Source organism: Leptinotarsa decemlineata, unplaced genomic scaffold (assembly GCF_025532065.1).
Source record: "Leptinotarsa decemlineata unplaced genomic scaffold, Ldec_3_MD MMD2_tig00026282_RagTag_RagTag, whole genome shotgun sequence".
NCBI lineage: Eukaryota > Metazoa > Arthropoda > Insecta > Coleoptera > Chrysomelidae > Leptinotarsa > Leptinotarsa decemlineata.
The window spans coordinates 9,368,411-9,440,499 of record NW_027412668.1 but is presented as its reverse complement, the minus strand read 5'-3'; the positions used below and the strand labels follow the sequence as shown (position 1 = coordinate 9,440,499).

The following is a 72,089-nucleotide window of genomic DNA, read 5'->3' as shown; positions in this document are numbered from 1 at the left end:
AACAAGAACAATTCACCAATTCCAAATGAATGTGAAAACTTAGAACAGTTGAGTTAGGTCAGGTTAGGTCCAAAGTGGGTCTATTCGACCCTTTACTGCAACCCGTAAGGGTTTATTGTGGCTCACACTTATTCACACTCGAGACAATAGACCCAGTTTTTCAACGAAGTTTATAAGGTGGACAGGCACACAGTATGTGCACTGCTGTTCATTATTTTCCAAACAGACGCAACACACACTGTCTTCCGACAGTCCAAGTCTCTGCATATGATGATTCAAATGACAGTGACCTGTAAGAAGGCCTGTTAGACATCGTAGTTCATCCCTACTGTAGTACAACAACTGTATGGTATCAAGCTTCGAAGGGGGAATAAACGCCTTGAAGTGAGCCAATCCTGGAAGATTCTGTCAGAGGTCCATAAATCTACTTGCCATCCAGGTGTTCAGTCTTTGTTTGGCAAAGCCTGAAGCGATGATAATGACAGGTTGTGGTCCGATGAAGCTGTTTGCAGCACCCTCCTTTGGCAAGGGAGTCAGCAGCCTCTTTTATTTATTGTTTATTATCAAATATTTTACTTGTTGGAAGGTATAATGGAGAAAAATAAGGAAAAACATATCTTCCAATATACAATAACAAGGAAAACGTCAGCTTGAAAAAAGAAAAAACTATAGGTATTTACAAATGATTTGCCAAATTAACAAGAAACACAAATAACATGGAGAGGGACAAAATCATCGATAAATTTCCTCCAAGGAGTGGCAATTTTTTTCTATTAAAAAAGTTTTCAATCTTGATTTAAAAATATTTATATTAGAGGCTGCCTTCATATTTACGTCTGAATTGTTGAAAATTTTCGGTCCAAGATAAATATGGCTTTTCTGGTAGAGGGCTGTTCGATGTGATCAAAGTACTAGCAAATTTCCAGAGCGAGTTGGATAATCATAAGTTTGCTTGTTCGATAAAAAACTCGATTTGTTATTATAAACAAAAATACATAATTCATAAACATATATCCCAACAACCGTAAGAAGTTTCAGGTTTTCGAAAGAGCTCCTGCTTGACTCTCTCCATCTAAGTTTAGCTATTATTCGAAATGTCGACTTTTGTAATGTGAAAATCCTTTCCACGGACGATCCCGTACCTCAATTCAAAATCCCTTATCGCAAATGACAATGAATAGTGGCATAGTACAGACTCAACAAGATTTCAACATTACATCATAACGCATAACAATTTTTACGTAGTTTTTCACAAAGTGAGTCGATATGTAGTATCCAGGAGAGTCTGTAATCAACTGTGATGCCTAATAATTTAGTTTCTTTAGAGGATGGTACATGAAAATCATCATCCTCATATATACTGAAAATCTCGGACTCATTTGTAACCATAGTAAATTTCATCAGCACAGTTTCAGTTATATTGAGTTTCAGGTGATTTTCACTTGCCCTTGTTATGATTTGTTGGTATACCTTTCCAGTAAGAACTGATAGAGTATTTCTCTGTTAAAAGGAAATTTGTATCATCCGCATATGTTACCACGTATACTGATGAAAGTTGTTGAAAATAGTCAATTCGCAAAAATGATGAAGAAAAGTGGTCCTAGTATAGATCCTTGAGGGACACCTCGCTCTATTTCCCGTGGTTCACTCACAGTGACGTCAACAATAACTCGTTGAATTCTGCCTTGCAGATATGATTTAATTAACTTGTGAGCAGTCCCTCTCACGCCATATCGTTCCAATTTCTGTAGCAGTAGTTGCCTTCCAGGCCAGTATGGCCAGGAATCTGAACCAGACACAATCTTTTGAGTCTTCCTATCGAGGAGAGTATCTTTATTGACTTGTGTATGAATTAGGATTCTCCCAATCTCTCCGCACACAATTAAATTGCATACATTCGCATAGGTTTCTGGGCAGGTTGATATCTTTGTCCTGGGTCTGCAACTGAAAGCACCTGCACCGGGACCGGAAGGTGTTTTTGATCCATCTGTGAAACAACAAGTATTTGCTCTTAATATTTCCTGACAACTCCACTTCAACAGACTATCCAGAGGATTCAAATATTGCAATGCTAATACAAAAAATCTACTTCTTCATAAGAGTTGATTTATGAGAGGGTCAAAAGTTATTCCTCGAAATATTTCTTCTGTGAATCAAAAATGCTTGATATAAGAGATGCATATTTTAACAAAATTTTTATATATCAGAATGAGAAAAAAAAATTTCTCCAACCTCTGAGAACACTATTGAAAGAAGACATATCGCGTTTTTGGCACCCAGGTTTTACAATTATACCCCTACTATTCTTTAAGAAACAAAAAGTATTATTCAAGGAGTAAACAAATCATTCCAATTTCATTTCTTGTAGTTGCATTTCATATATATTTTCTCTATTTGAAATTGAATTTTTCATTGAATATGAGTATATATTTCCTCAACTGTTCACCTAACGAATACAAAGGAGCATTCAAGTACACCACAAGGATTCCTTTCGTATCCTCGATCAGTTTTGCAGTGTTTTCAGATTGCTCCGAAGGACTCGCTTCTGTGAATAGTGAATGTGTTCATTCGAATCTAAAGGAGTTTTGGATTTCTATCTTCCAATGAAAAAAAGGAGTCAATTCCAAAATATCGATTCATTATACAGATGTCTAAATGATGCAAAAAAAGTCACTTTTTTGCATGATCTACACATCTTTTCGTACCCATAGTTTCCAACTCCTACATCGCAGACGACAGAAAATAAAGCAGTAAAAACTAACTTCATTTTTGTTGTTTTTCTTGTTTATCGTTGCGCAAATCTAATTAACGAGAATAGAAAATTTGCTGTATTGAATTTCCGAAGAGAAAAAAGTTCAAAGCGAATGTGCCATTGGAGCGGAATATTTTTGGTCGGTCTGAAATATCAATTATTCAAATTACTTTATCTGCGGTCTCTATCCCGAATGAGGCCACTCAACCAGTTCGGGACCATATGTTTCAGAATAAAAACCATAATACCCGTGAATTCGAATCAAAGAAGGACAAGACACTGAAGGGATTTGGAATGTATTTGTAGAGGATTTGGTCAATGCTGATTCCGAGTTGATAGCAGGAAATATTCACACAGGTCTTGGCTGAAAAGTAGATGATTCTATTTTCATTAATTTTCAACCATGATTATGGACGAAACTTATGCATTTCATTCCTCTTCTTGAAAAATTCATGGGTGCTGTTCGGGATGCTGAATCTGAAGAATTTCAACGAAATATTAGGTTGAAGTAGCAAAATTCCGATACTTTTTTCAATTTTTGACAATAATTATGTATTTTTACTTCATGATGAATATGTTGAGATTTGATACTTGAACAGGAGTTTCATGACTATCAGTTTCTTGAATATAGCCATACAAAAATTTACCATATTTCACAATAAAACAAAGAATTCCCTACACTCCAATTTTTGATCTGAATAAACAAACTGGTGCCGATAGAAATGAGAGGTGACACGATATTACTTTCTTTGACATTTGTTTGACTTATATAAATCGCCAGTCCTGTAGATGTAGTCGACATCTACCTGATAACGCAGCAGAGCACAAAACGTGTAGAACAGAAAAAGTGCAATCGGTATGGTGAGTGCCAAGTTATGAGTAGTTAGATATGCCACATGTCACACAAGCTGCGAAGGATGCTAAAAAAGTCTTCATCATCAGCCCTAATGCACTGTCTGCGGAACGCTGTTCAGTTATATTTGTTGATTAAGAGATATACCTCTTGAAGCTTTTGATCGGACTACCAACATCTCCATTCTGAAATCTGGACGGAAGAAAACTCAAGCATAATCCTTCAACCTGAGATAACTTTGACGAGAGTCTGGATGATTCGAAAAATGTTATGTTTTTGATATCTCTCCGGCTAAGAAGGCAAATATGTAGACAAAATGGGAACTTGCCCCTACAGGAGTTGCGCCACAAACTACGAACATACAAGAGGTCTCCAACCCTCTACTCATGCTCTAACACTTACTACATGTGTAACGGAAGGTACGATTTTGGTTCGGTTGGAGAAAGAATCCTGATAAATCTTTCATCATCTTTATGACCTGCAGCAGTAGAAAAGGCTTCAGCACTGGTCAATAAATTCCTAATCTGTTCGAAATGTGATCTGATTGTGGATCATCTTGACCAGGATAGATACAACCCACGAGGGGATGAATGGAGGGATGATCTATTTTGAAACTGAAAATACTTTTTTTTATTGATTGAACTGCCGTTCAATCAAAATAACAGGAAAAGTGATGATAGCAACTGCCCAAACTCTCAGGTGAATAACTTTTCAGTTACTGGAGCTGGGGAAAAATGAAAATACGGTGATTTTCACTTAGAATACTCATTTTGAGGTTTTCATCAGATTCAGTATGTGTCTCATTAGCTCACACTTATGAATTGTTCGTATGAGTCGTCGTCAGTATGCAGCTCAAAAAAATGACGTGAATAACCAATAATTTTTTTTTTGAAAATAGTGAATTTTCGAATGACTGTATTTTCACGAACAGATGGTGGAAACTTTCATTTGTTACATATCATTTTTGTGAGATGTAAAATTCTTGATCCATATTCAACACGCCAGAAACATAAGATTTGAACATGAACCCGAATTTTCAACTATTTTCACGTCAAAATAACATTTTTGGTCGTATGATTATCCAGTTGTTTCGTTCTACCCATTTGATTATTCGCTATATGAAGGTCGGCTCGATTCCACCTAGGCTTGGGATTATTACCTGACCTATGCTCAGGAATTTTTGTTTTTTTTTATCTGAATCATATAAGTATAGCCCATTTACCAAATTACAGTAGTTGGAGTCTATTCAGTTCCAGTCTATTCAGGTTCGTCCTATCCTTTACTTCAAAATTCACCCTATATTCAGGGGTTACATTTACCCTGAGGTTCAATGCTACCTCTTTTCGGGGATGATATTTCGTCAGATATTACCGCGAGTGAGTTTTGTTCTTATGGAATTTTTACTGAAATTCAATAAATTTACATTTATTTGCTAAAGAAAGCTTTATTATTTCAGTTATTCAATAAATCTACATTTGAAGAAGATTTTCTGCAAATAACTCACAAAGTAGGTACTCTATCGAAAAAATTATAACCAGTGAAGATGTAGCTAATAAAACATAAACCGTTCATAGTGTCTATAGCCGTTAAAATCAACAATGAACAATGGATTCATTTATCTGGATATCAAATTGAACTTGTTATTTCCATCCAATATCATATAGCTTTCAACCATTGCTGTATTATAGATCAGTACCCATAGATATCTGAATTTTATTGAGAATGCTTTTGTACTATAGTATTATTACCCTAGTGATTACTGTGAGCTGATCCCTACTTCAATGTCCCCTCCACCTTTCATTTTTTCAATGGGTCAACTCAAAAAATTTAAAATACTTTTGAAGTGAAATTGACAGATTAAACTTTCAAGATAGCGACTGGGCGCCATCTGGGAAAATTGTTAAATGGAAAGGGGGGTCTTGTGACACATCATTTTGAAGCTCCTGACCAATACTTCACAACCCTTTAATAGTTGTCTGAATACAATGACATTCAACTATATAATAGGAGGTAATAAGCTGGAGGACAGTTCAAAAAATGCTCGAAATGGTTGCCTTGAACTTCTCGACATATGAACAGCCTATCCTATATTTCACGTCGAACATTTTTGAACAAAGGAAGGTCAATATCTCTACAAATATTCATTATTCTCTGCAGTATATCCAATATTGAAGCAGGTTCAGTTTCGTACACCTTAGGCTTCGAATAGCCCCATAAAAAAAGTCCAAAGGTGTCAAATCTGGCGAGCGGTCTGGATATTCTGTAGAACGTCGGCCAATCCAACGACCAAGAAAAGTAGTATACAAATAGTATCTTACCTGTCTGGAGTGATGTAGTGGTGCTCCATCTTGTTGGAATACAATATCCATATCGAATTCATTAGGATACGCTTCGACGATTTCAGTGATGAGAGGGTTAACAGTAGTTTCCCACATATTCAAATACAGTTCTCCTGTTGGATTTTGATCAATAAATAGAGGTCATATAATATGGTTTCTCAATATTCCTGCCCAAACGTTGATTTTTTTCTGGATATTAGGAAAACCGAAAACTAAATGAGAATATTCTAACTGAACAATGATGTTCATCATCGTACTGACATTGTTTGTCATCTTAATAAAGAAAAAATGACTTAGCAAACCTTCGCGACTCGTTGGAATTGCCATATGGCAGATGAAAAGAAATATTTATAGAAATATCAATAGTAATGTGTTTGTCTTTAGGAAATCATTAAATGTACCGTCATTTGTAGTAGGTGAAGATATTAACTTCATATTCTATGGTTGAGAAGTTTTCGTCAGAAGCTTCAAAATGATGTGTCACAAGACCCCCTTTCTATTAGATTTTTTCCCAGATGGCGCCCAGTCGCCATCTTGAAAGTTTTGTCTGTCAATTTCACTTCAAAATAAAGTATTCATGCATTGATTTCATTACCCCAAATTTCAATTTTTTGACTTATTCAAGTGCTGTTACAAAAAATATCTCATCGCTGGTCAATCAGAAAGTCATTGATTTCGTAGATTTTATACTTCTGAAAAATTTCCAGTTATAACATTCAACATGTTTTCGCTCCGTCTTTCCTCTATCTCCTTCTTTTTTTTTCTCTTCTTTTTTCTTAGTTTTTTTTCTCTAATTTAGTTTTCTTTTCTTCAAGGCTAGAACTGAGATCAACAGTACCCTTCCGGTCCATGTTTTTTTTCTCATTTGTGGATTTTTTATTATTTTTATAGATTGAATAATCATTATTTTTTTGGAAAAGAAAGTTTTTGGCTTTTTACTCCTAAAAATATAACCCTTCAATTTGAATTATTATTGTATTTATATTTAATAAAGAACTTCAAATAAATATGATTATTATTATTATTCGAAAAATACACTTTATATTCCGTCAGTACAAGCTACATACTATCCAATAGTATGTAGCTTCCAACCATTGCTGTATCATAGATCACCACGCCATATGAATATTTGAATTTTATTGAGAATGCTTTTGTACTACAGTATTATCAGCCTCGTGATTATTCTGAGCTGATCCCTACTTTGTTGAATAAGTCCTTTAATAAAATTTTCTCTATATGTGTTTCCATGTTTATATCTTATTAGTACTATTTTCATTGATCCAATCTAGTATGCCTGTTGATCCCAATAATTATTTTTCTCAATGAAGAAAACAGAAACGAAACTTTCTATGTTTTTTACCACTTTCATTTGCATAACTAACGTTACTGCAGTTTCGTCCTATACGAATATTTTCAAACTTATTCAAACTTGTATTGAGACTGTCTAAACACAACACAGTCTAAATACAATACTCAAACAAAATTATTTAGAATCTGAAGGAAATATTTATAAACAAACAGATGGACTAGCGATGGGATCCCCACTATCTAGCATTATATCCGAAATATACCTGCAAAACATAGATGAGAAAATTTTACCAATGATAAAAACACATGATAAAAAAGGATAATGGTACAGATACGTTGACGATGGACTGAACATTCAACAAAACAATGGAATAAGAATAGATCAAATAACAAAAGAAATTAACGAAATAAATCAAAAACTATTTTTCAGCATTGAGGAAGAACACAACTCAAAACTTAACTACATATATACCATACATATATACCACCAAATTGGGTTGCGACTCAAACTCTCACCACGTGAGCTAGGGCAGCAAGGATATCAACGCCCGAGGTAAGTCACTATATGAATATATAATACAGAAAAATCTAACAATTTTGAACAGAGGCACGGAGCCAACATTTATTAATGCCCGTAGCCAAACATTAATAGATATCACGCTCACGACAGCCGAAATATCAAACAAAATCCAAGACTGGCAAGTCTCGGACCATATCTCTATGTCAGACCACCGCTGGCTGACCTATATGGTAAGCCAGGATCTCAGGACTACTGTAAAATCCCGTGACCCGAAGAGGACGGTTGTAGCTCTCTACAATCGACTCATAAGAAGAGCTCTGCGGGAAACAGAGGTCCTGACTCCTGGCAACAATGAAGAACTGGAAAGGTACACAGTATCTATCCACAACAAAATAGACATTGCCTATAAGGAATCTTGTCCGATGAGGATGGTTCAAACGCATGGCACAACCAACACATGGTGGTGCCCTGAATTGGAACACCTCAGGAAGACAGCGACAACGACCTTCAATAAGGCAAAACGTACAAGACTCGAAGAGGACTGGGTTATATATCAAGCCAACCTCAGAGAGTTCACAAAAGTCTGCAGACGAAAGCAAAGAGAAGCCTGGAGAGCCTATTGTGAGGCAGTCGAAGACTTTCCACTAGCTTCTAGGCTACAGAAGGCACTCTCAAATGACCACCATAAGACTATCGGCATCCTGACGAGGGAAAATGGCGACAAGCCACCAACCTCCAGGAGAGTGCTGAGATTTTTATGGAAACTCACTTCCCAGGTTCTGTCTTTCCTTGAACGGCAAACTGGACGGATGTACCAATAACACCCTCACAATATAACTGGCAATATGCTAGTACAGTAATTGATGAGGATAAAATAAGATGGGCTATATCGGGCTTCTTCCCCTTCAAGTCACCAGGGCCTGACGGTACAAGTCAGCCCTACTTCAGTGGGGACTGGACACTCTTATGCCACACCTGGTTGGAATATTAAGAGCCTTTCTAGCTCTGAATAGGTGTAAGGTGTAAGGAACACTCACTGTCGATCAATCCCAAGAAGACTGAGATGGTCCTTTTCACCAGGAAAAGAAGTTCAACGGGCTTAAAACCTCCCGAAATCTTCAAAAGCAACCTAAACTTCTCTGAAGAGAAGAGGTACTATCCTCGACAAGAAGCTAACATGGAACTCTCATCTACAGAGTAGAGCAAAAAGAGCATACGTGGCTTATTAGCAATGTCGGAGGACAGTGGGACGCGCATGGGGTCTTTCACCCCGTGTAGTCGCCTGGATCTACACTGCAATAATAAGACCTATGTTAACGTATGGAGCCATTGCATGGGGACCGAAGATTCTACAAGCAACGGCCATCCAAAAATTATATCAAGTACAGCGACTGGCTTGTTTAAACATGAGAACAACACCAACCGCGGCAATGGAATTAATCACGGGTCTGACCCCTCTGGATCTGTACGTTGAGGAGGTTGCGTTAATGGCCATGGTACGATTGTGCACGGCTGGTGTGAACCTCGAAGTAGGAATGGGTCAATTGAGGCTGGGCCTATGGCGGGAAGCGCTTACTGCGCAACCTCTGCTGCAGGCAACAAGTGATGCAATTGAACCCAGGTTTGTGTTTAATAAACCCTACAAAATACAAATTAAGCAGAACACAGAGTCAGATGCTACAAATGCAATACGGATTTATACAGATGGCTCAAAAACCAAAGAAGACTCAGGATGTGGAGTGTACTCCAGATCACTAAGCCTAAGGATTAAGTCAATTATTATATATAATATATATTATGATTTCCTACCACGTAGTAATGGCTACATCCATCAATTTATTTTTCTCAATATTCAATATAGAGTAATTTATTTGCCTTTGAATAAATGAACGTTTGATTCATTATCCATATCTTTTTGGAGAATAGTGAATTTGTTGAAAAAACATCAATATCAACCGTAGGATATACTCCAGCCGAATATTTATCTTCTACCTCATGAAAGATAATTCCACCGTAATTTCCAGCCGGCTCGATTTCCATTGTTACAAAACCCGCCAAGTCAAAAATAAAGAATCAGAATTTACATGATAAATTAGAATCAGATAGAGACGAACAGAATTATTCAAGTAATTAAGAAGAATTAATGTCGTACAATAAATCAGAGTTGTCAGTGTGGGTAAGGCAATATTACATCTGCCGGCTGAACCTTTTCTTTTCCCGAATCTTCAGCAAATTCTCGTAATTAATGCGATATTAAAGCTTCTGCTCCTGGCAAACTGCAACATATTTCAATCGATTCTAGAATTACTTTCTTTCAGTCCGGCAGTTTGTCTCAATTTTCAATGTAACAATGGCTCGAAGAAGAATGAAGTGTGGAAGGTTTTGTCTTTAGCGGAAAAAATGGGTTTTTAACTTCCTATGCAAATCACGACCTCAAATTGTTCAATCGTAAAATGAGACCGCGATATTTTGCGGGAGACTCATTGATTTATTTCAGACGGCTCCGGTGAATTTTTCGGAGGATAATTTTTTAAAGATTCGAGCAAATGATGAAATCTACTGATCAGAGTGATTTACGAGTTTGTCTGGAAGAGGTGGATTGAATATGCGGAGTCAGTGAAAATCGTTAATTACGTTTCGAGGGATGAATTGCAATTGATTACGCACTGGAATCAAGTCATGGAGTATTCGAAAATGGCTAGTCCAGCCACAATCAGAAGTTAGTTAGAAAATCTAGACAACCCTGCTAGTAACCAGTGCCGTAATCGATTTAGCCCGCCGGTGCTCTAATCTCCAGACTTCTAACCACGTTAATATTCGATTGGTTCCAGACAAAATGAAATTTTATATCACAGGAATGTGGTAATAGATTTTCCGATACACTTCAGAACTCATAACATATTCAAAAAACACATTTTGACGTGATATTTACACTTGAAAGTTCACAAAACCGCGACACGTGATTGCTATACGATACATATACTATAGCAAAGCGTCACAATATGCCTTCATTTACTGATACTTGTCATTCAAGGATAGTTGAGTCAAGCCATGCGTTTCTGTTTTAGCCTAGCACCACTGATGATACTTATGGTGTGTCGAAACAGTGATGTCAGGTGTTGAGTTGTTAATGCATTGTGTTTGGGTTCCAGTTTACTACTTCATAGTAATGGGAAAGAAATGTTTTAACTTTCTTCTCCCCTATCTTCATACAAAAAAATGGGATCCGATCAAATGAGCGAATGAATGTCATTGTGTACTATCATCGACGACATGAGTAGATTTTAATAATTCCGTCGTAATTTTATGAATGTATTCATCTTCATCTCATGATATTATCCAGATTGGTGCTGAAGAGGTAATTGGGCAAGTGTATTATTTCGAAACACCAGATGTCCAGCATTGAGGATGACAGTGTTCCATGTAAGTGAAATTTTACCTCTTTCATCTACTATATTGTGTAGCAATGTTACGAGTGATATGTAGCTCTATTCCATAATGCATGTTTGGAATACAAACTCAATAAAAATAGTGTGTTTGTATGATTTAGTATTCATTTGAAAGAAAAGTTTCGGAAGTTTTTTTTTCGTTCAATTCAATATTTACATGAAGTTATCTGTTTCGAGAGAGGTTTCTATTTCAGTGGAGTGGTCATTGGTTGATAATGATGACGCACCCTCTCGAATGCATCGGGGCTTCGAGGGATAGGGCCTGACCAGCGCACACTACGGTGAAGAAAAAAATAATGATAATAATAACTGTAGAGAAGAATCTCCATCAGTCCTTGAGGGTGGTGGAAGATCGGGATAGACAAATGTGCAATGGTCCATCTCAAAAGAGGACGATGCGGGGACTACGGAGAGGATGTACTGCTCGTAGATGAAAGCATATCACACCATCCGGAGAGACGTATACTCACCTCGGGGTGGAACAACGCCACTCACAAGAGGTAAAAGCAGTAAAAAAATCTCTCCGCGGCAAGTATCAGCACAAACTTCGACAGATCTGGTCATCTGAACTGTTGGGGAAGAACAAAGTTGCTGCAACAAATATGCTTGCCGTTCCAATCTCTACTCTACTCGTTTGGAGTAGTGAAGTGGACTCGGGAAGAGCTGTATCAAGTCGACGTAAAGACCCGAAAACTGATGCATCTCTATAGAAGTTTGCATCCCAAATCGTCCGTTTCACGGTTTTACTTCCCCCGACAACAGGTAGGCCGTGAACTTTCGAGTTTGGAGTGTCTATATGACAGATTGGTGCTGGATACAGCCTGTAAAGTCGTCAGGAGTTTGGATCCCCTTCTCTGCATGGCCCCTGACCATGAGAGAGCAGAAATTGAATCATTTTTATGTAGGGCAGCTACCCGAGCAGCTGATGAACTCGGTATAGTTTTCTACACTGAACGAGGTGACCACAACTCTGTCACCGAGTTGGAACCTGAAAAGCGAAAAGCTCAGATAAAAGCCGCAGAGATCACCTTACTTCTGCGAAAACACAAGGATGAGCCAATGCATTGGGTCTTCTTCAATAACATTGGAGACCTTGGCTTATCAAAGCGCCTGACCTTCGCTTTTCTCAGGTCGAGTGGGCTGAAGTCGGAAACTGAGGGGTTCATCATGGCTTGCCAGGATGGTGTCTCCAACACCTTAGTCTACCGCAGTCGCGTGATGGGTATAGAGGTTCCTGACACAAGGTGCAGGCCCGAGACCCTAATGCACTTGCTACCAGCATGTCCAGCATATGCGGTCTCGTCCTGTATCCATCGACATAACGCGGCCCTAAGAGTGTTATATCACTATCTACGGCACTCTTATGGTATTGACGAGACACCGGTGTTTCCCTACGCTCCGTGGGATATTGAATCCGTTGTGAGGAACGAGAAGTGCCGAATTTATTGGAACTATTCGTTCCCCACCATCAGGCTCATACAGGCTAATAAGCCTGATGTGGTCCTTCTCGACCACCAGAGCAAAACGATATTTATCGTGGAGTTTTCAGCTCCTAGCGAGACGAATATCGTCAGAAAAGAGGAGGAAAAACGGATAAAATATCGAGATTTTCTCTTCGAACTCCGCAGACTCCATCCAGATCACTCTGTCAAGATGGTTGTTCTGATTATTGGAGTCCTTGGTGGAATGATGTCTTCTCTACTCTCGAATCTCAAAATCATACCGGCTTGCCGCACTAAGGCAGAAATCTTAGCCGCACAGATGCAGAAGGCTGTCATTCTTGGCTCACTGCGCTTGCTCAGGGCACATGATTCTCGGACCCAATGATCACTTACCCCACGGTGTGGGGAGTGGTCATTGGTTGATTATGCTGGCGCGCCCTCCCGAATGTATCGGGGCTTCGGGGGATAGGGCCTGACCAGCGCACACTACGATGATAATAATAATGATAATATTTATTCATCCATGTTGCATACAAAATAGAATTAACATCTTGAAGGTAATGATGAATAAATTGCAAATCCACCGAGGGTTTAACCCTGTGTGTGTTTAAATTAACAAATACAAAAAATAAAATAATGTTACAAATAACACAATCACAATTAGTCACGTAAAACAATTTGTTGTAATAGCTAAAAAAAATAAAATATCAATGTCATACATTCCCGCATTGATAGACAAATAAATTAAGAAACAAACAACCGCATTCAGACAGACCATGGAAGTTCATACTTGTTTGTGAGGATAACAAATATTCAAGTTTTACACATCATACTATGGTATAGATACATTGCTATTTCATGGCGTAACTACGAGTAACAAGTGTATAGTCTCTAATTGATTGATTAGATGAACTTCTTTCTCTCCCTTCGTCCATAATGGAATCCAAAATAACTACCGGGTCATCTTTGAATCACAAATGCATCCAAAGAGGTTTCACTTCTTCATTAATGCAAGATATATATTTTAATCCTACAGTTGTCCTTCACTCCGATAACATCTCACCAAGAAAATATATTTTCTAGTTGATATTATCATTTCATTCTTTCTCAAAATGACAAAATGAAATTTCTGTTATTTCATCTTGTCAAACAGAAAATTGTATTTCACCACGAAAGATGACCGATGAACCTGATAGTTCCCTTGAGACGATATTGTGTTTTGCCCGAATTCACTAACTGTATCATTTGTTGTTGTTGCGTAAAAAGTAAAAAATTACGTTTTCGGAATACTGGAGGAATTGTTGAAGTTTATTTTTTACTGATAATAGTTCAGTGAAGAGTGGAACTCTAGATCAGAGGTTCCCAAACGTTTTTTTTGTCACATACCACTTTCAGAAGTTTGCTAGTTCCCCCTGAAGCAACATTTCTGCAATAATCCAACAAAAAAGTGGAGATTCAGATCTGAATATATGAATTTGCATTGCAGCTGCGTTCCAACCAAGAAATAGCAGTTTTCGAATAAAAAATTGATTGAATAATTATTCATTTGATTGTGCCGTGATTGGATGTCAAAAAAATGAAGTTGGACAATCAAAAAAGTGATTCCATCCAACTTCACTTCTTTGATATCTACTCACAGCACAAAAAATCAATCAACTCTCACTTACTTCATTTAAAAAACTCCCCATTCGTTGTGATAAAAATGAAAATAGTATATTTCCTTGTTTTATCCATCCAAGTATGTAATCATTATGGAATTGGCCGCGGTGGTAGTGCGCCCGACTCACAATCGGAAGGCCGTGGGTTCGATTCTCGCCTCGACCAGATATTTTTCCCGTGAGAATTGGAATTGAAGCTGGAATGATTCTGCAACCGTGTTAGGAATCACACGTTGAAAGGCAAGACCTCATTAGTCCTTAGATCGCACAAGTTTCTTAACTTCTGAGAGATGTTGTTCGTATGGGGGCGACAGCTGATTAACGGTAAAACAGATTTTAAACAGATTACACTATTATTCAATTGTAATGTAGTTAAAATTGAACATTTATAAAGTAACTGGCAAACAGTAACAGAAAGTTACTTTACTTCACTATTATTCTCGGAATTCCAGAAACAAATGAGTAACGGTTATCCTTGGGGTGGGCTACCTATCGGGTGCGTCGCCAGGTGACGGATAGGGAAACGGCCATAGGACTGGAGGCTCTGTCCGGGAAGCCAATGTGGTCTTACGGATGGAGTCGCTGGACTTTTGGTCAATGGCAGAAATAAATAGGGTGAGGGGAACTAAAACCCCTCAAAAGCCTTTGATAAACATGCCACCGTGGACCAGCCTACCCGAGCTGAGGTGTAAAGAATCGTGCCGACAGCTGAATGGCCGCATGTGATATGCGGTCACGAACAATCCCCTTGTAATCAGCCCACCTCTGGTAATGCGAGACTCTGCCAGAGGTGACCACCTCTTCCCTTGCTACTCTGAGAACACACATGAATGAAACAACACAAAAACAGAACAACAAAAACCAATCCCGAGGCTGGACAGAAATGTTCACCTCAATCTAAGGCAGTGGCTGGGAATGAACATAAATGTCCACCCCAATCTACCGCTTGCAATGAGGCTGGACATGGCAGAGCACCTCCTACAGCAAAGACACTTTCTGCAGCGGGAGTCAAGAGCCCTACCTTGAATAAAGGCAAGGAACCGGCTGCCCCTGCAAGAAAGCTTCTTCACTTTTGCACCTCCACGAAGAGAACCCCAGGAGGTTGAAGAAGCTGCGCAACGATAGTAATATCGCTGCACCTTCCAAAACATTACCGGAGGCCACCTCAAGGTCTCCAAAGAAAGTGTGTGTTTGGCGAGTCTTGACGTACACCTGCCAATATGGAGGAGATGTCTCCTAGTGACCTGTTCACCTTCCTGGAAAGGACAGGATGAACGATGACCTAGAAGGACGACTCCTCGGGAGGATGTACAATGGGTCACATGTGGCCAAAGTGTTGTGTGTCTACACTCACCCTCCCTACTCTACAGATACCAGATCCTTGGCATCCGTATTTAATATTTGTATTGGTGATCAATCAAACAAGTTCATACAAGTTTGTTTGCATACACACACGTTGTAATTCGATCGCTTTGCACGTCTGAACAAGCTTGCGGACAGCGGCGATGCTTTGCAAGTCTCGACACGTTATTCTCAAGATGGAATTTTCAAGTTTCCGTATGTAACAGTCGCTGAGCTTCTCAAAATATCATCTGGGCCCTCACTTTCGAATTGCGAACCATCATTTTTTGGTCACGCCAGTGTATACCCTCGTCGAGTATTACGTTGGCCTCTGGGAGTCCACCTGGACAATTTTGGGAATCAATGCTCCAGTTGTATTTATGTATCATCGCACATAATTGGAATTTTCTCTATTTGGAATCGCACGTTGAAAGGTACGACCTTGTTAGCCCTTAGCTCGCACAGGTTTCGACTTCTGATAATTGTCGGTTATAGGGGGACGACAACTGGTTAACGGAACAACAGATTCAAACAGATTTCATATCAATTGAAAAATGTTCTTGTACCTGAATATGATTGATTACTATTTGAAAAATGTTCTGCTGTCAGGATCTGACAAGAAGTGAAGATGATTCATATACAACGAAGAAACGTAGAATCAGTGAATACAATTGATACCAAACCATCCGTCTCTTTGATGCTTTGGTGGAATGAGAAAATCAAAGAACCGCGATTGGATCCTTTCCCTTCAGAACAATACCAGGAGTTGCGTTTCTCATTTAATGAACGGTAAAAAAAGGCAATTAATAGATTATGTACTGTTATTTCATAATTCGGCATCAAATGAATGTTTTGTGTTTTCAAACGATGAGAATAAGATTTGTAACTAGCCACTTTCGGTGGCTGAAAAAGTAATTAATCATTCTAAAACCATGTTTTGGAGGAGTATCAGGAGGAATAGAAAAAATTAATGTATTTTTCACTTTAGTCCCCCAAGAAAATATTTCACTCTTCTGGTTCTTTTTGCTTATTATTTCTCCAGCTATTGTTATTTCAATCATTTCAAGTTTGCATTCAACTCGCTTGGTATGAATGACAGTTCAGTTTTGCGACCGAATTTTAAAGCAGTTGTCCTCAAATGATAGAACTGAAATTTTGCATACACGTTTAGTTTTGATGACAATGCTATTTTTTATTCATACATTCCCATGCATTAATATTATAGTGTATCCAATAATATATTGTCATGAAATGAATTTTTCTGAACCTCGGTCTATTATTCACGGAGCCTAATGTCACATTATCAGCCTAATGTCACAATGCTGAAAATTACTTTTCGACAACGTCTAGTCAGGCGAATTTTGACAGCTCAATATCAACAAGTCGTCTGGTCCTGATGAAGTGCCCGTCACCGTATTTGAAAAGTGCGCAAATGAACTCGGACCAGTTTTTTTTCAAACATTTCAACTTGTCGTTCCGCACAGGCACCGCTCTTAGAGCGCTTTATGGATTATAAACTACTACAATACTTTCGCCCATGCACAAGGGAAATCTTCTTTTGGGCGCTCAGTATAAATATGCCACCTCTTACTGTGAGCAATAGTTATATTCACTCTAATTAAATACAGGGTGTAACTAAATAAGTGTAAAACATTCAAGGAGCTGATTCCTTATCGGAAAAATAAGAAGAATTCATATGAAGAAATTTCATTGGAGCATCTCTTGTTAAGGTAACAGCCCCTTAAAGGGAGTACATAAAATTTTTATAACAATTTTTTTCACAAGCACTAAAAAAGTTACAATATTGAAATCAACCTGACGTTTTGTACTACCAAAAAGACACTTAGCCAGACATTTATTTGGTTTACTCCATGGTTGTGAAGGGTGGAAAACGCAATCTTATGTACCACCCCCTTTAAGGGGCTGTATCTTAACAAGGGATGCTCCAATTAAGTTTCTTCATATGAAAGATCCTATCTTTTTTTCGATGAGGAATCACCTTAAATGTTTAACACTTATACAGTTACACCCTGTATTTGGTGAATAAATTGTATTGCATTGTATATTATTATTTCAGTATTCACAATAAATAATTCGTATGATATTGAAGCTTGTCGCCAAAATTTCGTATGCTAATAAATCAAAGTAAAATATGTGACTTGATTCTAACATAAGTAGATATTTTAAAAAAAAGTACCGTAGAACGGGGTCAAAATATGCCTGCATAGGTGAAAATATGCCATTGTGTCTTACTACAGAAATTTGAAATTCATGCGCTCGTTATGCTTTGGTTATGTAAACCATCCTTTATATGATGACTATACAAGTTTTGCAACCTTGTGGCGCAATTCCGACCTGCGTGGTTCCCGCTATTTATTGAAGTTTGGCGTTGATAAATGCCGCGTATTTTCTACTAGTCCCAAAAGTCTGTATACTCATTGGTGATGAGAAGTTTGTGGAACAAATTGAGACATCCAGGTAAATAATTTTGATAATCCATTCATTTATCATGATAAACCTCAATAACTATTGCATACTAATTTATTTTTGTGAATTATAACAATTTGGAGATGAGAGCACAAATTTGTGGGGTGGGATTGTACCATTCAGTGGCACAACTTAAGTTCTTATATAAATGCAAAAGTTATAGATCTCTGCCATGAAAATGGCATATCCTTTATTGCTCTGACCCCAAACGCTACCCACCTGCTACAACCTCTAGATTTAGCATTTTTAGACCTGTTAAAATTGACTGGAGAAAGATTTTAAATGAATGGAAAAAAAATTCGCAATAGTCGCTGCATAACAGTTCCCAAAGATGGATTTCCAGGACTGTTGATAAAACTCTTGGATATTTTACAGGAAAATTGTTCCCAAAATCTTATAGCTGGCTTCCGTATACTGTTGAAGCCTTACCTGCAGTAAAAGCATTGATTGGTGGAATATTTATTGAACACTTCAATTCGATGAGACAGACCATCACGTCTACAAGGACCGAAAAGAAGAAGAGTTGACGTTCCTCCAGGGAAAAGTATCACAGCTTCCGACATCAACCCGCTAGATATTCATAATTTACCAGTGAGCTTGAATCAACCTTCAACTTCATCATGAATAACCTAATTTTCCTCAAAGGGTTACAAGACTTGATGACGAAACTGATAGCGAAAATGACAGTACAGGTCATGTTTCTTATGCAGAAAGCGATCAAAGTCCCTATTCACCTCAACTGAGCAAGCGATCTGATACAGACACTGAAATTCCTGACACAAATGTGTAGAAAGTTAGTAATGTGTACTCGTTATGTACGAAAATCATCTGTATTCAGGACAAGTAAAAGAAGTGGCTGAGCACACACTTGTGATTTCAGCAATGGAAAAGTGTGGGGGAAACTGAAAGTGGCCCAGAAAACCAAATGCGGTTTGGTATTTCTATGATGACATTTAAGGAAAAGTTGAAAATCCATGTCAAATATCTAAGAAAGAAATCTTCAAAGTTCCTGAATTACCGCAACTTGAATATTTTGTTCATTAAAATTTCATTTATTTCGTGTTTGATGCTATTAGTTTGGTTTTTATTTGTGTCACCCTTGAGCGATACATTTCTCTTGTATACAAATTCTACATAGAATATTCGTTTTTTGTAGACAACTGTGTAAATTTATCCAGCCCTATATTAATTGAGTGAAAAGATAAAGGTGACAACATGCCAGTTGTGCTTCTCTATTGTATATGTATTGAAAACCGATATGGCACATTGTCACCCAAATAGCTGGATTGAAAATGTGCCAAAAATATATCAGGTTTCGGACATAACTAAAAGTATTTTTATACTTCCTTATGGAACGCCGTCTTACTTTTTATTGTCACAAATATTCACTTCTCAATTTTTTCAACTAACAATTTATTTGTTTGAATTTAATTGATTCATGCATTTGTTCGACACATTAAAAACGATTGTTCGCAAAATTTGTTCTATTTTAAATGACACTTGATATAAAATGTTACATGAATTGATTTGTTTGATAAAAAATTGCGAACAGTTATAATATAGATTCATTGTTTGAAATTTTTGGAAGTGAATGTTTGTCATAAATACTTTTTTTGTAACTATCGAATAATTTACTGCAATTTCTGTTAAACATGAATAAAATTGTTTGTTGATAATGGAAGTTACTCGAATTAAAACGATTGTTGATAATTTTAATTCGGCGCTAGCGTCGAGCGGATTCTCACAGAAGCTGAATTTTTAAATCTGGCAATATGATAGTCTAGTGATAGTAACACAATATTCCGTCCGCCCGCAGCGCCGAATAAAAATTATCAACAATCAATTTAATTCATACCATACCAATAGAAAGTAAAACGGCGTGCCACGCCGTTTTACTTTTTATTAATATTCCTTTGAAATGAGCTGGATAATTCTTTTTCAATTTCAGTGATGAATGAATTAAAATGATTGTTGATAATTTTTATTCGGCGCTGACGTCGGGCGTATTTTTGTAAAACTACATAACTGCATATATGTATGGCGTTGGTCATAGTACGGTAATAATCCGTTCGACCGCAGCGACGAGTAAAAATTATCAACAAACAATTTAATTCATGTATCACTGAAATGCAACGAACAAATTGATTCAATTCTTTCAAAAGGGATAATAATAAAAAGTAAAACGGCGTGACACGTCGTTTTGCTTTTTATTAATATTCATTTGAAATGAGCTGAATTATTTTGTTTGTTGAATTTCAGTGATACATGAATAAAATTAATTGTTGATAATTTTTATTGGGCGCTGACGTCGGGCGTATTTTTTGTGGAACTACTCAACTGCACATATGTATGGTGTTGGTCATAGGACGGTAATAATCCGTTCGACCGCAGCAACGAATAAAAATCATCAACAATCAATTTAATTCATGTATCACCTAAAAGCAACAATCAAAACAATTCATTTTTACAAAATACCAACAGAAAGTAAAAGGCATGCCATTCCTTTGAAATGAGCTGAATCATTTCGTTTGTTGAATTTCAGTGATAGGTAGGTACATGAATTAAATTGATTGTTGATAATTTTTATTCGGCGCCACGGTTGAACGGCGTTTTGTCGTACTATAAATGAACTAGCATGTTGCCATATGTAACACTTGAAATTCTTGATAAATCCTCTCGATACCAGCGCTGAAATAAAATTATCAACAATCGTTTTAAATGTATCTTTCAAATCTAACAAACTTTTTAAATCATCAAAAAATTTAATTATTTGTCAGAAATTAGATTTTTAAAAAGATTGATGAAATAAAATAATACTTGCTTGAGAATGTTTTGCACAAAAGTTGTAACGAAATTTCAAATTGAATGCATTAAAGTGAATGTTGGAAATATTCAACACTTCAATAAAATTGAAATATAACGATCTTATTATTCATAGAAAAATATTTATTATGGAAAGTTAATTTGCTATATTTTTAAACAAACTAAAGTCTATTTTCATTATCAACAATGTTTCATGGGAAAACTTTGACAGTTATTCAAATTCATTCATTGAAATTTTATTCCCAAACTTGCTTTTAGAAAGTGAATTTAAAGTTTCATTATAATTCAAAAGTCATATAAATTACTATCATTTCATTCAAAGATCAAAATTATATGCGAAATTGAAACGTTTGTTGAATTTACTCTAATAATACTTAACTCTAATTCCATTGACTGTTAAATAAAAATGTTTGTTCATTGCCGAGTAGAACTATAACTATATAGATTATTTTTCACCATAATATATAGTAAATTGGCGTTCCATTTTCCAATACTCTGAAACAATATTTTTCTTCGAAATCAATGAAAGCTTCAAGTTATTTCATTAGTGTTTTTTATTCAAATAACAATTTTATTCATGTAAGATTTTAAATCAAGTGCCATCTGAAATAGAACAAATTTTGCGAACAATCGTTTTTAATGTATCCAACAAATGCATAATTCAAACAAATGAATTGTTAGCTGGATGCATTGAAGAATGAATATTTGTGACAATAAAAAGTGAAACGACGTTTCTTACTTCCTTGCACTGTAATGCATTTGCAAACGATGCGGCATTTGATTATGAGTCATATATTTAATTTTTTCTAACATTATTTTCGCAACAACATGAAAACATGAAAAAGTGGCACATATTGAACCCATTTTACGGTATGTTTTTTTATAAATGTTGGAACAAACTTTCTCATAATGAATATTGTGTGAAGTAGTAAATTGATGGCTTTGAAATGATTTATAAATTATTTCGAGCATGTTAATGAAAGCTTGATTCAATAAAATTTTTTCACTATTGATTCATCAAAGTATGTACACAAACTGTTATATTTTTGTAGCAATGAATATTGAATATTGATTATTATAGTTACTATGGATTTTTTTATGTGAAGGCCAATGAAATAATCATTTTCTTGATGGTATACTGTAATATAGGATTCAGGGGGTATTTATCTGATGACAACATATTATCGAATCAACTATAATTTGAAGCCAATCTGAAAATCGAACTACCGTTGTAATTGGAAACGAATATAATATGGACTCATAGGTACTCCAGTTCATTGTTATTAGCCTTTTGGTAACAACAATCATTATTTCATTCCGAAGCGTAGATAGCCATCCAATATTTTTGTTTGATCAAAGTTTGCATTTCCAATCATTCATTTGTTTTGGGATCCAATGAATTTCATTTCGACGCTATTGTTTGATTATTTGGAAAATTGTTTTTCCACGTGTGTCTTTTTGTTGTAGGACCAACATCAAATCGAAAATTTATTTTTGTTCGTATCACAGCACTGATCAGAATTTGTTGATTCGAACGGAGAAAGAACACATTTGTTGAGAGCCATTTCGTGTTCAATTTCAAAAATGGGTTGCGAATAGACAATGATAACATTATGACAATAACTTTTGTAAAAATGTTCATCTAATGTGACAGTTTCACATGTGTCTTTATGCAATTGTACGTATTATGCAATTGTACGAATATAAAAATATTCTGTTGTTTCAGTTGACACGTCACGAGTACTTCGACCGCGTCACTGAAGAGGACTGCCGTAGTTGCAGTCGAAAAGTTTGGCGATTATGACCGAAAAAAACCACCGCGAAACCCGAAAATCTCCCAAAACAATGACGCCAGCCGTGAAAGCCTACATTTCTATATTCTGTTAAAAGTATATGTTTTTCAATAGTTTTATCAAAATATCTCATTTGGCCGTCATTTAGCTGACATCATCATTTTCTGTTACAGAAAAGATGTGATTGTTAACCCGAATTGACCAGTTTTTTTGAAATTCTGAAGTATTTAAGTTTACTTATGCATCAATATTCAGAATAATAAATTTATCGTCGTATTGTAAGAAACCTAACTATTATCATTTTTATTTTTCATTAATCTCTTGCCGGTAATACACTCTCACTAGTTCTAAATAATTTGATGAAAACTGGTTTTCATTAGACTCAATTTATAGGTAAACAGGTAGAATCGAAGTGAGTGGGTCTACTCAAATCTCCACTTCAATCTACGACAGTTCATTTTGGTTCGAACCCAACCAAATATATCAAACTTTGGTAGATTTGATTCAATTCAGTGAAAATCAGATCGATGTTCGGTCAACACAAATGTGTTGTGTTGTTTGGCAAGTTGGTTTTCCTGTGATGATTCGCTGCAGAGTACTATCTGCATCCAACAACCTGATCCCCTCCAGGCCAGAATGTGCAGCTCTGGATCTCCTTCTAAATTCTCTTCTATGGTAACCATAATGGCAAACTTGAGATATTCCATTTGAAAGGCAATATTGAGATTGTTGAATGTTCAAGATACGTGATTCCTCACCTCAGCAACCTTTCCAAATGAGGGTTCAAAAGCTTCACGATTCGGTGAATCATCGTTCGAGCTCATGCATTTGCTGTTCTTCGTAGGAGGTATTTGTTTTCTGTACTGATGCAGATTCTGCTTCTGCTATCTAAACATTTGGTGAAAGGTAAGTTTCTAAGATGACCTAGGTTGATTAACAGAATTAAGAATGGTTGAAACTGTGCTCTTGATTGGAGGAAAGTTGGATTTGTTTATCACAAGTATATTTTCACTAAGGACACGGTTCTTCAGTTACTCAATGGTTTATGAAGAGTTCCACGAGTAACTAGGGAGGAAAGGTTCAGCAAAATTCAGGAGGACTATCACCTCCATGTGACACCTACTCGATGGTACATATGTTCTTTGCTTCAGAAAGTCAGACCATATGATAACCATTATCAGGTCTTCCATCACAAAAATTGACATAATATATTTTGAATCACCCTAATTTTTTCGTACTACTTCAATGTGATGAAATTAAAAATTTTGTCAAATCAACAAGTTCATTCATCTTTAATTTTGTGAATTCTTTCGGAAAACTTCATTGAACTCTCCTCAATTGAGTCCTCTTCAGATTCACTAACTTTAAAAAACGGAAAGGTTTGTCAACTTGTTTGGAATTTTCACGGTTCTTCAATAATTGGGGTACAATACAATAAAGCTCGAAGCTTAAAACACAACTTTATGCACTGACCCAGCCACTTTTTCGAAACAAGTTATCCACTAAGTACCCATCAATGACACTCTATGTTTCGAACTGATTTTCTTGACCACTCAATTTACTACTTGTCACAGCTTTGATTTTTTTTTTAGTAAGACAGGGTTAACACTTTTTAAATTGTGATAAAAGTAACCAAATAATAAATCATAAATTTTTTGTAGTAAGTGATGAAATCTCGAATCGATGACGAACAATGAGAACATTTCAATTTTCTACAGAACATCACCGAACGGATTGAAAAGATCAGTAGATATACTACTGTGTTCTGTTTTTCTGTTTAACAGTTGTCGCCCCCCTACAAACGAGAACTCTCAAAAGTCGAAACTTGTGCAAGCTTGAGACTATTGAGGTCTTACCTTTCACCGTGTGATTCCTAACACGGATTGGACGGTAGGTTTGTGAAGCAAGCCACCCAAGTCAACCCAACAGGCTACCGTCCACTGAAAAGGAACATGATCTATCTTTGATAGGATCAACGAGAAATGCTCCAGAGTATATTCAACAAATTAGAATAGGGAATTGCTGAAGAAATATTAATAGCTTGAGAATCATAAAAAAAGCAACTAGCAGCAGCTGAGCATAAGTTGTAACTCAATTATAATAAGTGCCATCTGATGCTATTTGGCAATGAACATATCAGAAGGAATCTGTCAAAAAAACATCAATATTAAAATAGGTAATACAAATTTAGGTATGATTTTTTATTCTGATTTGAAATTCATTCCCCATGTTAGGAATTTACTCAAAAAAATCTTTCAATAGTTTAAGGTTGACTTATTCCCACAAGCAATACGTAAACTGCTGACTGACACTTTGGTTCTTTGACTCAGTTATGGAGATGTTTTCTATGGAAATCTATCTACAAATTTTAAGCAAAATCGCATTCAGAAAGTCCAAAGTTTCTGTTCAATTTATATTTTCACTTAGAAAATTCAACCATGTCTCCAATAAGAACACTGAATTGAAATGGTTGGTGGCCAATGTCTGACCGCGGAGAGTATAATTTTTGTTTATTACTATATAAAATAATGACACGACTCTATACTGAAAACTGATACCTAGGTCGATTCTTCATTCAATAAATGTATGAAACAAATATCATTTTCATGTTGTCTCACAACATTCTTCATTCTTGTTTCAGAAATCTTTCTCCTATTTCGGTCGGTCGGTAGCCAAGCGGTTCGGCGTGGTGCTTTGTTCACTCACTCGAATTGACTGCTGTGTCGGTCGGTGGTTCAAGCCCTAGTCTGAACGATCGATCTTCACTTACTATCGTCCAACCCGTGTTAGGAATCACACGTTAAACGGTAAGACCTCGTTAATCCTTAGGTCGCACAAGTTTCGACTTCTGAGGGTTGTCGTTCGCAGGGGTGCGACAGCTGGTTAACGGAAAAACAGATTTTGAACAGAACAGATTAGCCGTCAAAATGCACAATTCATTTCTCATCAATTGGCTTCATCTATCTGAATATCAGTTTGAACGCCATTTGAAAATCAATTTTCTTCAACAGCCAGGTAAAATTATAAAATGAATCCGTTACTTATGAATTATTTACTATTTGATAGATTCTGATATGTAATAGCTGTATTATAGATCACTACTTCCTGTACATATTTTGAATGTTAACAAGAATGCTTTTGTGATATATTGCTATTCAATTGTACATCTTAGGTTGAGTGTAAGAATAGCCTCATGCTAAACTTCACCCATTTTATATACAGAAAGGAAATAAAGACGGATTATTATTATTATAATGTTTTTAACCGTAGTATATGCTGGTACGGCCCTATCCCCTGAAGCCCCAATACATTAGGGAGGGCGCGCCAGCATTATCAACCAACGACCATTCCCCACACCATGGGGTGAGTGATCATTGGGTCCGAGAAGCATGTGCCCTGAGCAAGCGAAGTGAGCCATGAATGACAGCCTTCTGCATCTGTCCAGCAGTAGGCCGGTATGATTTTTCAAGATTCGACAGTAGAGAGAGCATCATTCCACCAAGGACTCCAATAATCAGAACAACCATCTTGACAGAGTGAAGTTCGAAGAGAAAATCTCGATATTTTATCCGTTTTTCACCCTCTTTTTGGACGATATTCGTCTCGCCAGGAGCTGAATAGTTCCAATGAATTTGGCACTTCTCGTACTCCACAACGGATTCAATATCCCCGGAGCGTAGAGAAACAACGGTGTCTCGTCAATACCGTAAGAGTGCCGTAGCTGGTAATATAGCACTCTACGGGCCGCGTTGTGTCGATGAATATAGGCCGGGACTGCATATGCTAGACATGCTGATAGCAAGAGCATTAGGGTCTCGGGCGTCTCGCAGCAGGCCCTGCACCTTGTGTCAAGAACCTATTTACCCATAATGCGACTGCGGTAGACTAAGGTGTTGAAGACATCATCCTGGCAAGCCATGATGAACACCTCAGTTTTCGACTTCAGCCCACTCGACCTGAGGAAAGCGAAAGTCAGGCGCTTTGATAAGCCAAGGTCTTCAATGTTATTGAAGAAAACCACATGCACTGGCTTATCTGCTGCCCTAAAGAGAACTGCTCCAATTCCTGATCTATCATGTCACGGACCATGCAGATAAGGGGATCCGAACTCCTGATGACTTTACAGGCTGTATCCAGCACCATTCTGACATGTAGACACTCCAAACTCAAAAGCCCACGGCCTCCCTGTTGTCGGGGGGAGTACAACCGTGAAACGGACAATTTGAGATACAAATTCCTATAGAGATGCATCATTTTTCGGGTCTTTACGTCGAGTTGATACAGCTCCTCCTGAATCCACTTCACTTCTCTAAACGAGAAGAGTAAGATTGGAATGGCAAGCATATTTGTTCTTCCCTTTTATATTTTTTTAACGTAGCCCGAAAATTCAACGACTATGGTGTTAGAATACAAAGTAGGTGAAATACCTGAACTTGGAACTAGTTAGTTACCTCGACTGTTGGATAACTTCTTCCAATTTTAATTTACTACTGTAGTGATGAAGAGAGATTGTTGTACCTGTAGCATCTGGTCTATACGTTACATAGGTTAAAGTGAATCTCAGAAAATATATCCGTATTGAAAAGTACTATTACAGCCATGATATCTGATTATTCGAAAGCCTCCGAGAAAACTGTGTGAAATTTCGGGAATAGTAAATCGACATTGTTTCCCCTGGACTGATGATAGTTCATGCATCACTGAAAGTTTATCTGAGCAACGTCAAGAGGAACAATGGACAACAATGCTGTTTTCTCCATAATAACCTGAACAATTGATGTTTTCATGCGACCGACGGTTGTTCAGTAAGAGCAATAATGAACATCTGAACATCTGCTATACTTCCTGAAATGCTTCAGGCATAGCAATTATTCTTATTTCTGCATTCAACCGCTTGCGTTACCTACCTCAGTGGATCATCATTCATAATATTCATCCAATTTCATCATGGAGAAAATTAATATAGAAGTTATTGATTTGGAGTGGCTGTTATTTTACGAATCCCTCAGATGGCACCAAAAATATGGTGGCAACTTTGAATATACATAGATTCTTTCATGAAGCGGTTCCTACATTTAAATTTGGATCGAACAAAGTGTGTGTGAGAGAACATCAAACATTTTTATTTCTTTGAGAGGCCGTTGTGTATGGAATATAACACTGTACAAATTTTCGCCACGGCTTTTCTGTATAAAACGTCCAATTTTCCATGACTCCGGCGCATAAATCAGGCTGAATTTGACTGATTCATATGGCTAGTGTTGAAAAACATAAGCGAATGAATGTCACTACGTACTCTCATTGATGACATGATTAGAGTCAATTCATTCATGACATAGGTAACGTCGTATCATATTGAATGAATTGAGTTAAGTTAGGTTAGGTTATGTTAGGTTAGGTTAGGTTAGGTTAGGTTAGGTTAGGTTAGGTTAGGTTAGGGAGTGGAAGATCGGTAAAGCCATCCTTATACCCAAGGGAGGCCAAGGGGGTGAAAAGAAATACAGGCCGATATGCTTGCTGGACTGTTTTGGTAAATTATATGAATACTTGTTGAGAGCCAGGTTAAATGAGGAAGTTGAACAGAGGGCAGGAATTTCAAACAGGCAATTTGGATTTAGAGTTGGCAAATCTACTGTTGGGGCTGTGAGACTGGTCATGGAAAAAGCAACTACAGGGGGAAAGACATGGGGAGCTACAATCCTCATTGATATCAAAAACGCGTTTAACACCGCAAAATGGCATCTGATTGTTCAGGAACTGAGAAGACTACAGATTAGTGACCATCTACAAAGGGTCATAGAAAGCTATCTGAAGGATCGAGTGCTAAAATCTGAAAACTTCCTTATTGACCTCACCCAAGGGGTGCCGCAGGGATCGGTGCTGGGCCCAGTGCTGTGGAACTTACTCTATGATGGCATATTGAGGTTGGAGAGAATGGAGAACTGTCTGACAGTGGCTTACGCAGATGACCTGGCTCTAGTGGTCACCGCCAACAGTAGAGAGGAAATGATGACCTCGGCCAACCGTAGTTTGAGTAGGATAGAAGCATGGACCGCGGAACGTGGACTCGAATTAACCCCGGAGAAAACAAAGGCTATCATTGTAAAAGGCCCCAGAAAGAGAAAAGGTATCCACTTCGTAGTCGGAAATGTGGATATTCGACCAAAAAAATATGTCAAGAAAATCTGCGAGAAGGCCGACAGGCAAGTAGCAGCCCTTACCAAGATCCTGCCAAATACAAAAGGGCCGGGAGCACAAAAGAGAAAAATATTATACGGCGTAGTTCAATCTGTGCTGCTGTACGCGGCACCAGTATGGGGACAGGTGATTCGAGTCGATAGATACAGAGACATGCTGATATCCATGCAGAGGAAAATGCTGCTACGAGGCGTGATGGCGTATAGGACTGCTTCTGCCGAGGCGCTATGGATCCTTCAAGTCATACACGCTAAAAATCGGAAAGACGACAAATAGCGAATGCCAACACTGCCCGGCTACCGTTGATGCCCCGGAACATACCGTCTTCCGATGCCCTGGAACACCGAACGAGTGGACCTAGAATTATTGCTCGGAGAAGTCACCCCGGAAAACCTCATACGTTTAATGACAAGAGACGAAAACACTTGGAAGAGGGTCTCACGCAGACTTGGGAACATTATTATTATGTCCTTTCAAGACGATCCCAGGTCAACCATACGTGGCGAAGAGGGGGGAGTTTTACTGGCTAACGATGCACCAGTTGACCGTAGGAGGCGGTCCTCGGTCATTTGAAGGTCTTTCTCCCACCACCAAAAAAATAGTAAGGTTAGGTTAGGTTAGGTCAGGTAAGGTTAAGTTAGGTTGTTCGTATCCAGATTATCCAACTCAGGCCAAAAAAAGTTGGTGATCATTGACATATAGTGCTCGCCGTTAACAGTGATTGCCCAAAATCCACACCGAACAGTGACTTTTTCATATGTTTTCATATGTTTCACTAACTCTTCTGAGGGTTTGACAATTTAACGATTTTGTTGAATAATTTGAATAACGTATATGCTACTTAGAGAAAATTGAAACATATAGCTGAATTCAACAAGTCATCTCATCGAAAATATGACTTTGAATCAATCAATAATATTTGAAAAAATTGAATTCATACATAAATAAACAAGAATTGATTTCATCCGAAAAGAATATTCTATTGAAATGAAAATCGATCGTAATAAAATAGTTCCCAATAATTTCAGTCAGTGAACAAATTTTCAATTATTTTTATTGTTATATTTGAGTATTTCAAGGATTCCAGCATATCCACTACAAGCTTCTAGGCCGGAGGTTCTCAAAATAATTTCATCTACCGCCCACATCGAGAATTAATTATTTTCTAGCGCCCCCAACATCTTACGAATCACAATCGCAGTCATTATTTCAATAATTGAATTATGTGAAAATGTGACTTTCTGATGAAGGTAATGTAAAACACCATTTTGTAATATTAGGAAAACTTTTATTGACGTTATTGAAACAAACATTTCAATTTGAATTTCAAAACTATTCCAATGTGAAAGATGAATTTGATGATTTTTAACTAGTTTGTTAATATTAGGCTCGAATTTACTCAAAATCAGCCGTAAGTCACCGCGTTCGGTAATCTGCAACCGATTTCTCTTTTTAGTTAGCAACGTTGCCACAGTACTAAATCCACGTTCACACAAATACGATGATGGGAATGATATCAAAAATCGTTGAACGAAAGACCACAATCCAGGGTACAATTGCGGGATTGGCTTTTGTAGCTAAAATTCTTGGTATCAATTTTTTAATTTTATTTTTATTTCCTCGTTCGTTATCAGTTCTATGAGTTCTTCTTCCAGCTGGGGTGAACCTGCTGTGTTGACATTTGAAAAAGGATCCAACACCCAGTCTGGTATTTCCAATTTTAAAATGTCCTGGAATCGTTCTGCGAAATCACTGTGGAGGTTCTCCAAATGTTGGCAGTAAACAAGCAAGTCGTCGTTGTTCAAGCATACTGCAGACAAATTAGGGAAATTGCGATACTCACGTCTGCCGATTTTATTCTTGTATGAGACCAATTTGGCTACAAAATCAGCAATGACATTTTTTGTTTTAATCAAATTCAAATCGTCACCTGGAAGTTGGAGATTGACATCATCAAATAAATTATACAGGTCTGTCAAGTACGCAATATCGTTCTTTGAAGTGATGAGTTTGTCGTGCAATTCTTTGTCTTCCTTTCCCAAGAACTCCATTACAGAGTCAAATAGATTGTAAAATCGAGTCAGACAGATACTTCTTGATAACCAACGCACTTCTGTGTGATATAGCAATCGGTTGAAATCTTCATCATTAGCAACACAGAGCTGATTGAATAATCTGTCATTTAAAGAGCTGTTTCGGATTTTATTGACTGCTTTGATGATATATTGCAGTGATTGAGAGAGGCGCTTACTCAAATTTTTCGCAACCATATATTGCCTATGAATGACGCAATGTACAGCGAGCACATCTGCAATTTTATTTTTTAAGTTCGCTATGAACCCATTTTGACGTTCTGTACCTAATAGCCGGAGCGCCATCCGTAGCAGCTGATATAATATTCTTCACTGGAGTTTCTGTCTCATCACAAAATTTTTCCACTATATTATATATGGCTTTTCCTTTTGTATCCGTCTCTTAATTGCTGACAAATAATAGTTCTTAATATATTTTCTCATTTTTAATAAATCTCACTTATGACAACAACAATGTGTCATTGGTTGGTAAAGTGGACTAATCTAACTGAATTGAGAATTAAGAAGTCTTCAGATGATTGCACAATGATTCTTCAATGTTTTCAGCCATCTCATCAATTCGTTTCCGCACGAATTGATGGAAGCACAGTTGTTATTACTTCTTTTATTGCCGGTAAAATTAAATCCTCTCCAACAGTGTGAAGTTTACCTGTTTGAGCAATTAGCAAAGATATATTGTAGGAAGCTCGTCGTCTTGCTTAGAAGCCGCTGAAAAAAGTTTTCACACAGTTGGCTGAGCTGAGTGTTTCTTTTCCATTTTTATCTTTTTTATCTGAATGCATTTTATTCAAATGTTCTGTAGCCTTGAGGATTTCATCGCTTCATTCGGAAATGTTTTTTGACAAAGAAGGCACATATTTAATATATTCCGCGCTATACTGCCGTTTCACCTTTTTCGCTTCCGACATAATTTTGTCTTCAAAAATGCCAAAGCGAATAATCAAGTATTGAAAACTTGCTAATGACACCACTCACAGTATTCACCACCGCACGTACAGCAATTTACCAAGCTAGTCACTAACTAAATTGACTTTTTTTCGTAATATCGTCGAATAACATTATTGGCTGGATGGCGCGCGCGCTTTAATATGAGGCAGCGGACGGGCCTAGTACTTTCGAGAATGGAGACAGTTTTACAACTATCGGATAGGAAATAGTTACTGTCTAGTCCCCTAAATGGCGTTACACGAGAAAACGCGTGTTAAGCGTGAAGGAGCGGTAGAGCGAAAAAAACAATTTTAAGTTATCCATCGCCTCCCTAAACCGCTTCAATGCCCCCCAATCTTCTGTGTGTCCTTTACTGACCCCCTATAGGCCTCCAGCGCCCACAAGAGGGCGTTATCGCCCACTTTGAGAAAGACTATTCTAGGCGGTCATATAATCATCAACATATTAATTGAAGGGCTAAAAGCCACATCAGTTACCTTTTCTGAGAAAATTTTGGTATTTAAAAGGAAAATAATGTCCAATAAAAATGATAATCGGTTCTTTCTTCTTTGCTCATAGCAAATATTCCATCCTCAATTCCAGAAACTCATCATATCCATTCTACTTCGTCTTCCCCTACTGCAATATGACACAATATTTCCGAGAAAAATATCCACCAAGTAGAGTCACCAATAAGAGTTGACAACTTCCCTTCTCATTCAGTATTTTCGTGTAGTTCGATATAGGGCAAGCAATATGTGCCAATTTCCATTTAGATGGAATTCACAGACAGTGGATATTCTCCCGTTCCAGTTTTCGAAATAGCATCTGTAAACTTTTTGAAACTGTTTCACTTTTCTCCACTTATTCGACTTCTTTCGATTTGCTTTCTATACACCAACAAGGAGTCGACTTGTCAAACCACTTAATTTATTCGGTGATTCAGTTGAGCAAGTTGAGGTTTTTTAAAGGGTGTGGAAAATGTTTGTAGGAGTTTCTGCATGAATTATTTTATTCCAATGAAGTTTGGCGCGAAAAAGAACTTTTTCCAATTATCGAATTAGTTTTTCAGTCCATAACCAATACTACATTTCACTTTCTCTGTCATGATATCATGCAGGGTAGTCTATCGTGAAAAACCTTTGCAATAGGCTACTCACATGAATTGAGATTGAGAGGAGATGATGTGTACAACATGCGAAGAAAACAGAAAACACTTTCTTTCTTGTTACGTAATAAATGTATCAGCTTTGAAATATACAAAAAAACAACTACACCAAATGGTAACGTGAACAAGGTGGAGTAATAGGTTATGCTCACAACTAGCCTGAACACGAAAAGAGGGGTGAGTTTCTCGAATACTGGGTGTTACTTTAACGGGTGCCAATTGATTCAAATCTCAAAAATTCGAGATATTGAACTATAGTATCTACTCTAAAAAAGGTAACCAATTGATAATGAACTTTCGCAGAAATATATGTAATGGTTGGGGGATTCGAGCACTTCGAAAACTCTCATGAGAGGGAAGAAAAGAAGTGGGTAGGATCTTTATTGTAGGTCTTCCAGTCCCCTAAAGACGTATTACGCAAAACTAACATAACTAATACTAACGACAGAAAACATTAGATCAATGCAGAAAAACAATCAAAACTGTGAGGGTAGCTCACAGTTCTAATTACTAAATATAAATATTGGCCCGTGGAAGTTACGGAAAGCAAAATGATTGACCAAAAACAATTTCGCTATGCGGTACTTAGCCCGATAAGTGGATTGTAAGGAGTACTGCACTTCCTGGACCAAGTCTTCACTTTCTCAATTATATCTTCTGGAGGCGACCATGAATATTGAAATATTGCGACCAGCGAATGATATACAGGGTGGCCCACCACATTCGCTTCGGTATTTCTGCGAGAAATGAAGAATGTTAGAGATACTTTTGGCACAGTTATATGTGGGTCCATGAGGAGCATATTCCAAAATTATTTTGAAATATACAGGGTGACTCCCAAAAAAGTTACATACCAAAGTCATATTTTTTCTTATGGAAAACCTATTTTTTATATTTTTAGATACTACAGACAAAATAAAGGTGGGTTACTATCATATTTCCCATATTTAAAATTGACCGTTTCTGAGAAATTTCGAGAAATTTTAAAATACAGACCGTTATTTAAAAATTGTATTCACCCTGTAACGTGTAACGAGCTGCACGTGATTAAATGTACTGCTTAGCTCAGAAGTAGATTTCATTCAGAACTATAGTAGGGTTCTCTATACCTATCTTTTCTGGTTTTTACATAAAAGGCTTTTTTATATTTCACTCATAAGTAATTTTTCCATCTTGAAAATGGAACACCCTGTATTGTTATGAGAAGCATAAAAGCATTCTTGAAGTCATTTTATCGAAAAATTAAGAATCTTAAATAGTTTATTATTTCAATAAATGCTCAAAATGTTGTTCATTATTCTCGATGCATAGGCGAACTTTTTCTTGAAATGAGTGCTGAACTCTGAATGACATATTATGCGATATGGAACGAAATGCTGTTCTTATTCGTACTTTCATATCCTGAGGTGTCGTTGGCGGTGTATCCCCATAAAACATAGTCGGGACTTGTAAGGTCCGGGAACCTGGCTGACCAGTTCTGTGGACCTCCACGTCCTATCCATCTATTTGGATATTGTCGATCTAACTAGTTCTTTTGTTTGAAGGTGATTGACAATGTTTCATAATGAATTTCACTAGTTCAGACTTCCATTGTCTACTATAAAAAATGATTTGAAATCCCTGAAACAACTATAAAAGAAGAATCAAAAATGAATAGCTGAAAATAAAAATTATATTAACATAAATAAACCTGAAATGAAATAATAGTGAAATAAAATACAAGTAAAAATAGAACAATTGAATAAATAAAAATAAAGAAAAGAAAAAAAAAATTAAAAATAAAAAGTGGAGAGATTCCAAGTCACGTTAGTTCACGACGTTTCGATTGTTAGTATCCACAATCGTCTTCATGTGATGACTGGAGTGATTCCTCCGAGTGATGACTATTTATAGGTCGTTCGAGTACTTTCACTTATCCCCGCTTTCCATTTTCCGCTTCACTGGTTCCGTGGGAGATGACCGTTTTGGCGGAAGTTGGCTATTTTTCGCTTGATCATGGGTTTCCATATGTTGCGTATTTCTACGCTGACTTGGCTGAACACGTATGCGGCTTCCTTGAATTCTCTCCTGAACCAATGTTTCTCTCTGTGCAAGATCTCAGTTTGGGACCACTCGATGTTGTGTTGATGGGTCCAAACATGGTCTGCTATTCCTGATTTGCTGGTTTCCCCTCGCTGTGTGTGTTTCTTGTGCTCGGCAATGCGAACATTCAATGGCCTCTTAGTTTCACCAATATAGGATTTTCCGCACTCACAGGGTATCCGGTAAATGGAATCGCAGTCCGCGTTTGGTGGCCTGGTTTTTGTGAGGCTCCTACGGATAGTGTTACCGAATCTGAAGCAGGTTCTGATGTTGTACTTGGAACCAATTCTTCTTATCCTCTCCGATAATCCTCTGATGTAGGGAAGTGCAAGCACTGGTTGTGACGGCTTCTCTTCCTTGCGAGGCCCCCGCTGTCTTCTAGCCAAAGCCTTCTCTACCATCGCTTTGGAGTAGCCATTCCGTTGAAGGTGAGATCTTGCACAGGCGATAGACGCTTTTGAATTAGCGCCGACCTTGTGGCTACGTTACGTGGATGACACCATCGTTATCTGAAAACATGGAAGAGACGCCCTGAACCGTTTCCTAAATCACCCGAGCATAGAATTCACCATGGAGATTGAGCAAGACCAACGGATAGCTTTCCTAGATGTACTAGTAGAATGATGTGGAACCATACTAACCCACAAAGTGTATCGAAAACCCACACACACAAATAGATTCTTGCACGCACTATCGAACCACCATCCTAGCCAAAAGAGAGGAGTCATCTCAACTCTAATGGAACGGGCTCGGAGAATATGTGAACCAGAACATCTGGAGAGGAAACTGAAATACTTCGAAGTGACCTTGATATCGAATGGATACAGTGCCTCCGAAACCAGAAAAGCCATGAAACCGAAGGGCACCATGGTTCTGAAAGCGAAAAAGGATCGGATGGTTGCACGCGTATATCTACCGTTTATCCTTAGGGTCACGGGCAGAATTGGAAAACTATTGAGCAAACACGACATCGAAACAGTCTTCAAACCCACGAGGAAGATACAACTAAGCCTCAGGTCGGCTAAAGACAAAAGAGACCCATTATCAGCAGCAGGGGTCTATCGCATACCGTGCACTTGTGGAAAGGTACATATCGGAAACACCAAACGATCCATGGGAACAAGACTGAAAGAGCATAAAAGGAACTGCAGACTAGGCCAAACGGACAATTCAGCTGTAGCAGAACACGCACTTATTGGAGAAGACCACATAATTTTGTTTGAAAACACAGAAATAATTACCCCCAACCAGGAATACCATAGCCGACTGGTACGGGAGGCAATAGAGATCCAAAAACACACGGAGAATTTCAACAGAAAATAAAAAGCGGTGAACCTCAATCGAATATGGAACCCCATTTCGATGAATTCTAGAATAAAGAACATGACAACAGGTAGCAAGATTGTTAATGTTCCAGGTTCAAGTGTAAGTACGAGTGGTACAAGTGCAGGTACAAATACAAGTACAAATACAAGTACCTGACAAGGCATAAATACCCTTTACGAAGCCTAAAAGGTAGTCATCGGACAGCAAGCCATGATGGTTGAACCTCTGAAGAAGCTAACCACTCGAGCCAGCGAAACGTCAGGAAACAAATCCAAAAATCCACGGCTTTCAAATTCGAAAAGCAATGACACTGAAAACCTCAGCCGTGAAAGTCTAAACCATTTTGTCAATCATAATCATAATTACTACATAATTTGAAATCCTTTTTTGACAGAACAGTATTTTTATAAACCAGATGGATATTCGTTATGGCTATTTGCGGTGAAATCAATTTTTAAGTATTATTGTATTTCGAATGTAAGCAACTGACTTTTTCCATATGGTTTGTAACCGTAAACAAATGACTTTCATCATTATTTTTATTGTTTTTATTACTGTTTACTCAGTTCTTCAAACGAAAATTTATATACTGATGAATTTCTTACTGGAAGTTGTGGGATTTTTTGAGACATTGGAATCTTTTCTCAAAAGTTGTTGACGTTTCAAATCGGCTGCCACGTTATCCGTCATGAATAGTCTCTATGTTCCTCGATTGCGTTATTCCAAATATGGATGACATACAATAGATGGTCGCCTATTGATCTTTGTTTCCGAAAGCTATACTGATGATCGCTCAAGATATGGAAGACTTCCAAATATACAAGACTTTCTTCATGATTTTGGATATCACTGACAACAATGCGACTGGTTTATAGTTATTTGGAAGTTTTTTCTTCAATCCTCAGAAATTACAAAACTTTCCTTCCAGAATTAAAATTTGTCATGTTATTGAAACAGTTTCACATGGGCATTTGAATGATATTGAATAGGGATTTCAGTTGGAGACTGACATGAAATAATACGACAGATTGAGGGAAAGCTTCAAACAAAGTCATTTTTTTCGTAACGCAATCAGCATATATGCATTTCAAGCTGTTCCTAAAATCATCACAAACAGGCTGGAACTCCAAAAATATGTATATTTGCCTGTATGTTTGCCGTACTATGATGATTTTCTTCCAGCGATGAAAAGCCGTTTGGAATATTCAACAAGCGAATATCATGAATATTCATACAATTAAGTGAAGGCAGAGGGTGGAACGGAAATGGGACTGGCCGGAGTGGCTTCGGCTTTCTCAGATTACGTCAATAAGTGTGAAAGTTTAACAGTTCCCAACAGAAATAAAAGGTTTTGGTGAAAACTGAATCTTCATTTCATTTCAGTGAACAAGGTGTCAGTGATAAAAAGTTTCATTCAATGAGGAGCCTTTTAAATTATTTCCAGTGAAAGTCAGTTAATGGTTTTGATATTCCAGACATTTTCAAATATTTTTTGATTTCACTAGCGCATCTACGAACTAGGAAACTCTATATTATAGAAGTTTCACCCAAAAATTCAACAGAGTGAAAAAAACAGTCATCTTATACTTTTTTCAATAGGAATGACGGTCGAGTTGAACCCATCTCGAATAAACTTTTGAAAACCATAGTGAAAAAAAAATTCATTCAATGCGGAGCATTAAAAAATATTTACAATCGAAGTTAGGTATTGGTTTCAATATTTTAGACATTTTCAAATATTTTTTTTATTTTTCTAGCGTATCTATAAACTAGGAAAGTCCACACAAAAAGCTATGTCTCACAGAAATCTAAATACAATGAGTTGTTTCGTAAGAAAATCAAAAAAAGCCAACCCACATTTTTTCTGTAGGAATAACGGTCGAGTTGAAGCCCATTCAGATATACTTACGTGTTTCTTGAATATGAGATCTGTTTTTTCGTTAACCAGCTGTCGCACTCCTACGAACCACAACCCTCAGAAGTCGAAGCTTGTGCGAACCAAGCTCGCCAAGGTCTTACCTTTCAACTTGTGATTTCCAACATGGATTAGACGATAGCAAGTGAAAATCGATCGTTCCGCCTGGGGCTTGAACCAGCGACCAAAACGGCGGTGTTGGAGTGAGAGAACAAAATACCCACGTCAAACCGCCGGCTACCAGCTACGTTGAAACTATTTCAATAAACGAATTCATTTCGTGTGTTGTATCAGTGAACACTTTTACTTTGATGTATTGTCTTCATAAACAAGAAAGTATAATTGTGAAAGTAGTCGAACAGTTATTGGGATTTGAAGAAGTAGTGTTTGTCCAACAATAATTGCAACTTTCCGTCATTACGAGTGCCGCAGCGGTTTGTGAGAACACTTGAACTTATTTCCTTGAGCTCTAGATATTGATCTGTTTTGTATCAGCACTGGTTATCTTATGGCACTGGTTTCACCCTTTTTCGCTGTTTCTATGGATTGTTGAATACTTCACCTCTATTAGATTTAGTCGCATTCGGCTTACTTAACTTCGAGGCATCTGCAACTCCCTGAAATCAACAATTGGCAAATATTTAATCTAACCCAACATTTATATATTTCCTGTATACCTTTGGTTTAGTTCTTATAGGTGTAGGAGGTGTAATTAATACAAATCATATAACTCACGTCTCTAACAGCAGTTAGTAGAAATAAAGGACCTCCATTCTCACGTTCTCTTTCAAAGTAGTCTATTAAACACGCTACTATTTGTTGGGAGTGTTTTAGGCATATTGAATATACGCAGGTCTTATCGAAAGAAATGATAATTTCTGAAGAGAAAAGAAAGACTGACAGTTTTCGGGTTTTGTTCGATTCGGCAGAATCTGAAATTTTACTATTAGTTGAGCAACTCAAAAAAGAAATTTTATTAGTTTCATGTCTATTGAACGCATTTCATTGGTTATTTTAACGTTGTTGTGTCGGATATAATTACCAAAACTGACGTCATTCTCTTCTCAACGTGAATATCCTATAACAGCGTCATGTTTCAACCAAAATAATGAATTATACACATAAACCTTATTCTTGAATAACTCCGCTCATTGATGAAAAGCGTATGAGTATCCATTTAATAGTTTTTGACTTGCTCGCTTTCAGACTGACATACCCATAATACGCAATGATCAATTAACGAATGAGTTGAAAGACAAATAATCATTCCATGTCACATTCCTCTATCGAAGATCCTTGTACGATTAAATTCCTATCGGTATTCAACATTTGTAAATGAACTTTGAATTCCTCTCCAACAATAGTTTTCATCGTCTGCTTGAATGACGGATTGAAGTTCGTTTACGGAGCTAATTGATGTTTGAATCCCACCCATGTATGAGTAATGAATATCCTGAGTGGTCTGCAGAGCAGGCGTATACAAAATGACCATTCGCAATTAATAATCCCGCGCATCGGTGGTTTCCAGTACGAATTCATATACGTCCGCACATCGAGACGAAAATCACGCATGCATGCGATTCAAGGGATCAATCGTGAATTGAAAAATATGTGTATCAAATCTGGTACTTATCGTAAATGGGAAATAGTTTTATTCGATTTCATAGGGGGGTGAGGTCTAGGAGAAAATTTTGTAGTGTGCCATCAATCTATTTCTCTGAATGATAACAAACTCTATTCGCCGAAAAATTGGCAATCTTGTGAAGTCCTTCGAAGAAACTGCGGATTTGCTAAAGTTATCCAACACTCACTTTAACATAACTATCTACGAACAGAGCACATTATTATCAACATGAACATGAATGTACTCATCAGATAATATATATGGGTGACGTAACTTGGTTTGGAATCTTTTAATTTTTATTTTTATTTTCCATTTTTGTCAATAATATTTTTTAAATTTCACTAGTTCGGACTTCCATTGTCTACTATATGAAATGATTTGAAATCCCTGAAACAACTGAAATAGAAGAATTGAAAATGAATAGCTGAAAATAACAATTATATTAACCAAAATAAACCTGAAATAAAACAATAGTGAAATAAAATACAAGTAAAAATAGAACAATTGAATAAATAAAAATGAAGAAATGGAAAAAGAAAATAAAATTAAAAAGTGGAGAGATTCCAAGTCACGTTAGTTCACGACCTTTCGATTGTTAGTATCTATAATCATCTTCGGGTGATGACTGAACTGATTCCTCCGAGAGATGACTATTTATAGGTCGTTCTAGTACTTTCACTTATCCCCGCTTTCCATTTTCCGCTTCACTGGTTCCGTGGGAGATGACCGTTTTGGCGGGAGTTGGCCATTTTTCGCTTGAGTATGGGTTTCCAAATGTTGCGTATTTCTACGCTGGCTTGGCTGAATACGTTGTTGGACAACATGTATACGGCTTCCTTGAATTTTCTCCTAAACCAATGTTCCTCTCTGTGCAAGATCTCAGCTTGGGACCACTCGATGTTGTGTTGATGGGTTCAAACATGGTCTGCTATTCCTGATTTTGCTGGTTTCCCCTCGCTGTGTGTGTTTCTTGTGCTCGGCAATGCGAACATTCAATGGCCTCTTAGTTTCACCAATATAGGATTTTCCGCACTCACAGGGTATCCGGTAAATGCAATTCTTGGAATCACAGTCCGCGTTTGGTGGCCTGGAAACGCGGACTGTCAGTTTTATTCTGTCATTTTATAATGAATAATGAATAAAATGATTGGGATTTCATATAGACTACAACCTCGGATTTCTTCATCAAGTCAATACTCTCATTCAAAGATCGTGAGGTACTCTGAAACATCTGTATTCAAACAGACACTATCTCAGAAGGTCTCTCAAAATTACCTTTTTAGACGTACTGATTCTATCTATGTTTAATTATTGCGATGTGGTTGCAAGAATTCAGAAAGTATAGAACGCCTGCATTAGACTAATATTCAGCACTATCCATTAACGATGCTTCACGTATCATGCTGTAACAATGTATAATTCAATCGGTGAGTCTTTGAGAAATTGATCACTACCGCTATTAAAACTGAATTGCTCAGCCAAAAGTGATCCAAACATAAACATTTGTATTTCATTTTACTATTGTCCTGAAATTTCCATTTATGTTTCGTTATGTTTTTTTTTCAAACGTGTTTGAGTGGAAGAATAGCGCTTTGCTCAACTCCGCCACGTAAAATGAAGATCATTTATTATTATTATTATTATTATATGTCACACATTGGCTCTTCGGTGTGATTTAACAGATAACTGTGCATGGCATTAGTGTGACCTTAGTATATCCGATTGAAGGGTACTCTTACAACGGTTTTTTTTTTGGTCAGAATTCAGTAATTTTGGAACTTACTTCTCTGCCCCGCGCTTCATGCCCGAAATTTACAAAAAAAAATCGATATGATGACATTCTCAGCAACTTCTCTTATAGAGATTCGACGATTCTCCACTTTTTCAAAATTTAATTCGGTTGTTGATGTGATGGAACGTCCAGGACGAGCGTCGTTATTCGTTATTCTGTTAATCACTAAATTTTTTGACCAATTCACGTATTGTTTGAACTATATGGACATTGATATAACTATGGCACCAACATTGAAGTTGTTTTTCATGAATGAAATAATGACGGAGCTTATAGAAAAAATACTACAAAAACACATTTTCAGAAGACAGCTGTAGGTTGCCTCAATTTTTTTTGTTTCAGATAGTTATTTTTTTGCCAACCATATTTTAAAACAAGTATTGGAGCATTTTTCCCCTATGCCTGGTGTTATTTTGTTTGCTTTTTCATAAATATTACCGGAGTTTTTTCCCAACACCAAACCGTTATTTTAACACCTCGACACATGTGACTAACTGTCAGTGAGTTAGTTCAATCTTCCTCTTGACAAACAATGCATCACAAATGATTTTTTATTGGTGGATATGATACGCCTTTGGTTGCGCATCTTTTGAAAATCTTGTTTGCATTATAAGCGTTTTGCATTCATAATGGGCATTCATTACTTCGGACTTTTAAAAAATAGATCATTTCTTTGAAAGATAGACATATTCCATAGCGGACTTTTCAAAAGGCATATAAAAAATGTACCATTCAAGTGAATTGTTTTGTTATACCTCAGAGGAATTAGACAGCATTTTTGATAAAAGCACCCGGCTTTGCCAAGGATTCACATGGATACTATTATCATATTTTAATGAACTTTTACAAAATATCGATAAATCACACACATAATCTTCGCTCACTTTGGGACACTTTGTTTTTTAATATAAAGTGATTACATTCCTTGAAAATATTTCATATATTGTTCAATATTCCAGAGAAATGATATATAATACCTCTGTTATACTTGCAAGAAAATTCTCTGTATGAGACATCAAACAACTTCCCTCAACGATATTGTATTTACAAAACAATATCTTGGGGAGCGTCTATATTTGTCGCACTTCCAATTCCTTTAGCGATCAAATAGAAATATTTGTGTCGCAGAATTCGTTGCTGTTCGAAATCGGGTTAATTAAATCAAGAACAGCACTAACCGGGGATTTTTGTTTGATTACAAACATCTTCGAACATCAAAAGGCAAAATGTTATCTGACGCCGCCTCCAGGAACGGGATTCTAATTAATCTCAACTTATTAAGTAGACGAATTCTCAAGTGGGGGTTTGGAGTTGAAATATTTCATTATTATCGAACAAAGTCGGTTGGTTTGGAGCAGAGATGGTGTCACGTGACAGAAAAATGTTTTCAATACGTGAGTTTCTCTGAAACAGGGTAATGATAGTTTAAATTCATTTTTAATATATTCTCATCTTTATCAGCATATTATGCTTTTTCCATTCCCACGTTAGCTATGGAACTTTTATTTGGGGAAACTGTCCCAATGCTGAGAAAATATTCTTCCTACAAAAGCGAGCTATTAGAATGATTTCAAATACCGGTTTCAGAGATACCTGCCAAACCTTTTCTAAAAACTAAACATAATGACAGTACTCTCTATCTTCATCTATCAATCTCTATTGGAAATTCATAACCACATAAACGAACATCTGACCAATTTAGAGGTTCATGAACATAACACTGGAAGTGCTAATCTCTTAAGACCATGCAGGCTGAAACTACACAAATCGTCGTTCAAAACACTCAATGTTAATATTTATGATATATTGCCACCCGATTTTTAAGATCTACCGATATGTAGATTCAAGAGGTTTATCAAAAATTTCTTAATAACACATTGATTCTATAATGTTAACGAGTACCTGCCCACACCAACACACATGTTTGAATCTGAATCACTTCAAGTGTGGCCTTTAATTACCAAACATTTTTTTTAGTTTCAATTACCATATTATTTACATCTTTGATAACTTCCCAAAATTCTACTACCTTGGTTGTCGTTTGATTGGTCAAACCATCGACAACAACATTAAATCTTGGGAAGTTGACTTGGGTGTCATACCAATAGGTGGTTCCTCTTATGTTTCGCTTGAGTTTACGCAGTTATTTTTATCAAGTACTATTCTGGGTTACTCACATTCTGTCTTTGATCGAGGACCGCCTGCCCGGTACTGACGATGCCCAATAGGCTGAAACAGCTGTCTACCGGTGGCTCTTGAATCGAAATCAATATGGAATGATCAGAATAGTACCTCATTATAACAACATTTTCACTTTCATCAAAAGGTAATATGAATATATAAGAAAACTGAAACATAATATACCAAAATACACGTCATAAATGAAATGGGAGCAAACCCTTATCCAACGTTGAGTCTTTCTAGTGTCCTTTCCGCCTGTACTGTAAATTGATGGAATTTCAGCTGTATCAATACAGATACAGAGAAACGAAGATTTAGAACTCAACATAGAGTGACTTAACTAAGAGGAAAAAAACATTTTCAAGTGAGAGCTTCCATTTACTTTTTCATAAAGAAAATAAACTCTGAATTCAAGTTCATTATGGAAATTCGTCGTGAGATTCACATTTACAAAAAACCTAATTTTTTTTCAGAATCATCTCAGTCAAGAACAAGTTACATATCAATTTTTTGTTAGAGGTGTGAATTATTCGGAGTTTTTTTCCAAAACTCGCTCATTAAAAAATTTGTTACTATTGATTTATTGTTAATTTTTCAGTTATAGCTGGATATGCGTCTATTCATTTCATTTATTGTGTTATTATTGCATGATTGGTTCCTACAATATACAGGGTGTTCCTTAAACACATACTAATATTTAAGGAGGTAATTCTTAGACCCATTTTAAGAAAAAATCTTCCCATGGACGTATGTCCTAAACGCCTTAACTTTTGAGATACAGGGTGGCAACGTTTTCAAAAATAATCAATTTTTTAATAATAACTGAGATAATTTTGTAGACACCTTTGGCATATTTGGTACATATGTTCCATGCCTCAAAGCGCATTTCCTGATGTACACAAATTTGTATTTTTTCAAACAGTGGCATCCCTACGGGTTTCGCATTGAATATTTTTGGGGAAAAAGTACTACGCCAATGCTTTCTTTTCAAAATAAAATCATTTTTGAAATCCTCATTTATTTTTGGGAAAATTTGATCTCCTGGTATTTCTTTATCCGACGCATGATTTTCACTCAAAAAATTAAAATTCGACAGAAAGCAAATTAAGAAATTAGATCAATTCTAAAATGAATGAAAATCTGGAAATTGCTTCATAACGCATTACCAATTTCCTAATAATATTTGAAAACATAATTTGCAAAAAAATACATTTTTCACAAAAACGAGTTTTATTTTATTTTGTGACAGTAAGTCTAAACGAATAGCACAAATTTGTTAATTAGTAATAATACCAAAACTGATTATAAAAATTGTTGGAAGTGGCCACCTGCGCTTAGTATGCATGCTTCCGCCCTTCTACGCATGGAATTACGCACCCGTTCATTTATTCCCGGCGTATTTCGTATAGTTTCACACGAGGCAACTATTCTCTCTCTTGAATCTTCTAAAGTATTAACGGGAGATTTATTCACAAGAGTTTTAAGGTGACCCCATAAAAAAAATCTGAACTGTTGAGATCGGGGGATCTTGCTGGCCATTGCTGAGGTCCTCCGCGACCTATCCAACGATTAGGATAAACTATATTTAAATGGTTTCGGACAATTACACTGAAATGAGCAGGGGTGCCATCGTGCATGTACCATATACGATTCCTTAACGCACGTGGCACATCTTCCAATAACCTAGGTAAGTCTTCTTCGAGAAAGTGTAAATAGGAACGACCATCAAGGCGTCCTGGTAGAAAAAATGGGCCTATTAGATGATCACCTATAATTCCTGCCCATACATTAACCGAAAATTGGTGTTGGAAATGGGTTTCGGTTATTGCATGGGGATTTTCTTCAGCCCACACATGATTGTTATGGAAATTTTGAATGGCATTCCGAGAAAAATTTGCTTCGTCTGTGAACAAAATTTGTGTCTCAAACTGCGGATTAAGTGCAATACTTTGTAGATACCACTGACTGAAGTTCACACGCTGTAGAAAATCTCTGGGGAGTAATGCCTGCACTCTTGAAATATGGTATGGGTATAACAAAAAATCAACCAAAATACGCCAAACAATTTGATGACAAATATCCAGAGTTCTAGCGATCTTCCTCGTACTCGTCTCAGGATGTTCCTCAATTTCTTGCAGCACCGCTTCCTCAATTTCAGGAGTTCTTACTACACTAGGTCTACCTTCCGGAGTCCCTTTCTTGAAACTACCAGTTTCCCCAAGTCGACGATGAATATTTGAAAAGGTTCGGCTATCTGGTAAGGCACGATTAGGATATCTTTCCTGATAAATGCGCCTGTCTTCTGTTGCATTCCCATCGGCAAGGGCATATACGTAATGCATTTACGCCATTTCCGCATTCGTATAATTTACCATATTTACTGATATTCAGAAAAACAGCGGACTACCAAAATAACTTCAATAACACTTCAAAATCAATCAAAACGCGCTGTGACAGTTTTTAACACCAACACCTTACTTTAAACCAACATCAATATTAGCTACTGACGTTTGTACATACAGAGAATTCGTTTTTTATTGCTATGGTGGGTACGCTGTTTTTTCTTTTGATCTTTAGAAGAAATCACATATCGACAAACTCCATATTTCCAAGAGGTGCAGTAAATTAATTCTGCTACACGTCATTTATTCCAGGATAACTAAATTTATGTTTTCAAAAATTATTAAGCGGTGCTGCGTTATGACGTAATTTTAATTGAGAACAGTGCATCTGACAACAAACAAATACCTTTCAGATCCTCAATTATTTTGCAACAAATCTGATCTCTTAGTTTGCTTTCAGTCGATGCACGATACCGTATCAGATTTTTAAGGAATTTATCCTTAAGTAAAGCGATTTTTAATTTTTTGAGCGAAAACCATGCGTCTGACAAAGAAAACCCAGCAAATCAAATGTGCTCAAAAATGTATGGAGATTTTAAAAATAATTTTTAATTAAAGCAGTGGCGTAGTATTTTTTTCGCCAAAAATATACATTTCAAAACTCGTACGTACGCCACTGGCAGAGGAAATTAAAAAAATTGTACATCAGAAAATGCGCCTTGAGACATGGAACATATGTACCAAATATGCCAAAGATGTCTACAAAATTATCTCAGTTTTTATTAAAAAACTGATTATTTTTGAAAACTGTGCCCTGTATCTCAAAAGTTAAGGCGTTTGAGACATACGTCCATAGGACGTTTTTTCCTTAAAATGGGTCTAAGAATTACCTCCTCAAATATTAGCATGTGTTTAAGGAACACCCTGTATTTATGGATCAGCACCATATTATCCCCAACATTTGTCGAGTTGTAACCTTCCAAAATTGGTATAACAATCATTTTGTTTTAAGCCATTTTGAATTTTTTTTTCCTCCTCTCCTAGTACCATTTCAGTTGATATGCCTCATCATGAATATCACATCATTTCACGCATTTTTTTCAACAAAATTTTCCATTTGATACCACTATTTTGGAGTGCATAAAGAACCAGTTCGCCATCTTGGGCGGTTCGCCATATTTAATTTTGAGTAACGTCATGTTTTGTATTTGTAGAGTAGAGAGGGTGAGTGTAAGCCCACAGCACTTAGGCCACATGTGACTCATTGTATATCCTTCCGAGTAGTTGTTTTACTAGGTCATCGTCCATCCTGTCCTTTCCTGGTCATCGCCAGATATTTCTTCAGCACCAGCTTCCCAGGTTCGCCCAGGGTGATCCTGACAAGATTGCATCCTTTGATTCCATCCCATCTCTTTAGGGATTGGGCATGGATGTAACATTTGGCTAGTTCCGCAATTGTCGAAGTCATCAGACCGTAGGTGCCACTGGGTCCTAAATTCTTAATCCAGCCGCTTCCTTGGCTAAAGGGTCGGCAATGCGATTACCTTCACTCCTGTCGTGCCGTGACTTCATGTTATTGTTTTTATTATTCTCAGCCAACCCTTCCATTCAATTCCGTTGTCGTTGTGTTGCATGAAAAACTAGACTATCTTGGACAGTAAGCAATATTGAATTTGAAGTGACATAATCTAATCGTTCGAATTATTTTCAGCTGAAAATTTCATTCGATATCCAGATTATGGGGGTACCTGAAAAAACTAGTCCCCCATCTTGGGTGGTCCGCCAAATTGAATTCAGAGCGACGTTATGTTCTTGTTCTTGCATTTTTTTCATCGAATATCATGGGGTGCATGAAGAAAGAAACCGTCGTCTAAGTTGAATATAAATGTCTTCAGGACCAACTGCTTGAATGAGAAAGGGTTTCACCTCATTCACAATAAGCCATTGTTATAACATTTCAATCCTAGACGACATAATTCACCCCAAAACCAGTTTACTAACTTTCGATTCATGTATATTCAACAATTCAAAGCATTTCCATACGTGTTTTGGGAAACAATATGATTTCAGGGTGAGTATTTGTTAACCTTCATTTAAGGAGTCTCTGGCCTGACGTCATATATGAATGTTGAATGAAGTTTTCTTGTACTTTGTGTTTGGCTCGTTGTTTGGAATTTTGAATATTTCAGAACAGTGACTCGGGACAGAACAGATGAAAGGTTCTACTTATGAAAGGTATGTCCTCAATGAACAATTTTGTTTTGTATCATTCAGTGAAACACAATTGGTCCCGGAACAAAACTGATTCTCATCACAGAATATAAATTAGAAATTTCTAGTATGATTTCGACCAGGATTTGGTTGTTTACAAAGAGTTTTGAGTGACCATTGAGACTGATAAAACATTCAAGAATGAAAACTAGGCTGGAATAGTAACTGAAAACGTGTGTATTATCGAATATAACTCAGGAAAAGTTTGTATAGGCACCGCTCTTAGAGCACGTTGAGAATTTTTCTGTAGTGCTGCTGTTTTGTCGTCGAAAAAAATAATCTGAAAGTATTCCTTTATATCACAAAAATCAAATATTTAAATATTAACAACTGAACTGCTTTGGTGTTAATCAACAAATTTCATTGAAAAAAAATTGTATACTCCAGTTTGACAGTTATTCACATACTCAAATCATTATTCTATTTCTGAACAACCTTAAAAAAAAGATTCCATGAAGGGTCAGAACAATTGAATTTCTTGTCACATGTTAATGAGTTTCTCTCAAAGTTTTCAAAAACTGACCCCTAAATTTTGGGAAATAATCACAATTCTGAAATCCAATAGATAATTTGTATCACGTGGAAACTGTTTCTTCTAATAATTTTTCGTTTTCACCAAAGTAGAAATTGACGACAGTCATATTTCATATCAAATTTTCATTAAAAAAATCCCATATGATGTGAACTTGACTAGTCACAATATAGAAATTGTACTGTATTTTCTTCATTAGGTACCCCAAAAAATATATCATGACAATTAAAAGAAATTCACTAAATTAACTGAAGATACAAATTCAACATAACAATGAAATATTGAACAATCAGTCAACATTATGTTTATGGATAGGTATGGTAAAATCATCACTTGTTTACTTTGTAATCAATGTTCAAGAGGTAGCAAAAACGTATGTGATTTCCTTGAACTTCAACTAGCGTTTCCTGATATGACGGATAACCAGTCCTTGCAAAGCTCATTGTTAAATCATCTGAAAATGAAACTTTTATTGGGTGATGATCAACTGTATTGCCAAACATGCACCAAGCTAACTGACTATTATAAGAAAACAAGTATAGCTGAGGCATCAGTCAATCTGATAATAACACCGATGATCTTCAAACATTACTCAACCTCTGATGGAAGCACCAAACTCTTACTAAGATTTGAAATAGATAAACACTTCAATATTGCATATCACTAATATAATCTTCATGCAGTCATTGTTCACTTTGGTACTGGCGTTGAATTTGGTCATTATTACGCATTGGTCAAAGACGAAACCGACTGGTTTAACTTTGACGATAGTCGTGTCACGAAGTGTTCTGGTGATGTCTTGAATTCATTGGAGCCTCTGGAGACACTCTACATTTCGTTTTATGAAAGAGAGGACTTTGTTGTTGCACAACACATCATGTGAAGATCTCAATCTCAATCCGGTTTTTCCGGGTTTTCCTGCAGCTGAAAACGCGAATGCACCACTGGAATCAATAAAGTTACCCCGGAGCACCAATTAATTTTTGTTATTTCATAATTTCATGATTTGTATTACTTTCTTCATTATAAAATAAGGAATTAAAGAACATGAATTGGAGAGCATATATGTAGCTTTTCGAATTGAAAGACCAATTCTTTATTTGCCAACATGTTACATTCAGAAGAGAAAAATTTGAAACTCACTCTTGTAGAATATTCAGAAATGAACAATGTTGTTGTTTCTTGGCTAATTGTTTCCCAGGTACAACTACCAGAATGAAATAGAAATATCAAGATATACCTCAAATATTAATCAACAGAACCAACATGAATACTTCAATACTAATCAGTGGATTGGAACAAATAGCAACTCATCAAGTTATATTCGTACATTCATTAAATTATTTCATGTATCTTCCATTCCATCCCTGATTCATTTTCGAAGTTGTTTTTTGGTTCTATCATTTCCATTGTAGTGTTCTCGGTGAATTTCCTTTGGTGAATTCACCAGACAACGCATTGGCTTAACCAAACCAGTCTAGGCATTTATGAAAGTCGACATTTGGAGGAGTGTATTTTCCTGAACTTGGATTACCAATTCGTCTGCGAAGCCTGGTACTTCATATTCATTTTGGTCCAGATCATGTAGTTTCAATACAGTAGGAACAAGTACTTCGATACTAAATAATCGTGTATACCAATATTCCTCCAAGTATGCCGTTGATCCACCTGTAGCTTGTGTTAGTGACCTCTTTTATCTTCACCGCCTGAAGGATTGATTCTAAGGATTATAGAAAGTGACCTCGATAATCAAGAAGGCAGGTGAGCATATGCTCTATCTCTGACCTGACATGAAGTCGTCTTCCTTCCTGACATATTGGTCTCAATACAGTGACCCATAGGTTTCGAACTAGAGATTTATATTATGCAGTTACTTTTTGTGATGAAGTTTTCAGTCCACTTGAGTAGATTCTATGATAATCTAGATTGATTCATATTTCAGATTTCGGGAGGTTGAAAACGTAAAAAGAGCGAGGAACAAAAGAGAACATACTTCGGGATTTGTGAGATATAGTCTTGAGTTTCTTCTCCCCATTCAAGTTCAGTGATTCTCACTGCTGAGGGTTGACTGCAAAAAAACTCAATACTTGTCACCACAATTATATTACGTCTCTACCAAGACTTTCCTTCTTTACGTTCTCGAATGAGTTGGTCTTTCCCAACTCTTTCGTTAATCTCATCTTCTACATTTTCCGAACGAGCTTATATGTATCTGAAAACTTTTCCTGCGACACTGAACAAACTTCTGCTTCGAAGCAGGTCTCTGGAATACGCTAAATCGATAATGTGACTTATCACTGTCAACATCTGTCTTTAGAAAGTCCGAACGGCGGCTGTGTTCCGCTGTGGTTTCGGATTCTCGACAAGGCATTATTCACTGTTGCTGAATTAGAAAATAGTTACTGTTGGAGAAAGTTGGAATAACTTCGTTACTTCAACTATTCTCCGTCGTTTTTCTTGGAGCGAGTGGATTTTATGTGTGGTTCTTGAAGGTGTGTTTAACGAAATGCCGAGTTCTGTATAAAAATAATTTCGACTTCGAAGCCGAAATCTAATCCCTACTTTTCTCAGCAAGTGACAAGACAAACAAAGAATTTGACTATGATGATAATGTCCATGTCGATACCAAAAAATTACAATCTCATATTTCAAATGGGGTGAAAAATCAATATCATAAATCATAAAAGTTCCACAAGAATTGAGCATATGTCATGGTCGTATTTATATTCAGACAATTATCAAATATGGAAAATCGTCATAAAATAATTCAAATCGGTTCAAGTAAATACATGAATTGAAAGATGTTCGATCCTCAACTTCAATATTCTAAAACAAATAGAGTCAGTATTCACAATCCCATATTTTAATATTCCAAGTTCATAGACATCAAAATTGATGCGATCACAAGATATAGAAATATAAAACAATCTCCAGTCACGCAAACTTGCACGTATGCGCATTAAGCATTTTGCATTAGTACAGTGACCGGAACAAAGTTGCAACCTTAGGATAAGAATTTTAATAAATATTGAAGGGGATCAAGATCATCAAGAAGTATTAAGGAATTCATTCAGTACTCGTTGATTACTCTTCAGAAACAATTCCACAGCATTTTCAGAATGCAAAGCATCTCGTTTTCATCTATCCCGCTGGCAGGCAGTACATTGTGAGCTTTTGGTGATTCTCTGTATTTTTTTTTCACCTATTCCATGTAAGTTTAATCCAGAGCGTATTTCTCACAGTTTTTTATGATGAATATTTTATTGAGTGTCCAAATGAGTTCTATCAGTATTTGAATGATTGAGGGTTAGGTGAAACAGCAAAAAATCCTGTAGAAATGAGCAAAGCGTGTACGTAAGTGGCGACACCATCTCCATTCCTTTGCTTTTTTCACCAATTACCAACTCCTCTTCCGACCACAAGATCAGGACTATATTTTTCATTTGGAGACTCATTCCCTAAATACAGGGTGATTATGTTACAGTCCAGTAGTTCTGCAAGACAATGATCGATCTTTCTGAACATGTATAAAATATCCACAAAATATATGCTACACTGTAAGTATGCAATAAAACTCAACTTGCTCAATGTTGCTCAGAGGAGTCAATACAAAATGTCATTTCGACCATTCTTTTTTCTCCATGAGGAATAAACCATGCATCCAATTTGATTTTGCATGTGTTTTGAACTTGAGGGATAAATTTTGCGTAAAAGCAACATATAACCTCATTATTGAGGATTTTATGAAAATCTATAAATCCAAACCCTGTCTTTGGCAGATAAGGAGCAAGGATTGTCACGATGGGGTGGAAAATAATAATAATATGTTTTTATTCCCAGAACGATACAATAAATAAGTGTGAACATTTACATATGTACTGTGTATGCATTACATGCATACACAGTACATATACACAAATATATACACACACATATATATATATATATATATATATATATATATATATATATATATATATATGTAATACAAAAAAAAGAAATAAATAGGAAGAAAAAAATTACAGAAAAATATTGAAAACTAATTACAAATTAGTGAATGTACTAAATATATAATTAATACAATAATATATCAGACATAAATATAAATGGTCAGAAAAAAAAGGTAGTGATGTTACGAACCACCATTTATATTGACAATGGGTGTACATTAGATTTATTTCAAATATTTCCGTTTCAGTGCTCTTTTGAATTTTTTCAAATACATCAGTTTAAATTCATCAGAGATTGAGTTGCACACTCGTGTGATCTGGTATGAAAAATATATTTCAAATAATTATGTAAAGATATGTGAAGGGGGTGTTAGTCTGCCACTGTGATGATTGTTAATATTGTGAACATCTGAACGGTATGACAATTTGTTGTATAAATATTTGGGAAATTTTTCAGTGATAATTTCATGATATAGAAAAGCAGCATGGTATAATTGTCGTTTTGCCATATTAAGCCAGTTGATATCTTAGAGTTTATGTGATAAATGTCGGCCACGTTTGATTCCGTGTATTAAACGTAGACAATTGTTTTGAACAAAATCTGTTCAAAATCTGTTTTTCCGTTAATCAGCTGAATTCTTCGTTTATCTTCATAATTAATGCATGGCCCATAGACTGCGCTTCCAAAATTGAATCTGGATAATACAAGCGATTCACAAAGTATGGTTTATTTGTTGAGACATTGTCTGTTGGTATTGATTTGTTTGATGTTCATATGAGCAATACTGACGCATTAATTGATGTGACGTTTGAATCAAGAATGATACCTACATTTTTTGCATGTTCATTCGGTGTAACCACATCCTTGTCTACGATTAACTGAAAGCCATTCAGTTCTCTCTCAGCCCCAAATACCACAACTAAAATTTTACTAGCATTGATTTGAAGACAATTCTGCGCAGAGGTTGAAATCATTGAGGCTTTGTCTTCATTCAGTATCTACATTGCGGTATTCATGTCCGGTGGGTGTAATGAAAGATGTATTCGTGTATCATCAGCGTATAGGTTTATTTGGAGTATTTAATTACGTTCAAAAAGTTTGAGGTATACATTATGAATAGAAGAGGACCTAAAATCGAGCCTTGTGTAACACCGCGATTAATCTTCAATGGGCTATATACTATATTGTCTAGTTTGATTATTTGCATTCGTTCGCTGAAATAGTTTCAAACAGTTGGACCGCGATATTTGACAAACCAATGGATTCCAGGATAGTCAGGAGAATAACATGATTTATCGTATTAAAGCTTCCGAAAAATCAAGTATCACAAGTGCTGTATCTTTCTTATGATCAAGTGCGCTGAGAACATCATCTGTAATGAATATTACTGGAGTTTTTTCCCAACAAATCATTATTTATAACACCTCGACACGTGTTTCAATCACCAAGTGATCATCTTCAAAGAGGAAGATGCAGGAGGCAGTTTAATCTGTGATCATCTTCAAAGAGGAAGATGCAGGAGGCAGTTTAATCTTCCTCTTTGAAGAGGAAGATGCAGGAGGCAGTTTAATCTTCCTCTTTGAAGATGATCACTTGGTGATCGAAACACGTGTCGAGGTGTTAAAAACAACGATTTGGTGTTGGAAAAAACTCATTACTACACCAAAGGCTCCAAACAGTGCATCATAAGTATCATCTGTAATGTTCAAGATTGTCATTTCACAGCTTTGAGGTGGGCGGAAGTCCGATTGTGTTTCTGGTAAAAGGTTTTTAGTTAAAACAAATTCAGAAATTTGGTTGTTAATCTCTTTCAAATAACACATCACTCTTTCAATAATACATCGGCTTCACTGTAAATTACTACACCACTTTCAAAAAAAAATTCCAAAAACCTTTGCAATATTGTTCATCAACGTAATTGGTCTGTGATCAGTTGCCAATGATTCACCTTCACACTCAAATATATATATATATATATATATATATATATATATATATATATATATATATATATATATTGTAATTTCCTTCTTGAATTCAAATGGGTAACTCGTCGCTCAAAAATGCTATTGAAGCGAAGGACTTCACTCAAAATATTCACAGTGACAGTCATTGTATGTTCCCAAACACTTAAAATTTCTTGCATTATTCTAACTACAACGCCAACTCTTTCAATATTGATAAGAACGCCACTGATGTCACTTCTCTCGGAAGGAAACTAATTTGATAAAAGCCTGGGTCACTGTTCGCTACAGATAAAAAGATCTGATTTTATAGCCTCCCAAACTTAATAAACTCTGGAAAACCCCTGGTTACCGAGGTATGAAAACAATTGAACGTCCTCCTGCGTAAAACGCCTACCTACTAGATTTATCCCCCCGTTTTTGTTAACAAGATGAAGTGCTCTTTGATACGGGGGTTTATGTTTTCATGATGGAATGGGTGTCAGGAGCCTAATTGAATCTAGAGACATTGTCTGCGAATTATCTTTCTCTTTGTAATACTCTCTCCTTTACAATTTAAATTTCGTGTTGCATTCAGGAACGAGTCAAAAAGGAAATATATTCAAGAAAATTTTTCATTATGGTTTCTATATTGAACAAACGTATAAATCGAAATGTAATTGCAATGTGAACACAAAATTCAAAATTTTCATACTGGGGAAAACACACCCTTTGCATTGATTGTCACATACTGAATAGATGTTTCAGTCAATATCATAATAACCTATGAGATAGTTTTATTGAAAGTGATACAAATTATGAAATTATGTAACAACAACAATAAAAATCAATTGGCGCTCCGGGGCGCCTTGATAAATTCCAGTGGCGCATTTGCTTTTTCAGCTGCAGGAAAAACCTGCAGCACCACATCATCCGAAGATTTTGATCTGCCAATGTCCTCACTTTCATAAAACAAAATATAGGGTATCTCCAGAGGCTCCAATAAATTCGAGATATTGCCAGAATATTTAGTGACACGACAGGGAAGATGATCGCTATGAAAATGTGAGCAAGCATCTCGCACAAATATATAGGGAAGAATTGAAGGAAAATCATAAACGCCATGTTGATCATATGATAGCAAAATCCAATAATAAGTCAAAAACAATGTGGCAGATGATCAACCATCTCAGAAAAAATAACAAACGAAACAATAATATTGAAATGAATGATGGTAATGTTGAGATATCAAAAATCAAGATGGCTAATAATTTCTATGCCCTTTTCTCCCCTATGAAATATCATGATGAGATAGACATTAAATTCAGGGAAAATAATATTGCCATCTGATAAAACTTCTTTTTCATTCACCATTAGTGAATATGACATGAATGATTTGATAAAAATACTAAAAAACTCGGGTGCAAGTGGTTACGATGAGATTTCAAATAAGCTCCTGAAAAATTGTACCAATTTATAAAAACGGTGATAGAAATTTGTATGAAAACTATAGGGGCATTAGTTTGCTTTCTAGTGTATCAAAAGTATTTGAGTTGAATATCAAAAATCAATTAATTTCCTTCCTTTCTATGAATAACATTCTTTCATCAAACCAACATGGATTCACAAGGAATAAGAGTACAGAAACACCTCTTTGTGATTTCAGTAAACAAATTATAAATGCTATTGATTGCAATTTTACACATTTGTGGTTTATTTATAGATTTTCCAAGAGCTTTCGACACCGTGAACCATGAACCACTGCTACAGAAATTGGAACGATATGGCGTGAGAGGGACTGCTCACAAGTTAATTAAATCATATCTGCAAGGCATAATTCAACGAGTTAGTGTTGACGTCACTGTGGGTGAACCACGGAAAAGAGAGCAAGGTGTCCGTCAAGGATCTATACTCGGACCACTTTTCTTCAATTTTGTCATAGAACGTCACATTTTCTGACAATGTAGGGATATATGTAGAACAAGTTATCATCTCAAAATAAAAGATGAAAGACTCAATTTCTTTTATTCCTAATTGAATACTGAAACTTGTTTTCATCTGAAGTACATTCAGTAGTGGACACTAAAAACATTCCTTTTTCCAGTGAGACTTCTTTTGTACATTTCCGTTTATAGGAAGCATCTAGAAGGTGTCTCTGAAGCGTCTAACAGTAGTCTGCCATCATTGAGACGTCTGCCATCTTCCCTGATATCTTTTTCCATTACCTTACTATATTGATGAAATTTTTCACACTGCCCTCCACTCACATCCCCTCAATTTTCTGGAATGTACTCGAGGTGGGAATAAAAAAAATGCAATTTCCAGTGGAATTGCAATGGAAATGAAATGCTTTCAAAATTTCAGTTAGGAGTCTCTTACATTGCCTAAAAATCCTCTATGACCAATCTGAAGGTTATCCAACCTTCTCTTTGAGGATCTGTCATGGTTGTGATGAATTGTGTATCCGCCATTAGCCATCTAATACCTGGTCCAACGAAAACACCTTTTTCCAACCAGATATTTTTCTCGAGAGAATTAACTGGTTGAAGTTGAAGTAATGAGATTTTTTTTTCAAACAGTTAATCTGAAAACTTTGATATCGAATATTTGAAGCAATTTCCATCTTTTGGAAGTGACCTTTTCAATTCCTTCATGAATCCCAAGTGGAGCGATGGTAGAAACATTCTTTCTGGCTCGATCTCTACTACCCCACACCTGCCAATCGTGCTCTTTATATTTCATTTTGCAAAGAATCAGTTCCAGGTTCTTGAGGGGTTTCTTTAGGGTGTACGGAATGAATACAGGAATGAAGGCAAATAAACCGCCATGGTGAAGCAAAACTGCTCTAAGACTTATTTTTGAAGCATCTATGGAAATACGCCACTATGCTGGATCATGTGGGATATTAAATATTAAACTAATCCTCTCATGCAAAGTAGGGGCACAGAGCACAGGAAATTTTTCATTTAGGGATTTATTATAGTTATGGCCTGCATACATTTGAAAACAGTAATAAAAATGAAACTGTACCTATATATTTTGGACTTCAAGTCAACCCAAAAAAAATTTCTGGTAATATAATCTTGCGTTTTACATTTATTGAGTTTTTCCAGTTTTCAGAATACCTCAATACATTGGTATCAGTTGGAAACATCCAGGCAGTTTTTCGTTGCAGACATTCGTAAACCACCATATCCTCAGAAATTTAGAAGGCTTCAATATCTTGAGCGATCATCAATATGGCTTTTGGAAACAAAGATCAACAGGCGACCTTCTATCACCCTTATTTGAAATAACGCAATCGAGATACATGGAGAATCAAGAGCTGTTGCGCTTGATATTTCTAAGGCCTTTGACCGTGTGTGACATGAGGGTTTTCTGGCCAAACTTTGATGCTATAGCTTGACGGATCATTTCTGTATATGGCTCTCCAGCTTCCTGAAAAAACGTACCCTGCAAGTGGCCGTCGATGGCCACTTGCAGGGTACTTTCACCATCAACGCTGGTGTTCCCCAGGGATACGTATTGTCTCCAACCCTCTTTTTATTAAATATCAACGACTTATTGAAAAGAAACAAGAATCCAATATATTGCTTTACTGACGATAGCACATTTGTCTCGTTCTCCCATTTGGATTCCAGGACATCGGCTACGGAGGCACATCTTCATCGGCAGCAGGAAGTTGCATATCTTAATGGGGATCTAGAAGTGATTTCGAATTGGGGTGAGAGTACCCAGGCTCAATTCAATGCCACAAAAACCCAGGCATCGGTTTATTCTAAAAAGATAAATGTCTCCGAACCGGATATAATAATGTCAGGTTTGACGATTCCGCTTTTTGCTTTGATGAGTTTATTGGGGGTTAAAATTAAAACCAACATGTCTTGGCACAATCATGTCGGCAGAGGCTGCTTCTCAAAGGTAAAGGCTGCTTCTCAAAAGCTCGAAACACTATTCCGAACCAAAAAACTATTCACAACTCAGCAACTTTCGATGCTTTATGAAGCTCAGATCAGACCTTCTTTGGAGTATTGTTCACATGTATGGAGCTCTGCCCCCAAAAATACTCCGAAGTTGCTGGATTCCATCCAGAAAGATACCATCTGCCTGACTGGAAACGCGAACAACACGTGCAACCTTGATAGCCTGGAACATCGAAGGAAGGTTGGAAATTTGTTTCTCTTCTACAGATACTTTCACGGAAGGTGTTCAAGTGACTTGACACATTTGATTCCACCAAGAGCGGTATATATCTGAAATACGCGACGGACTGTGGCTGCTCATCTTTTTGAGGTTTAAATGAGTACACCTCGAACTTTACTGTTTAGGAAATCTTTCATCTGGAGAACTGCATTTATGTGGATTGAACTTCCTGAGAACGTTTTTCCAAATGAATTTGGTCTTCAGCTATTCAAATCTAATGTGAATCGCTACTCTCGCACAGGCACCGCTCTGAGAGCGCCTTGAGGATTTTTCTGTAGTGCTTGCGTTTTGTCTTCCAAAAAAAAGACTTGTGTTATTCAAGAGTTTTCTGTGTGAATTTTTTGTTTTCACTGTAGTTTCACATGTTAAAATTTTTCGATCCAAATATAAGGTGGTATTGATTTCGGAAATGAATATACATTATCGATGACGTATTCTCCTAACACGTTGTGAACTTTGAACCTATAAACCCAATAGGGCGAGAATGAATCCTTAAAGTTCAAGGAACAGAAGTGTAGCTAGTTCAGAACACAGCAAGTAGTCTTCTCATGAACTCAAGAGGGTACTTAAGCTCTTTCATCCGTGAAAGATAAACGATCCCAAAAATAAGATAATCCAGTTTTAATTGAATCAGTCGTCGGAATTCTTGATCACAAATGTTCATTAGAACCTTCAATAAGCGACAATGATAATGACGTTTCGGGTGAATGGTGCGACTCGAACTTTTAGAGTTTGATTCTACAATTTGAAGGCGATACTACGAAAGAATTAGGCATTCTGAGGAATATTCGAAAAAATATTCAGGGAAAGTATTTCAAATCGAACAGATCATTGAGGATTTTTGTGCAAAATTACTAGCCAGTTGAAAAATATTGAAAATTATTTTTGAAGCAGCCATCATTGTTTATATCAACTATTCATATGATTCCTAAGATATTTTATTTTATAGATATCAACGTTTATTATCAGAAGGATCATGAAATGCAAATCAATTAAAAGAGTTCAGCTTATTGAAAGAGAGAAGGAAAAAAAACACCTCAAATGTGCTGCTTTGTTCCCTCCTGTTCATAAAAGAGGACATATGCCTCCTCACTCACAAGCGGTTTCGGTGAATCGTTGTATTCATTTCACGTGCCACTATAAGGGTGTCTGCAATATGCTGTGTAATGCTCGTTGTAAGTAGTCCCACTGTGATTTGAAAGTGCATATAGATTGTAATGACAAGGAGCCACATTGTTTGCTGCATAATAGCCCATATCTAATCCTTCTGAAGAAAACTGAATGACAACATTCGATTAGCCTCTGAATTTTTCCGTTGGAGAGAATATTTTTGAATGGATTACTAAAATACAGGGAAACTTGTGAATTGATAGGGACTTTGTGCATTTTTTTCTTTCCTTACACCTCGAACAGATTGGTTTTTGATCTCCATCCAGGGTTTCCTATTTTGTGAAGAAATCCAAGCATATGACGAACTCAATTGGCCAGTTCTTTGTGGTATAGGGACATACAAATCCCAGAAATGATCGAAGGTTACTGATGAGAATCCACAGTGTGTGCACTTCATAGTAGATTTCAATTGACTAACAATCTTGAAGTTGTTCATGTTCAAGTATCTCAGCCAGGACTCTTGCGCTTTTCTGATGTCGCTCAATTTTTTGTTAATCTCCGTTAAGATCGATTTAGGTTTCTCAATAATTCCATTGAAGTCCTCATGTGAACCTTCTGAAAGATATCGAAGGAATTCCTGAGCGTCTCGATGGGAAGATCTCATGAATCGAGGGGCAAATCTTTGAATATGACTTTTAAAGTAGGCAGTGTTTATTACTCTATCAGATGAAACTTCTGACCACAATTCCTTGATAACTTCTGCGAACGCTTTGATTAAAGACCTTTCATACTAAAAATACTAGTATTGATATCTTCCATGTATGTATCCATTTTTGAATATTCCAGCAACCATCTCGTGTTTGATAAACATTGGATTTTACTGTTCGTGAAACAGGTGTTTCCAATATTTTTCAACCCATTAAACCAAAGAGTTTTGACTGAAGAATGTATCTCTGATCTAATGTTGTAACTGTAAGTAATCACGGAATCGATGATTTAGCCCTTCATTGGATCGGTTGGATAAGGAATTCGAAGCTAAACTGCCTAAAACTAAATTGGATATAGCAGGCGTTTTGAATTCTATAACTTGTTCATGTTTCTCTGTATCTTCTGATGGGAAATCATGGGAAGTATCACAGAGAATGTGGGAGGTTTTATGAGGAAACAATCTTTCATCGTGACTAGGGTATAAATAGCATTTAGAAACAACGGGATGAAGAAAAATTTCATCCCGTGAATGTGACGATGGGACGGTGCCAAAAACAGAAGCTGAATAGCTAAAATAATTTTTTGGATAAGAAAGGTAGTACATCTTTTTTCTTCAGTCATCCTTCTGCCGATTCCATTAACAAAATTTAGAGATAAGGGTCCAAATACAACGAAAGTTTCTACAGCCACAGGATAAAATATAAAATTGAATATAAAATTGTTTTCAATATTTCGATATTTATGCTGTTTTGCTTTCTCACTGGTTATGGCAGCAGCACCTACATTTTTCGATGTTCCAACTAACTGAGATGGAGCCAATGTGTCTGCACATTGTCTGCTTGATTCACAACACAACGAAGAAATTATGTTGAAATTGCAAAAGATATCTCAAAGGAGAGGCTAAATTATTTTTCATGACTATTGTATTATATTCTTTACAGTTCTGTACCAACTTGTTGTTCAGATATTTCGTGAAACGAGCTTCATTCGAACATACGATTATGGACAATAGTTCTTTTTCAACCATACTTTCATGATATGGTACGTTTTTCTCTGTGCATTAGTTTCTCTATGCATTAGTTTGTATTCTTTCAACTGTTTCGGTATGTGTCTCAAAGACACAGTTAGGTGGGATGAGGTCTAACATTTGCTCAAAATGTTTTCAAACACATCGCCGTTAATAATATCGTTAATGATATCAATAAAGGTGAAGAATGATATACTTGATGATCCTATCAAAGTTGCAACTATTTTTGCGGAATATTTTGCAAAATCTATACAAGATAAAATTGCCAGGGTTTATAAAATACCAGATTCAAACAGATTAACAGATTCAAAAAGCTTGTAAAAACTCTACTGGCTGACAATCCGCTTTATAATATTCAAGAATTCGTAGATCTTCTAAATGTTAATAAATAGTAATTTTGCATTCAAATCTGGGTGAGAATACTTGTTTATTGCACTGTTTCTTTAACATTTTCATATCATTAATTCTACCTTTTTTTTTATGTTTTTTTCAATATAATGTTAGATTTTAAAGATTGTATCCGGTTGTATCCGATGATTGTAACTAACGAACCTACACTTATGTGGCTAATGAGGTAATAAACTTATCTATCTATCTAATGACTTCATAGCAATCCTCATCGACACTTTCAATGCGTGTAATATAAGATTGTTTCAAAAGTTTCGTCCATTTTGAGTGTACTTTAAACTGTGATATCTCAGGGGATGCTCATTCAATTCAATCGAAATAAGCGCAATTTGAATCAGCGCGCCAACTCAATTCAAGTTGATTGATTTCGACAGCATGAAAATTGTGTTCTTCAGATTTGATGATGTTAACAAATGCTGTTTTTGTCTGGTCATTATTGGCGGAGGTTTCACCGGTGGCAATATAAGCAAAGTGCTTGGAAAGATGTAGGTCGGTTGGCGAAAGGTCTGGGAAGTATGGTGGTCGAAGCAGAACTTAGACGCTCAATTCGTTCATTTTTCGGACAGTGATTTGTGAATAAGCAAACGGGCATTTCCGTGAAGCAGAATCGGACCTCTTCTATCGATCAGTGTCGGCTGCTGTTGGTGCAATTTTCGGGCCATTTCGTTTCATAGCAGAATCCTCACAGTAGGACTTTGCTATGATGATTTGGCACGGTTGAAAGAAGTTATAGTGCCGCTGACCACCATAGAGTAACCATGGTCTCTTTTGACGAGTTTTCGCCTTCTGAGAAGTGCTTGGGTCGCTCATCGCAGTTCAATCACTGTTCTGAACGTTTTCCGTTATCTGTCAATCGTTCATATTCTGGGACACCTACTTTTCGAGCATGAAAAATCGTATTGGGGTGACGCTCAGTTCTTTCGCCATTCCACGCACAGTTTGTGATGGGTCAGTCTTCACAAGGTTCCTTAAATCCTCTTTCTTGATTACTGGAGGTTCATCTTCGAGGCTGGCCAACTCGTTTGCTGGTCGCAAACCAACGTCGAACATTGCGTACATTAACACCATTGCCAAATGTCTGGTTAACTTTTCAGTCTGCTTCAGCAGAGCAGCGATTTTTTCATGATTTCATCTGTTCACAGGAAATTATTGTAATATCATCTAGAATGAATCGAATATTCAAGGTTACGTAGATACGTATGTAATTATAATAAAAAAAATCTGGTATCGGCGAAACTGAAATAACATTGAGAGGGTGTATTTTTAGGAGAGATCAATTTTCATTGAATAATTCATACAGAAAATTAATATTAAATAATTGATACAGAAAATGTGTGAATCTTCTAAAAAACGAAGGAAGCAATCAAAAATTAACTCTATACAAAGATGTGTAGATCATGCAAAGAAGTAACTTTCAGACACAAACTGAAAGAAAAAGCCCTTTAGGAACAGCAGTTTTCATATAAATATTGAATAACACGAAATAAATATACTTTCAAAACAAATACTTTCATATGAACGCTGAATTATACAAAAAACATTTTTCTATTCCTTTTATACTAATAATATTCGCAATGGAATCGAGTCAGATATCATTCACAGGATTTCTACACAATAAAATCGATGAAAGAAGTGAAATTTCATTTATTTCAAACACTGTCAAGATAGAGAAGTAGAAAACCAAAAATATCCATTTCAATAATTATCCATTTTGAAATAGGCCTTTTCATCACTTTTTTTTGTCATGCGTCAGTATCAGCCATCTTTTTCGTACTGTTTTTTGTAAATAATCATGTTAAAGAGCCCGCAACTCATGTTTTAGAAATTAAAATATAAATTGAAGTTTATTAATTGTAGAAAAAGTAGTAGTAGTAAGTGAAAATGATCACAAAAAAATTTTATACTTCATTATAATTATGTTATCTGTACGGAAAGGAACAACAAAACGGTGTTGTTATGGACTATGTAAAAGTAATATACGATACAAATCATTCAAAACCAACACATTCTATTTTATAAATTTTCCAAAGCCTTGTCTTGAATATCGCAAAAAAAAATTAAATCATCAAGCAAATTGCATATTAAAGCATGGGCAATATGTGGGAAATGTGAATTATGTGTTAACAAATGTGGCAGGAGTAACCGAGGCTTTAATTGATGATGTTACCAAGGATACTTATATTTGCTCACTACATTTCATTGGAGAAAGTGGTTCAACTGAACAAAACCCTGATAGTTTAAACCCTGATCCTGATTCCTATCAGGAATTTCAATATACCTACATTTTTCGTTATTGCATTTTTGACTGTAAATTTCATAAATTTCATATATATTATGTTGTATTAAATACTTCCCTCTAATGAAAATTACTAAACATAGTTAATTCAGTATTTACATATTTGTCTAATTAATATTGTACAGCCTCAAAATAATAATGTCTTGATTTATTCATTAGTTCCATAAGTAATACTCTTGTCAACTGAAATATATTTTCAATAACATCAAATCAATTGACATTATTAATAAGAATAAAACTGTAAATAATTTTTTTTTATATGTTTTTATTATTATCGTTGTTTCATAATTTTCTAATAAAGATAGTAAACAAATGCTGATACCTAACCTCTCAATCAGTTCACTTTTTTCCTTTTCCTTTTTAATTGTTCACAATTCTGAGCCTCAACTGAATTATAAACAAGTGAAGCACCATCAATGGTTTTTTCCAATAATTTATTTGTTTGTAGAGATAATATTCCTTTCCCAGCCATTGTTGATTAAAACAGTACGAATGTTTTGAATTACCGCCATTTCAATATGACGGCTACGCTTGCGCTTGTCTTATGATGAAAAGGCCTATCGATAGAACAGTAGTTCTGCTTAAAATCATATGTTCATTTTGTCACATCCAAACGACGGATATGTTTAACCGAATTTATTCGAATTTATTCAATTTCATCATTTCGAAATGATCTCATTCTTTTCAGATAATCGTAAGTAATTCTTCATTCTTTCAAATGATATGAATTTTTTTCCTATTCGTTTCGCATTCATTCACTGCAATCCTAATCTTGAACAAAATGAAAAAACTGCTTCCTTCCTGAATCCATTGAAAATTCAAATCCCTCTCAGTGACTACAAAAAACTTCAATTTTCATATTCTGACCGGACAATGAGCCACTGACGAGATGAAATACAAAGAGCGCCAGGAGATATTACTTTTATTAAGCAGAAATATCCGTGCAGGTCACATTTTTCATGCTGAACTCGATGAATCCGGTTTTTGTCTGGAGGTTCGCTGCTGCTCCCTCCAGAGTGATTAATAACTTCAGATCTGGCGAGAAAACTGACACTGGAGCAATCCTTCCTTCCTGATGTGGGGAGATAGGGGGAAACAATGAAAAAAAGGGAAAGGGGTGTGTGCCGGGTAGCGGAAGGGATGGGGTAGCATGTCGTTAGATGTAATTTTGGAAAAAAATATGTGTAAATAGGTTTTCATTACATTTTGGAATCAATTCCTCATTTATATGCGACAACCGTTTTCGTTGTTCATGGTTCATGAGGGGAAAACTATAACGGATCCTAGTATATTAGTTAGTTTGTTTTCTCTGAAATGGGTTTCTTGCTAACCTTTCTTTTCTAGTTGAACGACAAATTCTCTGAAAATCAATGATCAATTCTCCCAAATGAGTTCTGAATCAGAGAAATGCTGAAAAAATATTTTTTCGAATCATGATAATGACAATTTTTTTCAGAAAGACGAAACCAAACCATTCTTATGAATTGAATTATATTCAGAGATATAGTTATTTGAAATGATAGTAACGTAATCTATAATAATAATATATTTATTATGAAAAATGATGAATTTCACTTTCTATGTTTTAACCACTTCTAATTGCAACTATCGTTACTGCAGTTTCATCCTATATGGATTGGAAGAATCCATCCTCATATACAAGTCAATAAAAATATTCTCTGACAGTCGAGCGTCGTTGAAAGCTCTTAACTCCTACCGAGTAACGTCTAAATTGGTAGCTAATTGCCAAAATCGACTCTTCTTGATAGGAAAACTTTACAGACTGGTCTGAATTCCTGGCCATACTGACCTGGAAGGCAATAAGGCTGATGACTAGTTTCAGGCTTTGCCACACAAAGATTGAACAGCTGGATGGCAGAAAGATTTATGGAATACTGGCAAAATCTTCCACGATTGGGTCACTTCAAAGCGTTTATTCACCCTTTGAAGCTTGATACCAAAACAGTTGTTCAACTACAGTAGGGATGAACTACGACATCCAACAGGCCTTTTTATAAGTCACTGTCATTGGAATCATCATATGCAGAGACTCAGACTATCGGAAGACATTGTGTGTCACCTCTGTTTGGAAAATTATGAAACAGCAGAGCACATACTTTGTGCCTGCCCCACTGGAGACCAAATCAGGTTTTTGGAATTCAGCAGAGCCGTGTACTCTTACCATCTGACCGGAAAGACCATCCACCCTACAAACTAATCGGCTTCTATAAGAAGCTGGGTTTATTTGGTCGATTGTAAATAGGTGTGAGCCACAATAAACCCTCGTGGGTTGCAGTAGATGGTTGAATATATCCACTCACCTTGGATCTAACCTAACCTAACCTATATGGATATTTTCGAACTGATATTAGTTTGAAACTAGAAGGTCGCTTCTGGGCTTTATGAAGCATCAGAAGATCGCTTCTGGGTTTTTATGAAGCATTGGTAGATGCTGAGGTGTGTACAGTTTTCTGTTTCGGGACAGTGATCTAAGAGAACATACCTTTGCACCTTCTGTGACATGATTATGCCAAGACATATTGGTGTCCATTTTAACCCCCATCAAACTTATCGAAGCAGAATGCGGACTTGTCTGTGTCTATTGCCGGTTCGGAGACATTTATATATTTGAAGAAAACCTTTGCCTGGGTTTTCGTGGCATTGAACTGAACCTGGTAACTTTCTCCCCAATTCGAAATCACCTCTAGATCCTCATTCATATATGCAACCTCCTGCTGACGTTAAGAATGTGTATCCGCAGCTGATGTCCAAATGGAGTGACAAGAAAAGTGTGCTGTCGTCAGCAAAGCATTATATTGGTCTCTTGGTTTTTCCTAATAAGTCTTTGATATACATTAAAAAAAAATGTTGGAGACAATATGGATCTCTGGAAAACACCACCAGCGTTTATGGTATTCGAGAGACATCTTTCGATGGCCACTTGCAGGGAATGCTTTTTCAGGAAGCTGAAGATCCATACACAAAAATGATCCAACAAGCCCTAGCATCGAAGTTTGGCCAGCAAACCCTCATGCCACACACGGTCAAAGGCCTTAGAAATATCAAGCGCAACAGCTTTCAACTCTCCATTTTTCTCAATTGCGTTATTCCAAATATGAGTGACATACGATAGAAGGTCGCCTGTTGATCTTTGTTTCCGAAAGCTTCATCGATGATCGCTTGAAATGTTGAAGTGTTTGTTACGTAATATTTTTTTCCTTCTTATATATTCAATCTTAGTTCATATGTGGGGTATTGTAGATACGAATGGGATAGGGTTATTTACTCACAGCTAGCTTTCAGACAGTGAGATGGGGGGGGTGAGTTATACAAATGATTTATATTTCAAGGGCGTCAACAGATTTACTATCAACCCTATATAACGTAATAGCAAGCAGATCCAAATCTATAAATTATCTACGATACAATAATGCCCCAAATGAACTCAAAATTTGGCAAATGGATATATTGACATATTTCTACACAGGGTTTGAAAATGTGCAAGGAAAACCGTAACTAATAAATAATATCCAACCACGGAGGTGGGTCGTGCACGACAGAGAAAACTGGACAGGGTGTTTGGGAAAAAGAAAACTACCCTTCCAATCTCCTGCACAACGAGGGAGAAAACTTAATCTCTAGCTTCGATTCCAAAGGACCAGCTGTAATACGACACTAATCCACTTGCGCTACTCCATCAAGGAAGAGGATGAAAACCCAATTGACATTTCCTCATTTCCTTGTTCCCAAATGACTGTTCGTATAATAATATCGGGTTTTTCTGGGTGGTAACAAGTTATTGAAAAAAACGCCTGAAATTAAATTATTGTTGGATTCCTCGTATTATGGGATATATTGTAGTCCTGTGATGACACAAGAAATAATACTTGAAAACTCACCCATATACAGTTGGAAAAAACTGATATAAATATCCTCCGAAGAGATAAGAAAACGGAATTCTCAACCTTCCAAATCAGCACTATTGCGAATCCGTTTCTGTGAACATGTAAATTACAACCGCTTATAGCGTTTTACGAAAATCCCTAAGTTAAATTCACAGTTCGAGTATCATTGTCAATTTTCAACTGAAAATGATTAAAATACCTTCGTCAAGGACTAACAAGGTTTATAATTTTTCCGTTAGTGGCAGCAGCTATCGGGTGGTTGTTTAGGATCTCGATATGAGCTATTAATAGGTGGGCAAGCGACAATAAATAGGTACTTTTTACGGATAACGCAACATGTTTCAAATATTTGAGGATATTGTGGTTTACGGCTTTCTCCATGATTTTTGATATTTCTGATATCACTAACAATTATCAGTACCTATCTATTATTTATATTTCAATCGTCACAGGGACAATATCACATTGTTTCAAATGGAGAGCTTTCTAGCTATCGCACATCTGTATTTTCATATTCAAAAAAAAAGAAATAAAAGGTGTCCGATTGTGAGTAAATGATATAGGGGTAACTTTATATTTGATTGTCATAACTCAATATTTCCAAATGGAAATTAAGACTGAAAGAGAAGTCATTTTTGTGGAGAAGAATCAGATTCCTATCAACTTTTTTGAGTATTTTCACCTTCTACAATCTGAAAAATATAAAAATTCTAATGAAAAACTTCATACACGAGTGAAAAACATGAACATTCACTACGTGAAACCAAAGTATTTTTCACAAAATAAAGTGTTTTATTTATCAGTTACTTGCCGTATTTGATAATTTTTGCCAATAAAAAAAACTAAGGAAATATACAATACTTATCTCAACCTTTCGGAGGCTGAAATCTGCTGAAATCTGAGATACGCAGTTTTTCCCCTGCTGATTCTTCTCAGTTTTCAACCTCTTAGATGTGCTATCATTTGTATAATCGAATTAGTGAATTCCCAACGTATTCCAAAAACACTTTCTTGTGTACAAAAACGCAACACGTGTTTCGCCATACAATGACCTCCTCGGGCGTGTCTTAATAATCTGCTAATGAAGACACGCCCGAGGAAGTGATTGTATGGCGAAACACGTGTTTCATTTTTGTAAAACTGTCTAGTGAAAATAACACAATGAAGTGTTTTTAGAATACGTTAGTTATGGATTTTCATCGAGTATCGGCCGAATCCATCATATATAGTGAATTCCCTCTATAAATAGATAATGAACGTAATAACCATCATCATCATTATTGGAAGTAATATTCATGGTTTGTCTTGAGGCCTTGTTTTCATCTTTTAGTGCAATTCAAACCATTGAATCTTACTAATTAATCACTTATCAACCTCCAACTCATTCTCATTCAGATAATATCCCAAAGTTAGCAGACACTCGGAATCTCCCTTGGGTGGGTGGGGATTGCACGGATCGAATCAGGTTGATAAACAAGTTAAGTGGAGAGAAGTTGGTCTTACTTCAGCCCACATAAAAGCCCAGAAGCTCTTAGATCACTCCGCGGTATCAATTAGACGGTTCAGCTCAGAGTTCAATAATGCATCGATAACAAGACAACTTTTCCGTTGTTGAAAACTATTTTATTTGCATTATTTTCCTCAATCCATGGAAACGAATGAATTGAACACAAGGCAGCTTGCACCCATTTTCAAAGAGATTATTTTCTTCAAACCGATGAGGAAATTGAAGGCTAAGATACCGAAACAGAGTTTTACTGACAGCAATAAAATTGACTGACATGTACGCAACATCTTTGTGTAATTATTTTTGGATTTACGATGTGATGGTGACACCTTAGTGGTTTGAAGTCACAGGGAAGAGAAATTGGCAAAATTTTTAAGACATTTGAGTTTTTCAGAGTTTTTGCATACTAAAAATCCAGTCCACAATGGAAGAAGGGGAAGGAAGAATTTTTTTCCAAATCTTTCAGTGAAACGACGGGAGAGTGGGAAACTCAGGCATGAAATATATAGAATATGAAGCTTAACCGAGTAATATTCGAATAATCCTTCCAATAACCCCAAAAAACTCTAGTAGAGAGGGTAAGATATATCTGCGAACCGTATGCTCTAGGAAAGGAATCGTGTAATCAAAAGAATGCGTTCGTGAGTAACGGATATGACGAGGCCGAAATCAATCGAGCCTCACGACCCATACAGAAACACTCAACGGTGACACTGAAACAAATAGCTAATGGAATTGGACAAATTGGCGGTGCGACAGATCGAATTGAAATGATCTTCGAAAAACATGAAGGGTCGTTTTTTTTACCCACAAGTACGATAGAAAATAGTCTCAGGTCAGCAAAAAAACCCAGGAATCCATTGAGTACCCCAGGAGTATACCAAATACCGTGAAGTTGCGGTTAGTTTTACATCGGAACCATAAAAAAAGCGTTGAAACGTGTTTGAGTAAGGAAGTACCCTGATAGGGTAGCCGTGACATTGCCTTCGAACGCGTTAAGTTTTTAAATACTATCCGAAGCTATTCAGAAAGGCCATAAAGATACATAAGCATAAGAATAATTCTAACCATAAAGAAGAGAGCTCAAACATCAATAAGACATGGGTTCCGGCGCTTCATAACGCAAAGATTCTCTCAATAATTGAAGGAGGGTCGGACCAATCAGGTACAAGAGCAGTCGGCCGTTCGTCACCCTGTTTCGAAATGAGTACATAAGTGTTCCGCCCCGGCTTCACACTGGTGCAATGCTGATACTAAATATAAATTCACCTATTGAAAACTTAAGGGCATGGAGAAACAATGATGGAAAGATAATTCTGTTTTATGGACGCGCTTTTTTCCCCGCAGCTGGCGCCACAGTTGGAGTATTCAAAAATTGTTTTTCATCGCACATCAACAACATGAAATAAACGAATAAATATGAAAAATTTCAGTCTCTAAAAATATAGCTGTACGAAGAAACAGTGATGAGAAGGTTATTTTCATATGTAAAAGGACGCCTTTCGCCTCCACGGGGGGCGCCTCAATTAGAATATTTAAAAATCGTTCCTCGGTGCGCATCTGAAACCTAAGAAGCAACTACATACCCAATTTCAGCATCCTAAGACTCAACAGTACGGTGAAACAGAGATTAATATGTGAGTATTAGGTGAGTGCCAAGTTTGCTTATCGCTGCAAGATAGATCACTTCGACCGTTGCCACCTGCACTCATAATTTTATATTTCAATTCGGTCATTTTTTGTTAGCTTTTTTATGTTCATTCAGAATCATATTTACCAATTATGTTACAACATAGGAACATCTGTTAAAATTTA

At 36.5% G+C, this 72,089-nt stretch overlaps 1 long non-coding RNA gene across 1 annotated transcript; it reads left to right on the top strand.

Moving 5' to 3' along the window:
* Positions 1-17,926: 17,926 nt before the first annotated feature.
* Positions 17,927-57,128, top strand: LOC141484652 (uncharacterized). Its single transcript, XR_012466726.1, has 2 exons — positions 17,927-18,140; positions 56,834-57,128. It is a non-coding gene; the product is annotated as an uncharacterized lncRNA (long non-coding RNA).
* The last annotated feature ends 14,961 nt before the right edge of the window (positions 57,129-72,089 follow it).